We start from the raw sequence: 72089 nt of genomic DNA, 5'->3' as shown, positions 1-72089 counted from the left end.
GGGAAAGGCATTTGCATTTCGTCAAACGATTGAAGTATACCATTATTAGCCTTATAATAAAAAGAACAGGTATTTGTATTTCGTCTTCATCAAATCAACGGTAAATTTGAGGTACGAGTGTGTCAGGTAAGCCTCGGAGGCTGTTCCACATTTTGTTCGTTCCTTTGTCGCTGATAACTCTTTATTCTGATCAACGTAGCACCGAAGATTTTTTGTATTTATTTATTTTTGAGAGAGTAAACGCAGCCAAGTCTCTATTTCCTTGCCTAAGCCGAACTTTTATTGGGGACATATTTGGTTCCACGGTGGTGGTATTTTCACCACAAAGTTCCTGAATACGTTCTCCGATCGAGGCTAAAGCTTCACGCATCCATCTTACTTTTTGTTGGCTCTTTCCGCATAACCTCGCTCTTTTACTTAGTTGAGAAAAAGACCGCCATTTATCAACCAGAAATTGTTATGGCTGTAACTTCGGACCTGAACACTCCCTACACTGTGAGGTATACTTTCAACAGCGTGAGCATCTTATCTTACCTTTATTTCTTGATATCCATTATTTGCTGCTAGTTTTACAGCGTACCGTTTATTGAAAATGTCTTATTATAATAGCAAAATTATAATAGCAAAACAAAGTACAATGCATCATTTAATTATTTCAAAGACAAGCACAGCATATACTTAAGAAAGGTTTGATGGAAACGGCACCAACATCACCTGAGAACAGATTCCGCGTTAATGATTCCCATTCCCTCATCTTCAACAACCGCAAGCTTCTTAAAAGAAGTGATCAGGATAAAAGTCTGCACGAATAATAGAAAGAATGCATGTCAAAGAAAGACGCTTGTAGCACAGTGATCCAGGAGGTTAGCCGGAAGAGTAGATGTGTACATTGGTTTTATTTGAACTCGATATGCAATTTTTTACAGCTATTTGTCAATCTAAACGTTCTATCAAAGAAATGCATTAAAGCATCGCGTTCATGTTAACGGCACACGATACCTGCAATACACTGCAGATGGAAGAAGGCTTTCATATCAGTTCCAGACGTCTATCATGTAGATTTCTTCAGTCTATTTTTCTGCCTCAAATATATGTTGATTATAGACCTCCAACGCCACCCACTCAAAACATGCAGAGGGCTCATTCACTGTGCTTGCAAACTTTGGTCTCACACAGGCTCTAGGATGCAGAACACCGATATTACAACGACGAAGGGCTAACAAGCAACCACAAGGGTTTTGGAGGATCAGAAGCCCGCAGGCGCGCTGCAGCCAGCAAAAGGGCGTATATATATATATATATATATATATATATATATATATATATATATATATAATATATATATATATATTTTTTAATATATATATATATAATTAATCATATATAATTATACATACATACATATATTATATATATATATGTATATATGAATAACTTGATCACGAAGTATATAAAACGTGATGCTATGTATAAATAAAGATGATGCCACGGAGGAAAATGGAATGACGAGAAGGCCAAGATCGTTCGGTCTACACGACCCTTTACTTAAGGGTCGTGTAGACCGAAAGATCCTGGCATTCTCGTCTTTCCATTTTCCTCCGTGGCATCCCTTTATATATCTAATATATGTATGTATCTCTATTATAGTATTCTATTATATATATAATATATATATATATAAAGAGCGGGCGAGAGAGAGAGAAGGAGGAGAGAGAGAGAAAGAAGGAGAGAGAAATCATCTTACTAATACCATATCCATCAGTTCCAAAATAATACCTATTCATAATGTCTTCACTAGAAAACGCACGTGTCCATCCAATCGCTTTTAGACAACGTATTCTACTTAATGGAGACGTTGATGATAAAAACGTCGATGATAAAAGGATGGAACTGGATGGGGGGGCTATGGGGGGTCATGATGCTGAAGACGATATTCTATCAGAGCAAAGAAGCTATAATGACATTATCATCATCATCAGAAGATACTTTCATAATAATAATGAGAGGAGAGAGAGAGAGAGAGAGAGAGAGAGAGAGAGAGAGAGAGAGAGAGTACATCAGCATTATTTTTTAAAGAAAATAAAGGAAATAGATGGGTTATGCAGAGATCTTATCTACTTCATTGAGAGAGAGAGAGAGAGAGAGAGAGAGAGAGAGAGAGAGATGATAAAGTACATCTGGCATTACTTTATAAACCAAATAAAGGAAATAGATGGGATGTGCAAAGATCTTGCCTACTTCACTGAGAGAGAGAGAGAGAGAGAGAGAGAGAGAGAGAGAGAGTATTTGGCATTTCTTTACAAAGCAAAAAAAGGAAATACATGGGATGTGCAGACATCTTGGCCACTTCATCAGCTCTCCTTCAATCAAGAAATTGCTGAAATAATTATTACCTGTAAATGTTTCATACTGCACCTAATTACAAAGTATTCCAGCAAAGGTACTTACAAGTTCACTGCAAAATATAAAAATCCTAAGACACTTGAAATATCTTTTAAGTGAGATTTATAAGCTAACGAACTTACATTACCTTATTACTTGTTAAATAAATCACATAATACCACATAAACTATGATAAAACTCAATTTCCTATATTTTCTTGTTATACAAAGTTATGCGTTTGAAGGTTTACTATTTATATAAACATAAAAATAAAAATATAAGCATAAAAATGACCATAAAAATTATAAACAAAATTATACGAAGTTTTGATTACCTGATAGTCTATTTTGTAAAAGTTCTAAGCCTGCAACTGGTGGACCACGAACTATTTGTTGTTGTTGAAATAAAATAATTCTTTGAAAGGGCAAGAATAAAACTGGGTCTAACAACTGTTTGGTCTATCAACATCAGTGAGTTTTGTTTTCTTGATATGTATCAAATGATCAGCTTATGGAGATGAACCTTGGTGTAACTGAAATACTTTTATCAAGGATCGTAAGTCCTCAGCGGTACCAATCAGTGCCTCCGCAGAGTAGCCAGTTTCCAGGAAATGTTCAACAGCATGCTTGATTCATATTCTGGAAGCTGTATTTCGGTAAGCAGCACCACCACCAATATGCAGTAAATGTCCTTTAATCCTCACGCCACTGGACTTAGGAGCAGCCTCCCAAAGGATCTTACTTCTTCCTAGTGAATTCATATTCCTTAGAAGCTTGAATTTCAAGTCAATGGCCCCTGTGGGCTTATTCCATATGGATGGGTTTCATATACTGAATAATAATAATAATAATAATAATAATAATAATAATAATAATAATAATAATAATAATAATAATAATAATAATAATAATAATAATAATAATTAAATTTGAAATACATAAAATCACAGTATGCACGAGGTAGACCTAACGTTAGGTGCTGCGTTCTACCTGATCAGGGAATCGCTAATTTGCTTGGAAATCTGACCTAACTCTTTTGCGAGTTGCTTCAACATGCATGTTACAATCAATGATCAAAATCCTACGTGTAGCAGATTTTTAAGTGATCTCTATCCCGCCATTTCATAAAATATTATTGAATAACGTGAATGAAACTTCATTTGGGACGAGCCTCAAGGCCATAAATAAATAAAGGAAAATCACACACCTCATCAATTCTAAAGGAGACAAAATTTATGCAACAGTTCTGACCACTGTTTATGCGTGGCTCCCTGTCGTCAGCACTGATTATTTTCGATTTTAGCAAGCAATTAATAATTACAGTATGACAGGACTTAGTACTGTTCGTGCTTCTGTAGCAGGTACCTAAAGGCATGTGTCTGTATTTCGAGAAAGTAGCTCATCGGACAATCTTACGTCATTAATCTAGGACTGACATCTGTCGATCTTGCATTTCCTCCTGACCGGAAACTAAGAAGGTTTACACTTACCTTGAAATCTAATTCTCTCTCAATTATTTATCTGGTCAAATTTAACCTTATCAAGGTGTTTGTTGGTTGACGGATTGGTCCTTTATCAGTTCTTTTCTTTGCCGTATTTTCATTTTTCAAAATGTGCACTCTCATCTGTAGAGACTTACTTTGCAAGTTTTACTTCTCTTAAATTTACATCTTTGGAGTAAATAATGATAATATTTTTTTTCTTCCACAGTCTTCCTATTCGACTGGGTGGTTTTTATAGCGTGGTGTTCCGGGTTGCATCCTGCCTCCTTATAGGAGTCCATCACTTTTCTTACTATATCATGAGTCCTAGACCTACTTCAGCATCCACTTTTTCCAGGTTCCATTTCAGGGATCTTGGGATCGTGCCTATAGTATCCCTATGATTATGGGTACAATTTCCATTGGCATGTCCCATATCCTTCTTATTTCTATTTTCAGGTCTATCAGGATCTGAAAATAGAAATTTTTCTCTTTCTTTCTCATCTACTCTGGTGTCTCATGGTATTGCGACATGAATGATTGATACTTTCTACTTGATTTTGTCAATCAACGTCACGTCTGGTCTATTGTCACGTATCACCTTGTCTGTTGTGATCCCGTAGTCCCAGAGGATCTTTGCCTGATCGTTTTCTGTCACTCTCTCACGTTGGTGTTCGTACCACTTATTACTGCAAGCTAGCTCGTGTGTCTTCCACAGGCTTCCTGTGGAGAGCTTTTGCTACTGAATCATGCCTCTTTTTGTACTGGTTCTGTGCAAGTGCTGGACATTCGGTTGCTATATGGTTATGGTCTCATTTTTCATATTGCACTTCCTGCATACGGGTGAGATGTTATTTCCATCCATCGTTCTTTGAACATATCTGGTTCTTAGGGTTTGATCTTGTGCCGCTCTTAGCATTCCTTCTGTTTCCTTCTTGGGTTGTCCCCCCTATAGCCATTGCCGTGTTTTCATCGCTGGCCAGTTCTTTCGTCTGTCTCAGGTACTGTCAGATCATTGGTTTGTTATGCCATTTCTTTGTTCTGTTGTCATTCTCCTGGCTGTATATTTCTAGGTCTTGAGTTGAGTTGAATGCAGAATTTATGCCAAGGGCCAAGCACTGGGACCTGTGAGGTCATTCAATGTTGAAATGGAAATTGACAGTAAGAGGTTTGAAAGGAAAACCTCGCAGTTGCACTATGAATCAAGTGTTAGGAGAGGGTGGAAAGTAAGATAACGAAAGAGAATATGAAAGGAGATACGGTAAAAGGAACGAAAGTGTTTGCAATTAGGAGCCGAAGGCATGCTGCAAAGAACCTTAAGTAATGCCTACAGTGCACCGCATGAGGTCCACTGACGGCACTACCACCCTACGGGGTATCCTGGGTCTTCGTCTACTTTTATCAGTCCTTCTTCCCATGCAATCCTTAGCCACTAGTATTCAGATAATGCCCCAGTGCTTTGCTCTCGATGTTGACCCAGTTTTCTATGCTTAGTAGCCCTCTCCCTCCTTCCTTCCGTATTATATGTAGTCTGTATGTATTTGCTCCTAGGTGTAGTGCTTTGTATAGTGTCATGTGTTTCCTAGTTTTCTGGTCTACGCTGCGGAGTTCAGCTTTCGTCCACTCCACTACTGCGCTGTATCTGTGTTTATGTCTTTCATCATATTTCCGGCGTTGAGTTTTGACTTGGGTATCGCCTTGAGTCTCTGCATATAATCTTTCCTGATCGTGTCCATCTATTGGTGTTTTATATCCTCTCCTATTATTCACAGGTATTTGTATCCCGTCTCATTTATGTGTTTGATTATTATTATTATTATTATCATTATTATTTCGGTGAAAAGAATGGCAATCTGTGCGCTTGTTGAGTTTATATTTCGCCTTCTCAACCTGGCTATAAGTTTCTTCGTTTCAACAGGTAAATTATAAAACAGCTGTCTGAAGTTCATTTATCATTCCGAAGCTCCGGTGATCCTTTGCTACTATTGAGGAAGGTGACTGGCTCCACATGCAGGGAGTATTTATTATTTATTCCTGAAAACAGGTTTCGAGAGGCAGGTGGCGATTTTATCTATTATAAGGATCGGAGGACTTCCCAGTACCTCATGAAGAACAGACCTTCTGTCAGCAACGATCCCAAGGGGAGAGGAGTGGTCTGCCAAATATTGTGCACCGAGGATGGATGATACCATTCTTACTTTGGTAAGACAATGACTCGCCTTTTTGAGAGGATCGCCTTCCATCTGCATGAAGGGGCGGTGTTCCATCGCTGCATGAGGGAAGATGGCAACACCAGATCTTGAGGAATGCCACAATCATCACACTCCGACAGCGACATAGAAAACCTCCGCCTCCGCTGTAAGAAGGCCCTCGCCATTCTGCGGAGGATGCCATCACTAAATATCACTCGGGAAACTCTCCTCCTGCTGACTACCTTCAGGACAACGATACAGAGCAGAGTCCACCAATCAGAGCCCGCATCGGTCAGCCAGATTCGCAACCAATAGGAGAGCTCTCGAAGTACGACTGGCCAATCAAAAATCGCCTCCCCCCACCCCACCTCACCCCCGCCTTTCTTTTTAAAATCGGCTTTTGGTTTAAATATTTTGTACATGTACCTTTGGGGCCCATTCACCTCCTTATGGTAGCAAGGGACTACCGAAGACCCGGAATAATAAATGAACTTGGGACACCTACTCTACAATTTACCCAGAAACCAAGAAAGTTATACACCAAGGTGAGAAGGCGAAGAATAAGGTCAATGGCATACAATGGCAGTCTATTCAACGACGTTTGCCTCAAAGAGGGTTTTTAACGAAAATATTATGATTATCATTATTATTATGAGTTTAATGGTACGCACTATGCTGCACTAGAACCCAGCGCTGCCCGTCATGTCTCCCTTACCCTCCTAATACCCTACCTACCCGTCCCAGCCCCATGCGGACAAACGGGTTTGCAGAGGGAGGATGCATGTGTCATATCTCCCCTACCTTCCCATCCCCTACCTACTACGCCCCGCCCAGCACGGACAAACAGGTTTGCAGAATTAGGATGGATGTGTCATATCTCCCCTACCTTCCCATCCCATACTTACCCGGGCCGGACAAACAAGATCCACTCGGATTTTAGTATTATTACTATATTATTATCAGAATAAAATTTGGCCATCTGACAAACGAACGTTCTCATGCTTTTTCCAATCTCGTAATCATCTTTCACGTCCTTACAGGCTGAAATCTGTCCATCTCGCACCTCTTTCTGTCGAGAAATCAGGATTATAGATGTATATATTAGATATAATATATATTATATATATATATATATATATAGGATATATATATCTACATATATATATGATATAGGTATGATGTATATGGATATATATATATATATATATATATATATATATATATATATATATATATAATACTATTTCCAACCTTGAAACACAGCCACTTTTAAACCTCGAAATCTGGCCATGTCACATTCATTCATATTTCAAAACCTGCCAATGGCAGTAAACATCTGTCAACCACTAATAAAAAGGATGGATATAAAAACTGTTGCAAGGGATTATACTGAGGATATTCCTTCTTAATTTTTAAAGGCGCCACAAGTCTCATGACTTTTTCAAACAGTTGTTGAATATAAAAAACGAATAGTACGACTTTTCAAATAAAAATTCAAAATACTGATAATAATATTGAAGAAATCTGTGTCGTTTTGTTACGAGTTGCCTGACAGCAAGAGCCCGATCTGGCATAAGGCCACCTGAATCTAGAGTAACAACAACAACAGCAACAAATGTACACCGACTCCAAAGACCCGCCGAGGAAGATGATTTCTTCTGAGTCAAGCACAACGGGCTCCAAAAATGTCAAAACGAACGAGTGATTAGTATACGAATAAGGTGGTAGGAAAATGGGTGATACGTGATTCCTATCTCCATTCAGGTCATGATACGAAAATGTTATTTTTTGTTACTTTATAAAAAAAAAGTTTATGTTTAAAACGATAGCGTGATGCAAGCCTACATTTGCAACTGACACATCAAAATGAGGTGTTACGCAGGACTGATATTCAGCTTAAATCTGTATTCTGCAGAGATGAAATCCCAAGGCGCTCTAATAGCACACATGACATAACAACAAACTCTTCAGACAATGAATGTTTCTTATTCCCTGCCATATGCGTGGCTTCGAAAAAAAAACAGACAAAGAAAAAAAAAAAAAAAAAAAAAAAAAAAAGGCAGAATACATCCAAAAGAAGGCGTTGGTGGTTCTTAGAGCAGGGGGTTTCAACCATTCCCCCCCCCCCCCCACCACCTACCCTTTCGGGCATTTGTAATGTCAGTAATGTACCCCCTTCCCTATGTATAACGTGGAAAACAACACCAACTTAGAAAATCATTCCACTGTGTATATTTGCAAGTACTGTCCAGAGCGGAAGTAAGCACATAACTCTCCAGACATAACCAATAATATTGCAAACATAAAGAATTCCATAAAAAAATTAAGACAATTTTTTTTATTTACCTCTGGTTTTATTTATAATTATTTACCTCTGGCTATGCAGTAAATGTTCAAGGTTATGGTACTGAGCTGCAAAAACAAGATGCATTATTATTACATCAGCTGCAAAGGGAGTTAATGAAATGGCTGAAACTTATTTTCATTACCTATCCTAGTTTTTGCTAAAGCACATCGAAGGTCGGCATGTACATTCATTTGAGACCCACGGGGAGCGCGTACCCACTGACAGACCCTTGGCGTACCCCAGGTTGCAAAACCCTGTCTTAGAGCAAGCTCAAAATGCAGGCAAATAAAGGTCCTTGAACTTGCTTCGTCTAACGCTCAAGTTTGTTTGAGTTTGTTTGTTTGTTTGTATGGTGTTTTTACGTTGCACGGAACCAGTGGTTATTAAGCAACGGCACCAACGGCTTTACGTGACTTCCGAACCACGTCGAGAGTGAATTTCTGTCATCAGAAATACACATCTCTAACCCCTCAGTGGAATGACCGAGAATCGAACTCGCGGCCACCGAGGCGGCACGCCAACACCATAACGACCACGCCACTGAGGTGCTTAACGCTCCAGTTACCGTACATTTGAAAAAAAACCCAAAATCTACTCTTGTGGATCTTACGCCTGAAGAGATAGGGTCAGCTCCTGACAGACCGAACCGCAATATGTCCTGTTTACGAATATACCAATTCAATCTTTATTTGGATTAATAAATTTTTGTACCAGCAAAATCTCTCTCTCTCTCTCTCTCTCTCTCTCTCTCTCTCTCTCTCTCTTCTGTTTGCAACCCGAATAAAAATGAGTTTCTAATTCTAGACATGTGCCAACGAGTCCTCTTGTGCCCTGATTGTTATCTGGAATCTGAGTGGTTGCTCTTTGCATAACAGAAAAATGTCCCCTCACTGGGGATATTAACACCATATGTTCTCTCTTCGAGGCGATGTTTGCATAGATACAGAAGGAGTGCTGGATTCGAGACATGACATGAAAAATGCAATCAAAATTATGCTTAGTATACCATGACGTCCTAACAAAGACTATTATCTCAAAGCGGCTACATAATGACTACAGAACTCGTGTCTAGGCAGAAACGCGTGGGACGCAGCATTTCAAATTGGCTACACGCAAATCTGAGAGTACAAAACTTTCACCATGTATGTACTGCAAGAACCGACTTGCGATAACAATGCTCTGTGAAGCCCTGCGGTGCAGTCGATTAACTACCGATTGCATAATTCGCTAGCAGTAACAACAGAGAAACTGTGGATTTGTCAGGAAAGGGGTCCAAGTCGCTTTCCCCAGCTGAAAATCGTACGCTGAAATTTTTTGGAGAAGTGTGGCGAGTGAATGTGTACAAACAAATACATATGCAGACAACGTGACCTCGTCGTTTCCCACTGAAGGATATCAAAATTTCTTCGAATTTCTTGCACTTGGTTCTTAAGCCTTTGTAGTGACAAGAGTATCCAAATAAAGCGCGAAAATTCGAGAAGTTAAGAGGACATTTTGTCTATTTCAATTACTTATGTATCTGGTAAAACCTACCAGTATATTCGACATGTACGTATATACATATAGAGAGATATAGATATATATATAGATATATAGATATATATATATATATATATATATATATATATATATATATATATATATATATAAGCCATAAGCTTTTAATCACTGAAGACTGGATGAAAATGCGGAGTCTCATCCAAATGGGCATGGCGAGAGAAAGGAACTGTTTATCCAATCTGTGTGGTCATGCGATGCCACGTCATGCGACGAAAGGACAAATTACCTTGAAAATGAAACAGTCCAGTGTATCGGTCAGAGACCAATTCAAATCAAAATACACGTTCACGCTCAAATATTACGAGACAGTCGACCTAACAGACACAAGTCCAAATAATAATAATAATAATAATAATAATAATAATAATAATAATAATAATAATAATAATAATAATAATAATAATAATTTGGAATAGAAAAATGCGCCTTAGTCAACATACAAAAAGGCAAAGTAACGAGAACTGAAGGGATAAAGCTACCAGATGGGAGCAACATCAAACACATAGATGAGACAGGATACAAATACCTGGGAATAATGGAAGGAGGGGATATAAAACACCAAGAGATGAAGGACACGATCAGGAAAGAATATATGCAGAGACTCAAGGCGATACTCAAGTCAAAACTCAATGGAGGAAATATGATAAAAGCCATAAACACATGGGCAGTGCCAGTAATCAGATACAGCGCAGGAATAGTGGAATGGACGAAGGCAGAACTCCGCAGCATAGATCAGAAAACCAGGAAACATATGACAATACACAAAGCACTACACCCAAGAGCAAATACGGACAGACTATACCTAACACGAAAGGAAGGAGGGAGAGGACTACTAAGTATAGAGGACTGCGTCAACATTGAGAACAGAGCACTGGGGCAATATCTGAAAACCAGTGAAGACGAGTGGCTAAAGAGTGCATGGGAAGAAGGACTAATAAAAGTAGACGAAGACCCAGAAATATACAGAGACAGGACAATGACAGACAGAACAGAGGACTGGCACAACAAACCAATGCACGGACAATACATGAGACAGACTAAAGAACTAGCCAGCGATGACAATTGGCAATGGCTACAGAGGGGAGAGCTAAAGAAGGAAACTGAAGGAATGATAACACGGCACAAGATCAGGCCCTAAGAACCAGATATGTTCAAAGAACGATAGACGGAAATAACATCTCTCCCATATGTAGGAAGTGCAATACGAAAAATGAAACCATAAACCACATAGCAAGTGAATGCCCGGCACTTGCACAGAACCAGTACAAAAAGAGGCATGATTCAGTGGCAAAAGCCCTCCACTGGAGCCTGTGCAAGAAACATCAGCTACCTTGCAGTAATAAGTGGTACGAGCACCAACCTGAGGGAGTGATAGAAAACGATCACGCAAAGATCCTCTGGGACTATGGTATCAGGACGGATAGGGTGATACGTGCAAACAGACCAGACGTGACGTTGATTGACAAAGTCAAGAAGAAAGTATCACTCATTGATGTCGCAATACCATGGGACACCAGAGTTGAAGAGAAAGAGAGGGAAAAAAATGGATAAGTATCAAGATCTGAAAATAGAAATAAGAAGGATATGGGATATGCCAGTGGAAATCGTACCCATAATCATAGGAGCACTAGGCACGATCCCAAGATCCCTGAAAAGGAATCTAGAAAAACTAGAGGCTGAAGTAGCTCCAGGACTCATGCAGAAGAGTGTGATCCTAGAAACGGCACACATAGTAAGGAAAGTGATGGACTCCTAAGGAGGCAGGATGCAACCCGGAACCCCACACTATAAATACCACCCAGTCGAATTGGAGGACTGTGATAGAGTAAAAAAAAAAAAAAAAAAAAAAAAAATAATAATAATAATAATAATAATAATAATAATTAATAATAATAATAATAATAATAATAATAATAATAATAATAATAATAATAATAATGTTAAGAAATTCAGTTTCGTGAAAACAAATTGATAAAAAATATCCACAATTATATATTAAAAATATATTTCTATGTAAAAATATAAAACAAAGACTTTCGAACACCTGAACGGTGTTCCTCATCAGAGTAACGTTAAAATGTAATGAAGAGGATAGTTTCCTCCCGAAGAGCATCTAAAAAGGTGGCTGTTATTTTCTTTTTAGATGCTCTTCGGGAGGAAACTATCCTCTTCATTACATTTTAACGTTACACTGATGAGGAATACCGTTCAGGTGTTCGAAAGTCTTTGTTTTATATTTTTACATAGAAATATATTTTTTAATATATAATTGTGGATATTTTTTAATAATAATAATAATAATAATAATAATAATAATAATAATAATAATAATAATAATAATAATAATAATAATAATAATAATAATAATAATAATAATAATAATAATAATAATAATGAATTAAGGAACCCCAGTAACGAGGCTATAATATTGATAATTAAAAGCCACAGTAGTGTTAAAATATATTATTGTACAATGCTAAAAATGACTAGGAGAGACTTTCGGATACTGCTCCGTATCCCTCTTCAGTAGTATCCGAAATTCTCTCCTAGTAATTTTTAGCATAATATATTTTAACACTACTGTGGCTTTTAATTGTTAATAATAATAATAATAATAATAATAATAATAATAATAATAATAATAATAATAATAATAATAATAATAATAATAATAATAATAATAATAATAATAATAATAATAATAAAATAATAATAATAATAATAATAATAATAATATATTTTATCTCAAGGCCATATACATGGAATACACAAGGTACAGACAATAACGTTCACAATCCTAGATATATGTGATGACATAAAAAAAAGATAAATCGGCAATATCCACACAGTTGCTAAAGAAGTATGGAAAAATGTATGTTCTTAATAATGGTAATGACAGTAATAATATTGAGAATAATGGTAAAAAAAATTAAAATGATAATTAATAAACAAAACGTATTGCATACAAATAATTTCCAACTATGCACCTTAGGTGGTTACAGAAGTCGGGTCCAGAAGGCTAGATACGAAAATTGAAAATAACAAAACTCTAAAATCATATCAATCCCAATATTAAAAAGAAGAGAAGAAAATACCAATAATAACGATAATCGTAGAAGTATAATGTACCCGAGTAATGTAGATGACACCTAGTGGAAATAAATATTCTACTGATAAATTCTGATGATTCCTGAAAACGAATAACGTAAATTTCAGACGCAAATTTCAGCCTTTCTTTGTCCTCTTGAAACTAATTAAAGTAAGCGACTCATGACCCCAGAAACGTAATTGTGTCATTCGACCTGAAACAATCAGGTGTCTCTGTGAACAGGTTGGCAAGGTGACCTCGTCGTGATTATGGTATCGCGGGTTCGTTTCCCGCTCCCGGGCATCATGATTTCTTCATATTTCTTTGAAGTTGGACCTCAAGGCTTTGTAGTGACACTTACATAAGTTCGACCTGACAAGTTGAATTCAACAAACCTAAAGTAGGACAGTGACTGTTGTCCTCGGCGTCAATCTTTACACCATATTTTTTTTCATGATATTATTGCATATCATCTTATTCTTTTTTGTTTACCTTTTTTTTTATACAGTAGCCGGGCAGGCTTGACGAGCAACCGAACAGCCCGTTATCTAGGCCAGGCCCAAGGGGATAACGGAGTGTGTGGAATTCCGTAAATAACAAACTAAAATCAAATGCAGCTTTACCCTAAAAAACTTTGGAACACGTGACTGGTGGAAATATAACGTCATACGCGATCAGGTAACCGACGCAGGTGTTGAGATATGAACCGAAATTACAAGGTACTCGGTTCACAGTCTAATGGTGACAAGTGACCCTCACAGATGATACACTTCTAATGGCGGATACAACACGCATGATATTTTACGTGTATATAAATATGTATATTCAATGTATGCACACTTGAATACGCACACATATGTATATACAATATATATACATATATATAAACGCATTATTGTTACAAATGTCCTTTAATATCCAATTCGCTCTACCTCGGAATTAATATATTTTCATATATCCGAAGGGGAATTTTTTAGTTGATAATAAGTTCGTCCTCTCGTAGGTTCGAACCAGCGCCCAACGGACAAAAGAAAAATCAGGACTTCAGTGACCTTAAAGAACTTCGATATTGGAGGTCTTATTCCCATATCCTCCAACCTACTTGCAGCACACAACAGTCGGCTACCTACCAAGGGAGACACAAAGGACACCGCAGGAAACGGCCAAGAATTAAATTCCGTTACCTAAACTTACAAATTACTTGTTTCCGCATAAAAGAAAAGTGCAAACTCATATCAAAAATGGTTTTAGTTTTCCGTAAAAGAAAAGAGTTGAGATGACTATTTGTCGGTCATATCTTCAAAGCTACTGAAGCTGGAGGGCTGCAAATTTTTAAGTTGATCATCCGCCTTCTAGTCATCAAACATACTAAATTGCAGCCATCTAACCTCAGTAGTTTTTATCTTATTTAAGCTAGTCATAATTGTCCGTCTGGCACCGCCACAGATGCTAATAACACAGGTCACCAGCGGACCGTGGCTGAAGAGTTACATACAGCATAATACGCTGTACATAAATTTTTTTACTTGTTGTCTGACGCCTCTTGTGAGAAATAACCATTACCCTTTCCTGCGATGTCTCCCTATTTCTCCATTCGGCTACCGCCATACACACGCCTTATCAAGAGGGAGTGTTTTAATGCATAAACCAAAGCTGAAATCAAACCACAAATGGCCACCCATCTTATTCGCTGTCTTTCTTTAACGACTGCAAGCTGCAATAAAACCCACGAGATATGTTCGTTCATTCATATTCTTTTAGGTTACTTTTACCTGAACGTGTAAAAAAATCCTTCATAAGTTATTCCTACAAGAAGTGAGATACTTTGAAGTTTATTCCCTCATTTCCGTAAGGATTTGAATCGTTTTTGTGTTCAGTGCAAGCACAAATTACAACATAGCAGTTCAAATGAAAGTTTGTCTTGGATTAATATCTAAGATAACAAGAAGCTTGACAGTTATTCGCAGCTTCCTCCCAGAGACGATTAATTTTTCATATGGTGATAAGGTAACCGAAAGTTGTACCATTCTCCGATACAAAGTCAACAAACAATAATTGTCTACAACACCGAAATCTGATCTCCCATTCTACAGGTAATCACCATAAGCGCAATGGAGTATATACTTAACTAGACTTCAAGGACACTAAAAGCCATAAAACGTTGTAGATCTCGTCTCAACGATAGCGCAAAATTACGCCTCAAACATACAAAACTTTTCGTTTCTTATCCATTCCGAGGTAAATCTTACAAGATCACTGCGGTAAGTAACTGGGAGAATATACCAACTTGAATGAGTTCTGGAAGTACAGGGCCACTCGAAAATGTACGGATGATAATTGGGAAGACAGAAATAAATGTTATGGGCGACAAATTACAGTGTTCATACTACAACACAGCAACAGAGTAAAGAAGTCGCCGTCATGTGGTTGAGAGGTACAGTGCCAGTAACGAAATAGCCGGTGATTAGAGAGGGCTAATATCGACATTTATCTACCTGCGTGACAGTCTTCTGATGACTTCGCTTGATAATATCTACTCACAAGATAGCAGCTTAGGACTAAGACTAGACAGAAAGAGTACTGAATAATCACTACAACAATATATAGAACCATCTTCGTTTCAATAACTAGAAATATTCTAGATTGAAGTAAGTGAACGGATGCCGTTAAGAGAGAAATACCTATTAACTGCGCGATACTTTGTGGTACGGCTGCGCACTATACGAAGACCTGATTTAGACTATAGACAGAACACAACGGGTGGTCATTCACACATAATAGGCTTTTAAGTTAACGAGAGGTTCACGCTCATTTGTGAATATAAATATTCAGCCAAAATCACGAAGGAAAGAGACATGAAACAGTAATCTGTGCTTTACGATACATGAACGATTTTCCTAGTTTACAACCTAGTTTTTTTGGTGTCCCACTTTTTTTGTTTGTCTGGCGTTTTTACGTTGCATGGAACCAGTGGTTATTCAGCAAGGGACCAACGGTTTTACGTGACTTCCGAACCACGTCGAGAGTGAACTTCAATCACCAAAAATACACATCTCTAACACCTCAATGGAATGCCCGAGAACCAAACTCACGGCCACCGAGGTGGCAAGTCAATACCATATCGATCACGCCACTGAAGAGCAATAGGTACCCCACTCAGTCTCACAACAAAATACAATCTATTAACTATTGAAGATCAGAGTAACTGTAGCTGTACTTTGAAGATTCCATTTGAGATCTCAACTTAGGCTGACGTTCAAAGTACCTATAGTTATACTTTGAAGATTCTATTTTCAAAACTTCAACTTAGACTGAAGATCAAAGTAACTATAGATATACTATGAAGATTATATTTCAAAACCTATCAAAGTAACTATAGATATACTATGAAGATTCTTTTTCAAGATCTCAACTTCGACTGAAGATCAAAGTAACTATAGTTACACTTTGAAGACTGGATTTGAGACCTCAAACTTCAACATTTCATCACTACAAATGAAAGAAGAAGCCTGCTGTCTCATGTCTTCAGTTTTCGCAGAGATTATATTCAAAGCACTTTTACCAAATACCCGTAACGTTGTTCCGAAGATTCTTTTATTCGCATAAATGGGCGCTAGAATGGACATATGTAAATATATATGTTCAGCAACGTCGCGAATGTTTTTGTTGTTTGAATTAAAAATTTCACGAGACTCGTGGCATGCCGAAAATAAAGGCTAAGAATATATGTCAGGACACAAAATATAATAATAATAAAAACATCTGGTTGTCCCCGACCAGAAAAAAAAAAAAAGTTAAAAATCAACCGAAGTTTCTTCCGCGCAATCGAGTTTTCTGAACAACGTATAATGCTGCATACAACCATCAGCTATGACCGCCACCGGCGCACCGGTAGCATTCCAGTTGCTCACCAGATGCGGTAGAGTGAGGGTGCGTCCCATGCCTCCGGAAATTGCAGCCGGATGCACTATCCGTGGCTAACTTTAACCTTAAATAAAATAAAAGCTAATGAGGTTAGAAGGTTACAAATCGGTATGTTTGATGATGTGAGGGTGGATTATCAAAATACCAATTTGCAACCCTCTAGCTCAGTCGTTTTTTAGATTTCTAGGGCGGACAGAATAAAATGCAGCAGACGGACGGACAGACAAAGCCGGCACAATAGTTTTATTTTACAGAAAACTAAAAATGGATCAAATTTCCTGGAAAAGGAAGCTTCATGAATCGGTAAATAATACTCCTCTTTCCAGTTACAATAGAAATACACCAGCGAAGGAAATGAATGAATATATATACATGCCCGGAGAAAGTAAAGCTAATAAACTACGGTATTCGTGCTTGAATATTCATATGCGTGCAAGCATACAGATATTCGATTCCCAACCCACGCGATAGCAGTCTTATATTATATTTGCAATAATGTCGCTCGGGCTGCGGCTAATAATAATAATAATGAAATATGAAGAAAGAAAGTTAAATTATTATTATTATTATTATTATTATTATTATTATTATTATTATTATTATTATTATTATTATTATTATTATTATTATTATTATTATTATTATTATTATTATTATTATTATTATTATTATACGAATGTAATAAACAGAAGATGAAGGAGAGTGATATTATTATTATTATTATTATTATTATTATTATTATTGTACGCTGGAAACAGACCTTCTTTCAAACAAGTTTTATTAAAAATAATGGCAGAATTCACAGAATTGATTTTGTACAATATTCTTTCAATTCCACACCAACAGCCGTTTACGATTTACCATCGAATATAGCCGTGATGGCCGTCTTCCCTTCCTGGACGTCCTGGTTGAACAGAAGGAGGGTGCGTTCGCTACACGGGTTTACACGAAGCCCACGAACTTGGGAATGTGTCTGAACGGCGAGAGTGAATGCCCTGAACGCTATAAGGACACCACCATCAGCGCCTACATCAGGAGAGCTCTTTCCCATTGTTCAACATGGGCAGACACCCATAAGGAGATGGAACGTGCAGCCCAGGTCCTAGTAAACAACGGACACACCAACCGAAGCATCCAGAACGTCTTCAGGAAGAGCATGGAAGAATGGTACCTACAGGAACCCCGCCCAGACCCCCAGCAGAAAATTAATTTTTTCTACAAGGGCACCTTCCATCGGCGGTATAAAGAAGAGGAGCGAGCCCTACGGGAAATAATCAGGAATCACGTTTCTCCGACCGACAACAACAAGCAGATCAACTTGATCATATTTTATACAAGTAAAAAAACATGCAGTCTCATTATGAAAAATAACCCCGCACCGTTGCAGGATCCCTTGAAGAGGACGAACGTCATTTACAGATACACGTGCCCAATCCGAGGATGCCTCGGAACTTACATCGGGATGACGTCAATGCGCCTCTCCAAGAGGATCTCCTGTCACGCGCAGGAAGGAGCGGTATTTAATCATGCAAGGACTGCCCATAATAAAAGAATCCGACGCAGCGACATCGTCGGTAACTTCGAGGTTATCGACCAGGCACCCGATCTACGTCGTTTGCGAATCTTAGAAGCGCTGCACATCGGGAGGGAGAAGCCCAGTTTGAACATCACACAGGAGACCTTCCTCCTCCCCACCGCCGTCAGGAGAGCAGCAGACACCGCCCCACAACGACCATCGCACCAGAGGGATCCTGAGGATGATAGAAGCATTAGCTCTCATCCTGAGGACGTCCCTAGTAACCCTGAGGGTGATCGCAGCTCAAGCTCTCGCCCTGAGGACGACCTGGTAGCACGCCCTTCGAGGGGACCTCCACCATCACCAATAAGGATGAGGCTCCGCCCACGAAGAGGACAGCCAACCAGCAACGGGCCCCCTGATGACATCGCTCGTGACGTCACAGGTATTGCCCAATGAAAAGTGAGGTACCTGTTTCTTCAAGCCAACCGAATGCAATAAATAGCGTGAATACATCTGACACAGACCATTGCACTCAGCGATCCCGTCCCGAAGATGGCCAAACGAGGTGGCCGAAACATGTAGACGCCTTGAAAACCAGAAAAGAAGAAATAACGAGAAATACCGGATAGACCCCTGACGACTACGGCCTGTTCCCGACCTACGAAACCCACCTGTATACCTGTTGACGACCCCAGCCTGTCCCTGATAACCAGTTTTGCTTTTGATAACACCAGCCCGCCCGAAATTTCCGTTGACGACCTACAGCACGATGAACATTGGACAGCTGCTTTATAATACCAGCGTGCCAGAAAGGAAAATCATAAGGAGAATTGAAAGAATATTGTACAAAATCAATTCTGTGAATTCTGCCATTATTTTTAATATTATTATTATTATTATTATTATTATTATTATTATTATTATTATTATTATTATTATTATACGAGTGTAATAAACAGAAGATGAAGGAGAGTGATATTATTATTATTATTATTATTATTATTATTATTCGAGTGCAATAAACGGACAATGGAGAGTATTGTTTTTATTATACTATTGTTATTGTTATTACCAGAGCAATAACCAGAAGATGAAGGGGAGTGTTATTATTATTATTATGATTATTATTATTATTATTATTATTATTATTATTACGAATGCAATAAACAGACGATGGAGAGTATTTTTTTACTATACTTTTGTTATTGTTATTACCAGAGCAATGAACAGAAGATGAAGGGGATTATTATTATTATTATTATTATTATTATTACCAGCGATCTACGAAGGAGAGGGCGAAGAGCCAAGAACAAGGCTGGGCCTTCAACAGACCTGGTATTGCCTAGATTCAGGTTGTGCTTCGCCTGTAGCTGTGTCATTTATACAGCGGGTGTTTCACTTTGTTTTACAGCAGCTAGAATGACCACTTGCAAGTCTTTCGGCTAATTGCTACTCATTGGTAATTGTGTGGATTTTGCAGTCGACAGGTGTTTTAAATAAATCACCCATGGCCGTGTAAGATACTGAACGTTTAATACACACACACACACACATTTACAGTAATATATATATATATATATATATATATATATATATATATATATATATATATATATACATATATATGATATATATATATATATATATATATATATATATATATATATATATATATATATATATATATGTATATACATATATATAACATAAAATCCGCGTAAGAAGGCGAGTCCCGTTATTCATTCGCCTTCCATGTGGATTTTATGATACTGTCAAGCACTTGGACTATCGTGCTACATAGAATATTTTATATATATATATATATATATATATATATATATATATATATATATATATATATATAGTTACGCAAAGGTACAATCACATTATTTATTAATTTATTTTCGCTGTTGCAGGTAGCATCGCCGTGACATACGAGGCTTTTTTCTGCCCAATTCTAGCTTTATTGTATTGTGGACGTCAAAACACTGTACCCGAGAAGCCAGGAGGAGAACGATAAAACTGATATGACCTAAAACTGCTGTGGATTAATATTATAAATCTGTCTATATATTATACACATTACATACATTTATTATATATATATATATATATATATATATATATATATATATAAATAAATCTATATATAACTGGATCTTTCATAGATAGCATCTCCCTAGGGTTTTAAACCATTTACTAGTACAAGACCGTTGGGGATGACCATAAAAACATAAACAAAAGACTGTAAATCTAATAAACAAGATAATGACCTGAAGAGAACCCTTAGGGGTCACTATCTAGGAAAGAATCCATATATATATATATATATATATATATATATATATATATATATATATAAACGTTCTAAGGTATGGTGGTTACGAGTAACTCGAACAATAGAAAATAGTTGAAGGAAGAAGTGCATCCCAAGTGGTCCTTAAAATACATTTATTGTGACATTCCAAAACGAAAAGGTTTCATTTTCAAGAAATAAAGACAAAGGACAATAACATTAGCATTAAAAGTGCTAAAATACAAATACAAGACACGATACATTATAAATAACAAAATAAAAACTAGTAGCAGAACAAACCATCAAGAGAGAAAGGAAGGACGGAAGTCCGAAGAAATGAACCAGAAATGACAAAAGGCAACAGCTCACGTAAGGTAAAGAGTTGTCGAGGAAGACTGCGAAAGTGATACTAAACTACATTTCTTAGATGTTTTAGTCTTACGACAATATGGCCATTTTAACACTAAGTTTACAGGAAGAGAACTTTTACAGGACTAAGTTCAAATTTTTTAGTCACCGTTTTTATGGCTTTAAATTAAACTCTATCTACATTACTTCACCGCGCCTTCTCACTGACATCTAATTGGGAGTTTTTCCACGAAGAAATCCACTCTTTACATCAATATATTACAAGCAATTAAAAGTCTCCTTACCTACTGTGCCTATGTGCCATTTTATGCTAATGTACCTTTAATCCATGATAAAAATTTCCATGATGCACTAAGAAAACTCATATTTATTTATATACCATTATAAAGATTTAACATCATCCCAACAAATCCACTTAGTTTAGGTAGTTTATTTAATTTCAAAGATAAACTCGACCCTTTGATGACCTCATGTGTTGTATACAAGTTTAATTGCCCTAGATGTAATCTAGGGACCTACGCGGGATACACACACACAGATTACTAAGGGCCAGAATTGAGAGCCATAAGGGCGTTAGCTATCGAACTGGTGACAAACTTGCTAATTCTGAATTTTCCAACATCACACAACAGGCCAATAAATGCAAACATAATATGCAATACAAAGATTTTGAAATATCGGGACGGGCACCGAGTGGCAAACTATTGACAATCCTGAACTCCTTGTTTATTAAACAGCTTGTTCCTCAATTGAACACTTAGCAGTCCTCCTCGACAAATCTCCACCTTACGTAAGCTTTTGCCTTTTGTCATTTATGGTTGGTCTGTTCCTTCAGACTTCCGTCCTTCCTTTCTCTCTTGATGGTTGGTTCTGCTACAACTAGTTCTAATTTCGTTATCTATAATGCATGGTCTTGCATTTGTATTTTAGCGCTTTTAATGTTAATATTATTGTATTTTGTCTTTATGGCTTGAAAATTAAACATTTCCGTTTTGAAGCGCCGCAATAAATGTGTTTTGAGGACCACCTGAGATATACTCTTTACAGCACAGTTATATATATATATATATATATATATATATATATATATATCATATTATTATATATATATATAATAAATATGATATATATATAATAATATATATATATATATATATATATATAATATATATATATATATATATATACACGGCTATATAACGTGGCAGCTTACACAGACGCAAACTATTTTGACGTGGCACTGGTCTGGCCTGGTGTTGGATCTGCCACAGGCTGATCTCTTCAAGTAGAGAAATGTCTAGAAGGAAGTCATCTCTCCATAAAACCTTAAGTCCGAAAAAGATCTGAAATGTGTCGTGTTGTGGAGATCATTGTGGAGACCATATCAAGCAACATCACTTTGTTTCTCGAAAAATGAACGATGTATGTTGACATGGGAGTTTGGGAGAAGTGCATCCTTGCATACTTAGGGTAAGTTCAAACCCTAAGTATGCGAGGATGCACTTCTCCCTAACTCCCATGTCAACATACATCGTTCATTTTCCGAAAAACAAAGCGTTTTTGCCTGATATGGCCTCCACGATGGTTTCCATAACACAACACACCTGTTCTAAGGGGTCCACAATAATAAAATATGTTGCGAGTTCGTATATAATTCTAAAACTTTACAAAAAGCTTACGAACCCTTCCCTGGGTTCATCTTCAGGGAAGGGTTCGAAAGCTTTTTGTAAGGAGTTTTAAAATTATACAGATTTTGTACTGAAGATGAACCCACGGAAGGGTTCAAAAGCTTTTTGTAATGAGTTTTAAAACTATACATATATTTTTTTTTATTATTGTGGACCCCTTAGAACATTATATATACTCTCGCGATAAAGAGTTTTTCCCAACAACACACCTGTTTAATTCATTCTCTTTCTCTGCAACTTGAAGGTGCATTCTATGGACAGACAATCCTCAGAGATAGATTTTCAGATCATTTTGGACTCCATCAATTACCATTTCGCATCCTGAAGACAGGATAATTATCACGTTCACTATAATCAGTAATTATCTCATAAAGAACATAAAATTTTGGCCAAAATCCAACCGCTGGGACCTATGAAGTCATTCGGCATAAAATGGGAAATAGTGAGTAACGGGACGAGTCTCGCGAAATTCTTGCACTGACAAAATTAAACAATTGTCAGGGGATTTTGTTTGTTTGTATGGTGTTTTTATGTTGCATGGAACCAGTGGTTATTCAGCAACGGGACCAACGGCTTTACGTGACTTCCGAACCACGTCGAGAGTGAACTTCTATCACCAGAAAATTATACACACCTCTCACACCTCAATAGAATGCTCGAGAATCGAACTCGCAGCCAATGAGGTGGCACGCCAAGACCATACCGACCACGCTACAGGGGAGGTATTGCATTATCAGTGAGAACTTATTAATGTTTCCTAGCAATGATAGGTTGGGTTAGAGGTGATGAACACCAATGTCTTCACAATAAAAGAATTGCGGTTCTGCACTTTACTACTTATTCATAAAAGACACAAATATATGCAAAACAAAGGGATCAACAATACGAAGTGATAGCAGACTGGTACACAAATGAATAACAAATGAAAATAGACTTTTCAGAGAAATAAAATCTCGGTGCAAGTTTCTTTCCAATGACCGAATTTGGATAGGAATCTCCCTTTGGAATGAAAGTCCGTCCAAAATTATCTACAAACGAAAATGGGCCTAATTTACATCAGAAACAAAAGGAAATTCAAGTCAATACATTTACATATGATCACTGACATATAAGAGGACTTAAAAGTGCTTCATAGTTACATATGTATACCTCCCAATACGACTGAACAACAGCGTAGAGAAAAATCACAAAAATCTAAAGTACACTATATTTTTCCTAACTATACAAACCATCGGTACTTTACATTAAGAATTATTTCCTGCGAAGCACTGCAACACAAGACACTCTTTCTCGGGACTATTACTTCTGCCAAGAAAATACCTCGACCGTCCAGCATACCAAGGTTGGCCTAAGCACACATGCCACAATTTGAATAAGTGACACTTGACGAACAGTTAGGCTGTCTGTCTACCATGAAGCACTCTGTCTCAAATTAATATATCGTTGGGGGCCACTTTTCCCCTCTCATTACCTATTATCTCATTTTCCACCGTTTACCATTATACTAACAGTAACAGCAATTCAATGGGAGTTCACTTCTATCGCCGCATGTTAGACAATAAAAATGAGACATATGATTATTCGCATGATATCCATATAACTATCCTTTATTCTCACTGGATAGTGAACCTTGTGTCTGACTTATACAAAACTTTCGTAAATCACTGAAGATATAAATTGATCCCCTATAATGTTTCGGTGAAATCGAGTTTTCTGTACAGCGTATAATGCTGTATGAAACTCTCAGCCACGGCCCAGTGGAGGTCTGCGTTGTAGGCACCTGTAGCGTTGCCAGACGCACGATTATGGCTGACTTTGCCCTTAAATAAGATAAACACTAATGATGCTAGCGGGTTGCAATTTGGAAAGTTTGATGATTGGAAGGTGGATGGGCAAAATACCAATTTGCAGCCCTGTAGCTTCAGAAGTGTTTAAGATCTGAGGGAGGACGAACAGAAAAAAGCCCCCTCAGTAGTTTTCTTTTACAGAAAACTTAAGACGTTCAAGGAAGAAACTGTAAATCCATTCCACGCCGTGAGTTCTGTATGCATTCCTGCTAGGTGCCACAAAAAAACATTCGTCTGTCTAAATCTTATGGGTCCCCAAGGGTTATAACTCTCTAGGCTTATTATTTCCCCAGCACTCTTATTATAATTATTATTAGGAAATATAATGTATGAAGAGTACATCATTCACTAATGTCTAAGCAGAACTTTAAGAGGAGCCTACATGTTAAGTAGGCTTGTACGAATAATTTTGCCTTCTTCCTAAACATTTGTAGTAAATAATAGCCTAATAACTATACATTTCATTTTATGTCATGAAACAAAAACATATTGTACTTCTTTATGCTAGTTAATGTAGTGTTGCTTTCTCATGGATCATTGTTATGCGGTTGTACTATAGTAGATTTACATCACCGTAGCATTTGATGTCTAGGCCGGTCCCTTACGACGCTCCTGATTGGCTGTTGATAAGCCAATCACGGGGCTGGAAACTCTCAGTTTCTCTCAAGAGTTCACATAGGTAGGATGTATATTCCACCTCTCCTGAGGGATACGTCTCTCAAAAGCATCACTCAGGAGAGTTGGAACATACATCCTGCCTATATGAACTCCCGAGAGAGAGAGAGTTTCCATCCCTGTCATTGGCTTATAAAACAGCCAATCAGGAGCGTCGTAAGGGAGTGGCCTAGACATCAAATCCGCGGCTGATGTGAATCTACTATAGTTGCGTTAGTAAAAATCTCTGGACGTAACATTTTATTTCTGTAACACGTTTTTATAAGCATAATCATATACGAAAATGTTAATGAGGGGATGAGTAGCCATGGCTAATCTGGACAAGATTTTGGGTCACCGCCAAAAAAGGTTAAGAACCACTGTTATAGAGGCTTTCGACCTTCCTTGATGGCAAAAGCATCGTTGTATTATAAACCCCTTCCACTAACGGCACTCTAACAAAACTCATCGCTTGAGGGCAAATCTACCGATGCTACCATCCTGAATTTATTTCTGCTTCTAAGACTAGTATGCTTCTTTTTTTACCGTCCAAACTTTGGAGTAGGTACAGCGGCCAGTCAGCAATGAAGAACATGAGACCATATGTCGACTTCTGGACTAAGTACTGCCAACCATGGTGAACTCACTTTATTCAATATATCATATAGTCATGTCTTAATATACTCCCATCACATACATAAATCCATACATTACATACAGTGTATAAACGCGCTCGTTAACAAACAAAAGAGCATCTTCGTACATACACAAATGTGATGCATCATCTTAATCCCAATCTTCTATGACTGACATCTAGAACATATCTGAGGTTGGGCTGATTTAAAAATTGTCGTTACGTACATACCCCACATATAAAAAAAGCAGAGCAGAGATCACAATACCCTCGGTGGAGATTCTTAGATCATTCAATTTTCTCATAGACTAAAAGGGTCTGAACACGTATCTGATTAAACTCCAAGTCGTACCATAAAATACTTTATATATATATATATATATATATATATATATATACTATATATATATATATATATATATATATAATACACATATAATATATATGATTTATATGTAGCATATATATATATATACATTTATATAATATATAAAACATAATTATATATATGTGTGCACGTGTGGTCTTTTGATCAGTAGTGTAGAGCAACCCATAATTTACTAAGAAACCTTTCTTGTTGGTGAGGAAAAAATAACTCCAAAGGGCGTTAACCTTCTATTTTCGACAAGGTCTTTTGGAATGAGGGTGCAAGACCCACGCCCTTCGCCAGCCATTGCAGCGTAGTACCTACGTCGCAACTCAGGTCAACGGACTTGCATAAAGAGGCTGAAATTCGAAACCTGAACACATATGTGCGTGTTTGCGCGCGTTCGAGCACATATCGCGTATACATACAACCACATATGCCGCGTACCCCTCCCCTCCCCCAACACCGTAGCGTATTTTTTGTGGGGAGGGGGGAGGGGGGGAGGGGGTGGAGGACTGGAAGAAATCCTGAGAACTCCCTCCGTCAGAGACGTAATGATACAGAAAACGGAGCGAACGAAAATCATGATAATGGAGAATACTGCCTAACGACAAAGGCTACAATGATAATTATGGTGATTACGATGACGTAGCAAAACTGACGAAGGGCAGAGTTCTCGTGAACAACAACAAAAGCAGCAGCAGCAGCAACAACAACCTCGAAGACAGTTCGCAACAACTCCGCAATAATCACGTTAATAAATATAACAATAATAATATTGGTTCGCTGACCTCCTCACGTTTCATCATCATTATTTTCGTCCTCTCCGCCATTATCTTGATTATTACTTTTATTCATATTATTATGCTCATTATCTGCGTCGGAGTTCCACGAATAACTTGAACACTCCTCGCTGGTAATTTTCTGCCGCAGAACCGGTACTTGAAGGCGTTCATTATGTTATTATCATTATTACTATTATTATTATCAGACCTATCGAGGTTTTTGTCTTGTAATCAGTTTTATCATCATTATCTTGTCTCTTTTTATGCTTAGCCAGCAAGTTCAACAAACGGGCCGAGAATGGTAAATCCAAATTAAAATACAATAAAACGTCATCCTAACTTTTCCGAGATCACTCTCAAGGCGAACCCAAGTCCAAAAGAAGCCACAACGCAGACGATGAAAGCTCCCTCGAAGAAAATCCTGAATATTAAAGGAAAGAAATGACTAAATAAAAGCAAAATAGCGCCGCAGCACTATCGAAAGTTAAAATTCCTAGTTGGCATCTCGTGGCCTGGCTGCCTGGCCAATCATCTCTAATGATAATTACTTTAATGACAGATGATGATAATGATGATGGAATTATTTTGATGGAGACGGATGATGGCGAAGGTGGAGTTTTCTTTGTTGCAACATCGACGAATATAACCGAGGAACGATATAGAATAATGATTATGCATATAATGGTGGCGGGAGGGGCAATGACAGCGGAAATAGCACTCTCTCGCGAAAGCACAACAAACCACAGAAACCGTCGAGTTGGCGTCCCCGCATTCAGCGGAAACTCAAATGTTTTCCATGATCGCCAAATCCAGCGTAGCACCTCCGATTTACACGCACAACTATACACCTACACTCAGCTGGGCACAGCCATTTTTTAAAAAGATGGTTGCTGATATACATTATCGTAGAATTCCTGACTGTCACAACTGATGCAAGACACCAGCTAACGATCGCAAGCAAAGACAACATCACCATATAAGATCGTCATTGATATTTTCAACTTTCGAACATTTCCAGATAGGGTACCAGGTTAAAAGTTAAAAGATATATATATATATATATATATATATATATATATATATATATATATATATCTATATATATATATATATATATATAACTTTTAATCAGGTACCCTTTGTGGAAATGTTAGAAGTTGAAAATGTAATGATTGAGTCTTATGGTGGTGATGCCTATATTGTATAAGTGTGTGTGTGTATGGTATGCATATATATATATATATATATATATATATATATATATATATATACACACACATATATATATATATATATATATATATAATATATATGATGTATGTATATATATATAATATATAATATATTATATATATATATATATATATATATATGTATGTGTGCATGTATGTGTTTAGGGGCATACATAAATATGATAGGTTTAAATATGTGTGTGCATATCAACGAACATGGCTGCATTTATAGTCTATAAAAAGCTACACAACACAAAAAAAGCAGTGGGGGGTGATATTTACCTTGACGAAGGACCTCGGAGGCATATTCATCTGATAATGCATGGGGGCCGAGAGCCCCAGAGCGCCGAAGAGGCCCTGTGGGTGAGGATGGTGCTGAGGGTGTTGATGCTGCGGGTACTGGTGGTGGTGCCCGTACCCATGGAGGTGAGGAGGTGGGCGTGGCTGGGGATTGGCGCTGGTGATGGGGATGTAGGGTTGAGGGCGCCCTAGGAAGGCGTGCAAGGGCTCCCAGTATTCCCACTGGGGGGAAGCGATCTCTCCGGAGAGGAGCTGCCTTCGCGTGCGGTTGTAGAGCGCCTTCAGGTTGTTGAGGCGCTGACGGGCCTCGTCCCCCGACACGTCCTTCCTCCGGGTGAGGGCGGCTGCCAGGGCGACCCAGATGGCGCGGTGGTTCTTCTTCTCGTTGTTGAACTTGCCCTGCCATTCGTCGCTCGTGTACAGGCTGATCAGTTCGGAGGTCTCCTCGTAAGTCCAGTTGCGTGACCTGCCCCGCTCCATGGCCATGCTGTCCTGAAGGTCCGCCCACCCTCCCCAGGGCATCCCGGGGCTGTTGTCCAGGTTGAAAAAGGCAGGGGGCAAAGGAGGTCTGGCGACGGGAGTACCCATGCCGGGAATCATGCCACCCATACTTGGGCCCCCGCCCATGGCACCGCCGCCTCCTCCTCCTCCTCCTCCCCCTCCCCCTCCTCCACCTCCTCCTCCAATAGCGCCGCCCATTCCTCCTGAAGAAGTTGAGGGAATGTTACGCGACAGGTCAGAATTGGAAGGCGAGGCGCTGGTGGTCGGAGAGGGGACAGCGGCAGCAACAGCAGCAGCGGCAGCAGCTGTCATCGCGGTGCCCATGGGTATGTTGTTGACGTTGTTCGAAACGTTAGGCTGCATGCCCGCCCCTGCCACTAAGCCAGCGAGGCCTAACAGCTGATGATGAGTAGGCAGCTGGTGGGGACCGGGGGGGTGGGGGGGAGGCTCGTTCCCCACACTGGCTCGCTCGGCGTTCATCGCGGCGGCGCTGAGCACAAAGTTTAGCAAAAGTCTATTGACAAGAACACAAACAAACACGAGACACCACCGCCGCACGTCAGCCCTTGAGAGAGGGGAGAGAGAGAGAGAGAGAGAGCAGAACGAGGCCGGAGCTCACCCTCAGCCTTCTTCCTTTCCTATAACAACACACACTCAGTCACACACTCAGACTCAACGGCGGCTGCTATACACACTGCTGAGAACGCGGGCGCACCTTCAAAACATTTGCGTTAACTGCTGTGCGCATGCGTCCTTCCACTTTCATTCCGACACGAGGGTCGTATCCCGCAAGATACCAAACGCACACAATATCCACCCTTATGGAACCCATTATCATTTGATGATCGTCAAGTCAGCGAGACCCCGATATAAGACCCCCGCACCCCGCCATCAGACGCCTGATCATCATCATCACCATTATCATCATCATTACGCCAGCCGCGTCGGACCCAAACGACCTCCGGTAATGATGATGATCATCATTACGTTGATGACGCACCAGGAAACGACGATCGTAATGGCAGGGCTTAATGATAGTTTGCGCGGAGAGGCAATATTACAGAATATAAAATATAATAATCATGATAACAACTCCCACTGTTTCATCATATTCACAAACCTCGTTATAGAGCACATCCGACTCGAACATAATAGAACATATATATACAATGGCAACATTTGGAACGAATATAAGTAGAAAGATTTATTTTACGTTAAAGTATTGGGTACATTCTTCGCTCTCGTTCTTTCTCTTCTTTATTCTAAGTGTCTTATGCTTGTTGTGAGGAAGGCTCCTACAATTATTATTTTCTCTTGCTGTCAGCCACGTCGCATTCTAACGAAATTTCGTAATGGATTTTTTTTTTCTATCGTTCTCTCTCTCTCTCTCTCTTTCCGATAAGTTTCTTGACCTTCATTTCCAAATGACTTTCCACAGAAGAAACTTAACACAAGAAAAGCGAAATTCCTTACTGATGTAGACTACTCATTTTCTATTCTCTCTCTCTCTCTCTCTCTCTCCTTCTCTTACCCCTTCCCGACTCATATCTCTTTATTAATGGGTTCTCCCCCAACTGGTATAATTCGTCCCTTCTTTTCGGCGACCATTAACAGTTCTTGCCATTACACGAGACAAAAATAAGTATATTTATTCTCCGCCAATCTATTTCCATTGTGTGCGAGCGTTTCCTTTTGCCGCTCGTCTTTGATTGCTAATATATATATATATATATATATATATATATATATATATATATATATATATATATATATATATATATATATTATATATATCATATTATATATATATATATATATCTATATATATATATATATATATAGATATATATATATATATATATATATATATATATATATATATATATATATATATATATATATATATATGTGTGTGTGTGTGTGTGTGTGTGTATATATAGTATATATATAGAAAATAAATATAATTTAAATATTATATATTCACATTATTCTATATATATACACCATATATATAATATAAATATATATACTCTTTATTCTTTATATCTAATCACTATTGCGAAAGAAATATTTAAATTTATTTTTCATATTTGTGTACGTACACCCAAGCTGTCATTCTTGAACTATGAACGGAAGAATATGAATAAGGCTGAACATTAGGAAGCTAAGACGAGTTTTCTCTATGGCCATTAATTCTCGACGTAAAGTCATTGTATATGATGATTTATGTTGTTTTCTATGTGTTGCCTGTGTTCTATCCGTTCCTTTCTTACTCTCTTTTCCAGAGTTTTGATCTTCGTACGAGCGTCACCTGCACTTCATTTTTGCAGACTTAATGGAGACGTCGATGACACCAACAATATATCTTCATCCCAACCGGTTATTCTTGCATACTTCGCTTTGTGACTGTTCATTGATTTTCTGGGTCTTCCGAATGAGTTATTCATCCATCACTATTTTCCAAATGATTCATTTCTGATCCACCTGTATTTCACTGTCTACGTTAGTTCTCCTACGCCCATTTCTACGTTGGGATGTTTCGCCTTCATCTTCGGATTCTTATAGATTCAATTTCACTCATCGTTGCATAGAATCCAAACCTTTTATTCTACATCCTTAATTCATCTCTCTCTCTCTCTCGAAGAAGAAGAAGAAGAAGAAGAAGAAGAAGAAGAAGAAGAAGAATCCTTATAAGAAGTATGAAAGAGATTGAAGCAGAGAAACAAGGCATGATCCGACCTCCAGCTTCCTCGTTGCGCGTGCTAAAATAGAGCGTTGTTTCACTAACTAAAATAAAACTACATACGTTATATTTTATTATCGATAACTTTTCTGTACTGTTTAACATGAACATGATTCACTTTTTACATTTTCACTCTAATAAATAAATCATAAATATCCTACCCTAAAGTTCCCGTATCTTTAAATCAACGCGGAACACCTTTTTCAGACCTTTTTAGCACTTTCCCACCACCCCCCCTTCCCCACAACAACAACAATAATAACAACAAGAGAGTAGTAGGCTTACTCCCCGAGTAAGCGAAAAGTGAAAATGATAATAACAAAACCAGGCAAACACCAGCAACACTAACTGAGACGCTGCCTCCTCTCCCTCTCTCTCTCTCTCTCGGTCCCGTGTGATTTCTTGGCACAATGCTACAAAATAAAGCCGCCAGCTATATCTCATTTTCTTTTCCATCAGTTACGCAAAGTTCTTCAAGTCAATTAAAGTTCCAAATAGGTTTCCATCCAGTCCCTTTCGTCGCTGTCTGGTAGACTTTCGGTTTGTTATTCATCGGTTCTTTTCAGCCATTCATGTCCTTCTTCTTCCCCTATTTACCTGTTTGTCCGTCTATCTATCTATCTATCTATCTATCTATCTATATATATATATATATATATATATATATATATATATATATATATATATATATATAGATATATATATACACATATATATACATATATATGTGTGTGTGAATGCATACATATAAATACATATATGTGTTTGTGATTTCTTAGTGCTATCAATTTTTTAATCACTTCATGGCATCTTCTCTATATCTGTGTCATGGAAAACTACAGCTTTCAACACGACAATTTTTCCTTTTCATTAAGCAAACTACTTCGCTTGTCGAATGTTGTACGTTTTCCATGTTTTCCTCTGTTATTGAATTCTTTCTTGCACTCGACGTTGCGTCATCTATTAATTTATTGTTTGTTTGTGCCATGATTCATCTTTTTTTATACTTACTGCTTCTTCCTATCATTATCCGTCTCCCTTTAACGATGCATATTCCGGTTCTCTCTTTCGCTGACAGATTACTTCGATTTTTTTTTTGAGAAACAAATATTTTCGTTTTTTGTCATTCTTGAGAGAAATATTTTCGTTAATGCTGGCGTATTTGCTTTCCTTCACTCTCTCTTCTTTAAATATTTCTAAAATTTATCGAAATATAGATTTGAACATTTATGAATATAGAAATTAAACAAATTAATTAGGTGCAAATCGCAAACGCGCGCGCCTACGCACACTAAAACATACATATATGTTTTCATTATATATCTATATGCATTAGTTAGTCTATATATATAGATTATATTATTATATATATATATAGATATATATATATATTATTAATATACATATATATATAGACAATGCTATATATATATATATTATATTATATATATATATATACGATATTATATATGATATATATATATATATATATATATTATTATATTTATATATAATGTATATATATTTACATAATGTTTGTGAGTATTGTAATAACCACAATGCCCTCTTATCTGATTAAAAGAGACGAATGAAATTTTATCACATCACCGTGATTTTTTTATACATAAACATAAAGTTACAAAAGTTGCTTAATATCCAATTCGATCTACTTCGAAATAATATATATATATATATATATATATATATAAATATATATATATATATATATATATATATATATATATATATATATATATGATGTATGTATGTATATATATATAGAGAGATGTTTAATTTCCAAGTAGAGCGAATTCAATATCAAACGACATTTGTTGACTTAATGTTTATATATATATATATATATATATATATATATATATATATACATATATGATCTTTTATTTTTCTTGTTTTTACAAAAAAGTTATGAGAACTTTCATTTAATATTAAGCGTCGAGAGAGAGAGAGAGAGAGAGAGAGAGAGAGAGAGAGAGTTCGGAGCCAAATCCTTATGACAACAATATTACAACTTGACGAACGAAAACAAGAGTCAGTCTATATAACGGACAAGGTACAGTTCTGCAAAGGGTAAGAAAATGCCCACCTCAAGTACAAATTAAATGGAACTGCTTAAAGAGGAGAGAAACGGCAAGTACAGATGTTGCATAATAAGAAATTAACGGGAAAAGTAAAAGTAGAAGAAATAGTGACGAATAACGAGCAGAGGGCCTGATGGTTCCCCCATATTAGACAGGACTTCTCTCTCTCTCTCTCTCTCTCTCTCTCTCTCTCTCTCTCTCTCTCTCTCTATCGATAACGGTGTGTCACATTGGGTGGTATCGAGACAGCAAGCTTACGAGATTAATGGATAATGCCCATATCATAAAGGTTTATGGAAAGAGATAAACAAAAGCCTATTACCTGGCATCCTGGTACGTAGTTTGAATATAGAAATGAGGACAAATGCCAAGCACTGGGACCTATAAGGTTATTCAGCGATGAAACGGATATTGACATTCAAAGCTTTGAAATGTGTCACAGGATGAAAACCTCAAAGCAGTTACACTATGAATCAATTGTTAGGAGAGGGTGGAAAGTCAGATGGAAGAGTATATGAAAGGAGGTACGGTGCAAAGAACCTTTAAGTAATAACCTACAGTGTACCGCATGAGGTGCACTGACGTCACTAACCCCCCATGGGAGTCATAGTACATACAGAACAGCTGACTCAGAACACCGAGATTTATTTCACCGTCGTTCCAAAAAATCGCTGGACAGGTTTGTGCAGCGACTTCTCTCGGAGTCTGAACACACTCTTGCCTCCAAATGCTCCTCGGCCTGAGACTCGGAGCTTCGGCAGACATAACAATTATGACAACCCATACATCCAATTCGCCACTGAACGGCAGCAGCAGTTTTGAGATCGATGTAAATGGGATTAGGATGCGGCGCGTGCACCTGGGACTCGAAAAAAAGTATACGCCAAAAGCTCCTGCCGAAGATACGAGGGAGGAAAGACACGACGACGAGAAGATTCATTCTACTACGACGACGACGAGGTTTCTGCGTTCGTCGTTCATCGTGATCTTTCATTTTGATCAAGATGGCTTTCAAGCGATGGTGACATTTTGATATTCTTTCTCAGTGACGCCCAAGGAAAATGGAAGGAACTGGGGCGGAGTTTTTTGGACAGATTTCCGCGAAGGTCTTCGTATAATCAGAAACAAAACTGTCGATTCGTACCCACAAGGCAACACAACAGCAGCGGTCATAACTTGAAACTGCTATTTCGCTATTTCTGTTCATCAAAAACCACGTCGGAGGTCAATAACGAGAGAGAGAGAGAGAGAGAGAGAGAGAGAGAGAGAAAAGTAACTATTACTCCCATTGTAACATGGGAGGGAGGGAGAAGGAAGCCATTGGTTCTTGGGGTGAGGGGGTATGAGGCTTGGCAGGGAGGGGAGGGGAGGGAGAAAGAGAAGAGAGCGAGAGAGAGAGAGAGAGATGAGAGAGAGAAAAGTAACTATTACTCCGATTGTAACATGGGAGGGAGGGAGAAGGAAGCCATTGGTTCTTGGGGTGAGGGGGTATGAGGCTTGGCAGGGAGGGGAGGGGAGAAAAAAGAGAAGAAGGAAGGAGAAAGAGGAGAGGGGGACGTGGAAGGGAGAAGGGATTGGGGGGAGAGGGGGGCCAGAGGATGGAGAAGTAGGAAGGTTGTTAAAACGGGGTCGAGACAATAACTATGATCGTAACCATAACAATGATAATAACAATAATCGTTACAATGGGGTCCCGACGGCATCGAGGAAGTGAAATAAAAATAAAAAGAGAGAGAGAGAAAAAAAGAAAATGAGAACATGCGAGGATTAGTCATTCCCGAGCAACTTTATTATTATTATTATGATTATTATTATTATTATTATTATGATTGCGACTCGGCAGACGGCATTACACGTTATGAGACATAAGTTTCTTGATCAGCTGAATCGATGCTCATGCCGGGAGGAGGGCGACGCCAGCTTTCTTGTGCTCTCACGCATCGGGTCTGCAACGGAAAGAAAACTGTTTTGTGTCTGAAGAGAAAGAAAGTAAACTGTTGTGTCTGAAGGGAAACAAAATATATTTTATGTCTGAAGGGAAAGAAAGAAAACTTTTCAGTGTCTGAATGGAAAGAACACTATCTGGAGTCCAATGGGAAAACAAGAAAGATATTTTGTCTGAAGAGAAAGAAAGTAAACTGTTTCATGTCTCAATATGAAGAAAACTATTCTGTCTAAAGGGAAGGAAAACTATTTTATGTCTGAAGAGAAAGAAAGGACACTTTTATATCTGAATGGATAGTAAGAAAACTATTTGAAGACTAAAAGGGTAGAAAAGCATTTTGTCTGAAGGGGAACGAAAGCTATTTTATGTCCCAATTGGAAGAAAACTATTCTGTGACTGAAGAGAAAGAAAGCTACTTCATGTCTGAAGGTAAAGAAAACTATTCATGTCTGGAAACAAAGAAAACGCTTTTCAAGTCTGAAAAGAAAGAAAGACAAAACTATGTTATGTCTGAAAGGACAGAAAGCTACTTGGCGTCTTCCCGTGTTGACGAATAAAGTTGGATAAAAGAAAATATTTATATATAATATATATATATATATATATATATATATATATATATATATGTGTGTGTGTATATATACATGTGTGTGTGTGTGTGTGTTCGCAAAAGAGATAGGAAGAGAAGGAACATAATAACTTATTGTTTTGCCTCTCTGTTCTTTGCTGCGAGGCTTAATAAGCAATTTTCTCCTCTACCTAAACAATGTTATTCTCCCATCTGTACGGAGCAAACCGTTATCTATTTCCAGTAGCTACCATTACGAAACAAAATTTAAGATATTTACATTTCTTTCATGGTGTACACCACGTAATTTCATAATGTCGACAAAAACACTATGTATGAATATAATCCTAAAAATACTCGCAAATATTCGGTATATATATATAATATATATATATATATATATGTATATACATAGGTATAATATATATACATATAAATATCTCAAGTATAAAACGCCCATTAAAAACTCTGGTTTAAAAAAAATAAAACCTAAGACTATATGACGGTGGACTGACTCCCACCCTTTTATACTTGAGACGTATCCTGTTTTAATAGAAGTATTTATTTGCACATATATATATGTACACACACACACACACACACACACACACACACACACACACATATATATATATATATATATATATATATATATATATATTATAACACCAGGCTTAAATTTTCCATACAGTCTGTTTTTGCTGCAAACTTCAGGTTGTGTCCCTAGATTCATATCGGAGAAAACATGGACGAGTAAAAAAAGAGAAAAAATAACTTATTTGGTCCTGTGCCAGTCTCCAAATTAATAAGAAGGAGGAGAAGAAGAAAAAACCTGATTATGTCGAGCAACTATCTCCAAAACATCGATACAAAACAACATCATCACCAACAACAACATCAACAACAACAACAACAATAATAATAATAATAATAATAAAAGTTTATGGACGCAGCTGCAACGAGAATAACAATGGCTGTAATAATAAATGTCCCGGACAAAAAAGCTAATAACCATAAATAACGGCAATAATAGGAATAATAATAATAATAATCGTAAAGAATAATAGCGCCTTGTGGCAGTGGTTGCCAGAGGAGCGATAACACCGTTTCCGGGCATCGACAGAGACGGGGAAGGAGAGAGAGACAGAGAGAGAGAGAGAGAGAGAGAGAGAGAGAGAGAGAGTAGGGGAGGAGTGCTGTTCTTTTATTTGTTCCTCTTCTTCACCTGCTTTGTGTCTACTCGCCTCTGTGTTTGTTGGTTTTTTAAAAAGTCATTTTACACAATGCGCATGTATAGTTTTGCATGTGAACACGATCATACATAACAAACTTGTCTATGTATACCATGATAAAAATACAGCGTATATGCGTATACACATCCACCGAAGTGTAAAGTCAGGTATTATTTATGGAACATTAGTGATATCGGTGATACAATACAGTTTTCATATAGCCGTGCGCCAGCACGTGTACATGCACGACAATAGATATATCCATAATGTAGTACACACGATATAAATAAGCGTCCGTGCGCCCACACACACACGCATATATATATATATATATATATATATATATATATATAATATATATTATATATATATATATATATATATATATATATATATATATATATATATATATATATATATATATATATGTCTTACCTACATCCGGGTCGAACCCAGATCTTTCAATTGCTATTGCTATATATATATATATATATATATATATATATATATATATATATATATATATATATATATATATATATATATAATGACGCCTCTGTGCGTGGTGTCACCAAACGACCAAGGGCACGGGATTTACAACGAGTAACCTGTGCAGACATTTAAAAAAAAAAAAAAAGGGGCGAAGATTAACCAAGTATAGTAGTCTTGAATTCGTGTTATTGCCGCGCAGACAAGAAGACGAGTATGACAGTTGATTTGAAGAGAGAAAGCCGGGTGTGTTGGGAGGAGCAGAGAGGACAAAGAGTGAATGTGCCTGCGTTAGCTGGACGGCGTAGAGCTAGGCCAGGGGTAGTTTTTGCAGTCAAAAAGATTATAGGGGTGAGTGAGAAAGTTCATGGGTTGTAAAGTAACACTGAGTGTGGCAGAAGAAATATATATATAATAGTTAGTGTATACAGTCCAGGAATGGAGAAGAATGCGAGTGAGAGTAATGTTTTGGAGGGAGTTGGAATTAGCAACTTGTTACCATGAATACTCGTATGTGATGAGGCAGCTGTGCTGGATTTTATTGCCAATGTAATAAGTGACTTTATTGCAAAGGTGATAGGTCAATTTATTGCAAAGGTGAGAGAGAGAGAGAGAGAGAGAGAGTAGGCAACTTTTAGAGTTACATGAGTAAATACTTGTTACCAAATACCTTCATTCAATAGCATACTCAGTAAACAGAAGAAGCTGAGAAAAAGAATTTGCTAAAACATGTACTAATACAGCGTAGATGGCAGGGCAAGCTGCTGTATGCAATGGTCAGAAGAGGAGTGGCTGAAGGCACAGCTGAGCATTATTAGGTTAAAAGTGAGGTTAAGATAGATACAAGATAAAGCTGGAGAGGAAATGGTGAAAATGTGGCTGTAAGTGCGATTAAGACAAAGAGGAAGCATATAAAAGTAGATGGACAAATTATTGGTTAGGGTGAAAGACAGGAAGGTGATGGAAGTAAATGAGGAGTTTGTACAACACCATCAGGGACAGTGAGGAAGGGACGACGGAATGAAAGTTTTGGTGAAGACAAAAAAGTGAAAGATAACATCAAAATTTTGCAGGTGCGTAGGAGGATTAGGGAAATCATGAAGAAATGTGAGAAAAAGAAACTAGTAATCTGAACAAGAAGGATAAAAGAAGCATACTATTAAGGAAAAAATGCAGAGAGAAAGGTTAATTAACAAAGATCTCAAACTAAAAGGTGAAAATGAAGAGATGCTTTCTGAAGTGAACACACACAATCCTGAATCAATGGAATAAATATTTTGAAGACTTGATGAACATAGAAGATAAAGAAAAAATTGGATGATGTAAGTGTGGAAGAGGTGGGTGAAAGTTTTATAATGCTTGTGGAAGTGACTGCTGAAAACAAAGCGGCAATTAAGAGGTTAAAGAATGGAAAGACAGCCGGAGCTGAAGTGAAATGATGTGCAATGACGTTGATTATGCAACTGGCTGGCTGGGTGACAGAGAGGTTCCAAAGCAATTGGCATGAGAAATCATTGCTCAGTTGTTTACAGGTCCAGGTGACGCTGGAGACTAAGAATTACACAGGCATAACATTACTTAGTATACCTAGGAAGGTTGAAGGTAGGATTCTGACAAGGACTATAATGGGAAAGTGGTGTGTGTTGAGAAAAGGGAAAAGGTTTGTGAATTAATTGTTGTTATGGGTCAGCTAAGTGAGAAGCTTGAATAAAAATCAAAAGATACATGCAACATATATGGATCTTTAAAAAGCTTATAACAGAATAGATTGAGAGGTACTGTGGAGGCTGTTCAAGATCTGTAGTACTGAAGACACGTTGTTGATAGTAATTTCAAGTTTCTATGATAGAAGTGAAACTTGTGGTAAAATATGCAGACGTGAAAGGGACTGGTCTGATGTCAAAGTGGGTCGAAAACAGGTGTGTGTTGTGGCTCCATTTCTGGTCAATATAATTATGGGTGGGGTGATATGAGAAGATGGAGAAAGGACAGCAGCTGTAAGTGCAAAGTTGTGGGATAATTTAGTAAATGAGTTAGGAATGGAGTATGGCATGGCGATACAGCACTTATTTGGGAGAGTGAAGAGAAACTGCAGAAAATAGTACAAGAATTTGAAAGTCTATGCAAGTGAGGAGAGTTAAGCATAAATGAGGTTAAAAGAGTAAATGGAAGCCTGGAAGATAGAGCAATAAATTTATTTTTGGCAGTAAAGTTAAGGAATGGATGATGGTAAGACGTGTGAGGAGGTGTCATAAAATAAATGAATAAAAAAAGGTGGCAGGGTGTGAGCAAATGTCCTAGTTACCATTGTCTTGATTTTGTATGGGCCACCTCATGTCAGAGGGAAGGTTGAAAGCTGAGAAATATATATATTATATGTATATATATATATATATATTATGATATATATATATATATATATAAAATTTAAATAAAATTGCTTAAGAATGCAAGTGCATAGGCCAGAGAAATTAATGCACAACTGAGAATTTTAAGAGATTTAACGAAATAAAACAAAGGTATTGTTCAAAGTGCAGTTGGAGACCCCTAAAGAAGATTCTGTAGAGGCATACAAGGATCTGAATAAAGCAGGCAAGAAAAAACTGCGTAAAATAGTGGAAGATAATGAAGATATAGGGGTGAATTTGAGACTACTTTAGGATGAAAAAGAACTTGTGCTGAAGGGAAGAAAAAAGCAAAAAGACCAATGAGTGAGAAATATTTTTGGAAGAGAGCACAGTTGCCTGTCAGTGTTTTAAACATTTTGGAAAAGGTTGTTGGATTGGGAAGATAAAGGAGAGAGTGAGTATTCAAAGGGTTGAAGAATGGAAAAGTACCTACCAGTTTTTAACAATGTTACCAGGAAGATTCTGCGTGACGGTGGCAATGGTGTACTTGAGCGCTTAACTTGGGTTAGGGTGACTAAAGTAAGTCTAGAAATCTACTAAGAAATGGACGACAGAAATAACTGTTCCTTTGTGTGAAAAGATCAGGAAAGAGGCTGCAAGAATTATGGAGGCATAATATAATTTAGTAAGCCAGGGAAAGTAGATGGTAAGGTTTTAGTTAAAAAGTAAAAAAAGTGACTTACGGTGTAAGAACCAAGAGCACTTTAAAACAACAAAGTTTTCATGATGAAACAAAAGCTTGTGTTCGATTATACAGATATGAGACTAACTGGTAGGTCTCAGACAAGGATGTATTATGCTTCCATGGCTCCATTAGTTTTTTAAGACCTACTATTAGTTTAACAGACAGTGCAAGCACGTTTTTGGGCAATAAATCGGTAATGAACACTCGCATCAGTACGAGATTTTGCTATAGTGTATTACGCCCAGTGCTGTAATTTATAAGAGTATTATGAACCACTAATTGTAAAGAATAGTCACTTGTCCCTGTACCAAGAGGCAAAAACTCGATTAGCCTGAAATGGATACGAACACAACAGTATAAAAAAAGTTCCTCATACCCTCTCCCTCCACCTCCACCCCCTCCTCCTTCCTTCCCTCTCCTTTCTTCCCTCACCTGCCCTCCCCCACTCTTCTCTCTCTCTCTCAAAATTATTTAAGTTTAAACTTATTTTGAAATATTTTTTCTATCAATCTAATAGTTTACATTATCGTTTATATGTACTGATCCACTCGGTTGTTACCTGCCAGTTGACCGATTTATTTATGCATTGATCCACTCATCTCTCTCTCTCTCTCTCTGATAGTAGTACTGCAAATGTTTACTAGAGTGAGATATATCTGAATGTATGGTGTAGTAGAACGATACATATGATTGATGGTATAGCGACTGTTATACTTGTGTTTGGTTACCGTCTTCGCAATCCTCATTTGGACTCAGGACATCAGCCATATACTTGTATTACGAAGGTGGAGAAAAGATGGCCACCTCGGAACATATCTGCCGGCATGGTTGCAGAAATGCGTTTGTCACGCAACTTTTCAACTTTTTTAGCAAAGAGAAAGTCGCCAATTGCCTTCAGGTTGGTTTGAATAGGTAACTGGTTATAGTGACTCTATGTGTTACAAATAAAAGTTGAACCTTTCGACCGGACATTCGTTTAAGATAAAGCCTTGATTATACCGATGCACATATATTGAAGTTATGAATGTTTATTTTGTGTGTATATATACCACTACGAGAGAGAGAGAGAGAGAGAGAGAGAGAGAGAGAGAGAGAGAGAGAGATGAGCGGATTAATACATATATAAATCGGTCAATTGGCAGGTAACAACAGAGTCAATCATTAGATATATAAAACAATGTAAACTATAAGATAGTAGATAGATAGACAGATAGAAAAAATCATACAAAATAAGTTTAAACTGAAACAACTTTGAGAGAGAGAGAGAGAGAGAGAGAGAGAGAGAGAACGGAGGGGGAGGGCAGGTGAGGGAAGAAAGTAGAGGGTAGGCGTTACTTTTTTATACTGTTGTGTTCGTATCCATTTCTGCCTAATCGAGTTTTTGCCTCTTGGTACAGAAACAAGCGTCTTTATTCATTTGCAGTTAGTGATTCATGATACTTTTATAAATAACGGTACTGGGTGCAATACACTATAGCAAAATTTCGTACCGATACGAGTGTTCTTTACAGAGTTATTGTACAACAACGTGCTTGCACTGTCTGTGAAACCAATAGTAGTTACAAGGAGAAGAAAAGACACTGGATGTCAAGCAAAGTTGAGGGATATGGGAGGGGCTTGTGCATGGACTTCGCAGCGGATATCCACAGACCACAGTGTTCATAGGTGGTACAAGATAATAATAAAAAAAAGTAAAAAATGCGTCGAAGTTTTTTCGGCGCAATCAAGTTTTATGTACAAAGTATAATACTGTATCAAACCGTCAACTATGACCGGCAGTTCTCCAGTTGCTCAACAGATGCGGTTGAGTGAGGGTGCGTCCCATGGTTCCGGAAAGCACTGGTAGATGCACGATCATGGCTAGCTTTAACCTTAAATAAAAAAAATAAAAAAATAAACTACCTAGGCTAGAGGGCTGCAGTTTGGTGTGTTTGATGATCGGAAGGAGGATGATCAAAATACCAATTTGCAGCCCTCTAGCCTAGGTAGTTTTTAGGATCCGAGGGCGGACGAACGGACTGACAAATAAAGCCGGCACAATATTTTTCTTTTACAGAAAACTAAAAAGGCTGAAGAGCCCTGTGAATGGATGCTAGAGTATACAAGTGTAATATGCGCCGAAGTTTCTTCAGTGCCATCGAGTTTTTCGTATAATATATTATGCTGTATGAAACTCTCAGCCACGCCCCATGAAACTCAGCTGTAGCCAGGTGGTGGCTTGTGTTGTTGGCACCTACAGAGGTGCCTGACGCAAAATCATGGCTACCTTTAACCTTTAAAAGCAATAAAAACTACTGGGGCTAAAGGGCAACAATATGATATGTTTGATGATTAGAGGGTGGATGATGAAAATACCAATTTGCAGCCCTCTAGCCTCAGTAGTTTATAAGATATGAGAGTGGACAGAAAAAGTGCGGACGGACAGAGAAATAGCTATCTCAGTAGTTTTCTTTTACAGAAAACTAAAACCTCATGGATGGAGGATGGATATCAGTTCGGATATCGCAAATATGAAAGATGTGCTGACTGACGTAAGTGGGAGTATGTTAAAGGATAATGGTCACATGAGCAAAGAGGTGAATTACAGAATTTGAAGTATTGGTGAAACAGAATACAGGCAGGGTCTCTGCAGAGTGTTTGGAGAGAAGTCAAAGATGTGATGTATAAAAGGAAGGATAAATCAACTTTTATGCATATGCGTATATATATGTATGTGTGTACAAAAAAGTATGGAAGCATTTGTAAATAATTGCTTGCACATTATGCTAGGGGTAACAAAAACTGAATAATAGAAATGTCGAGATATGGTACAGCTGTGGCTACAAGTGTGAACATACAAAATGAGGTGAGTGGCATAGTGTGAGTATGGCATGGACAAATAAGTTTTAAGATATGCTCTAGTGCAGGCATATGAAGTAGCTGTAGGACTTTTCAGACTAGGAGGTTCCAGTTTAGCTTTCAACTTGGAATACAAAATTTAGGCCAAAGCCAAGCACTGGGATCAATGGCGTCATTCTCCGCTGAAAATAATGTTGAAACAATTGTCGGAAGGAGGTGGAAAGTAAGATGGAAGAAAGAGAATATAAACGGATGCATAGTAAAACGAATGAAAGGTTGAAGCTAAGAGCCAAAGGGACGCTGCCAAGAACGTTAAATAGTGCCAACAGCGTACCATGTGAAGTACACTGATGACACCACCTCTCTATAGGAAGCTTCTGAATTTACTGGATGAAAATGGGAGCATCTCTGTCTCTCTCACGGAATTAGAATATAAAGTTTAGGTCAAAGCCAGGCGCTGGAACCTATGAAGTCATTCACTGCTGAAAGGGAAAGAGTAAAAATGCTTTCAAGGTGTAACAAGAGGAAAACCCCGCTGTTGCACTATGAAACAATAATTAGAAGATAGAAAGTAAGATGAAGAACGAGAATATGAACAGAGATAAAGTAAAATGAATGAAAGGGTTTGCTGCTGGGGGTTGAAGGGACGCTGCAAAGAACCTTAAGTAATGCGTACTGTGAACTGTGTGACGCACACTGTATGGCAATAACCCATACGGGAGTTCTCTCTCTCTCTCTCTCTACACACACACACACACACACATATATACTAGATACATATAAGTCTATAAGTAATATCTATATATATATATATATATATATATATATATTAAATGAGTTGAAAGATAGCCTTGTGGTGGACGTGGCCTTTTGGCATTATAACTGTGTTATTAAATTTCTGATTAGATGAACTGTAACATATAACAAGCAGACTTTCCCAAATCCTTGTCCATTCAGGCAGTCTGGAATATCTTGTATGATTCTAGGTATGTTGATTCCCGGTTTTTTATTCCGGTTATTTGATTCCCGGTAAGTTGATTTCCAGTATTGTTGATTCCCGGTAGTTTGATTCCAACTTATTAACGAAGAAATAATGAGCTTCTGATAATTTTTTTTTCAGGACCTATCCCTTGTAAATTTGTTTTGTAAGTAAATTGCCTATTGGCTCATTTACCCAAATAGGAATTTATTCATTAACAATAATTTCAATAACACAATTAAAATAGAAAAAAGAAACATGTAAAGTCTTTGTACAGAAACAATATTTATTAAAAAATATTCAAAAAAATTTGGTGAACAAAAATACTTATAAAAGTGTATTAAAAATGGGGAAATGCTAGTTTTAATCATGTAAAATCCTTGCAATAGCTCTCAGGAAATCGGTTTCTGTGAATCATACCGAAAAATAATATTTTTTAGTCTCTCGTTCAAGTCCTTGTACTTTCGTTTCTCTGGAATACCGTGGCCACCGTCAAACTGAACTTTCTTCAAATGGGTAAGGCTTTTTTTTTTTAATAATGCTAAAATTAACTTCACATATTAGGATGAACACCTGAAACAACACTCTGTAGAGCACAGTGGTACCCTTCTAAATTGTTATTGGTGCGAGGTTGATCTTGCAAAGTTCTCTCACGTAAATTCCATATATGCATAGGAAAAGGGGGTGCTATTCGCCTTCGTCGATGACCTCTACCCCTCTCGCACTCAATATAACATGCCTCAGAATAGGAAACCAGTTCTTGAGGTATGTCCTCGTCGTCTGGAAGCTCGTCAAAACCATCTACCACATCATCCATAGGAAGTAGTGACGGGACAGAAAAACACCAAACTTTCACACTGAATTCAGCATCTCTGTGATATCTTTCTTTAAAACCCTAATAATAACCTTGCGATAAATGCTTTGCGATAAGTGGAAAACGCATGATGAAAAAGATACATTTGGGAAATAATTACGTGCACTGTTCACATACGCATTTTCAAAATCCACCATGTACACATGGGGATTTAAATTGAGGCATAATTCCAACATTTTCTTCTTTCTTGTCTGGGAGGAAGGCAAATAACCTTGGTACACTGAAGTTATGCATCTGAATATTTAAAGTAAAAAACTGGAAATATATTTTAGGCACACACTTAAACCTTCCATCCCCGGCTAAGTGTTTTGCAAGCAACAAATCATCAAGTCCCTGATTTGTTGCAAAAATGAGTAATCTACTTTCATCTGTTTCGCCGCTGTCAAATTGTAGGAAAACTTCACCACTGTCCAATATCCTAAACTCGTCTGGTAGTATAAATCCAGTCCTATCTGTGTACGGGAAGTATGGGAACTACTTCATTAATTTGACGCCGTTTCCGGGTGCTTAGACTCAAGCATGATGACGAGGGTCGTTGGGCTCTTGCATTTTCACTTAATGTTGCACTTGGCTTGAAAGTGATGCAGCCTCCAGACAAGTTAAGGCCTCACATATTTTTGGTTTTGTTTCACATGAACTGTGATGATGTTCACCAATAGGGTCCAGTACCTTGTAGTCCTTTTCTTCTGTTGAAGTATGCAGGTGTGCTTTGCAGCTCTTCACATCACACCTCCAATAAATTTTTGATCCATCAGCATTTGTTCTATGCTTTTCGTAAGTGTAATTTAAATCGTCAACGAATTTCTGTCCTCCACGGGTACTTAGAATGGTATGAGGCATAGTTAAAAACTGGTTTCCGAATACAGAAATGCCTTAGTAAATAAGACATTTCTTTATTTGGAAGTTTGTTTTTGTAAATAAATGGTCGATTTGTAAATAATTGGTCTGTTTGCTTATTTACTAGAATAGGTATGATCAGTCGGGAATCAAACTACCGGGAATCAACAATACTGGGAATCAACTTGCCGGAAATCAAATAACCGGAATAAAAAAAATGGAAATCAACATACCGGTCACCATCTTGTATATACAGTTTACGTAAAACCACTAAGAAAATAGTTTCTAACATGAATATAGGCGTAAATAAAAACAGTGACATTTCACATTAATATCTGTATAATTGATTATTTCTTTTAACTAAACTTATGCAAGGAACTAGTGCATCTCTGATAATGGATCAAAAACGTAAGAGAACATTGCTCTTCCTTTTTGACGCTGCAACAGAAAACGGTGCAAGTGGAAACTGTATACAAATAAAAATGATAATCTCAAAGGTTATTGCTTTGACAGCACACGCCTACGTTACTCATATCTTTTTTTTCCATTTATCCTTCTGAGTTAGTCTGCACCTATGTTGAACTTTCCTGGAATGCTCTCCACTCAAAAATTGTGGGTCTGGAGTGCCTGCAAGGCTGAAAGTCCAAGGATCACCCTTGATCCATGGACTTTCAGTAATTGCAATGTTGAAAGTATGCAAGTGGTTTGTGGACTATCTCATCACAAAATGTGGTCTCATACAAGTAAAGGTAGGTTTACACCTACGCAATTTTGTGTTCCGGGTTGTTACGGCGTGGCACGGACCTGTGCGGTGTGTTACGGGCATGTTACGACGGGTTGTTGCGGTGACGTTGCGGTGTCTAGAGGAGTGTTACGATGTTGGTGTGGTTTTATGGTGGTTGTTGCTATGCCAGGGCACGCGCTCTTGCAGCTTTGTTACTCTGTGTAACAGTGTGTTGCGGGTGGCTTGTGGTGTTGCTGTGGAGTGCACGCACATCTGCACGAGACACGACGTGGAACGGTGTATGATTGTTGCACATGCACCGTGCCACACCGTGCCAGATATGAACCTTGGGTATATATAGAGGCCTGCCAATCACATCCTTCATTCCACGCCCACCCAGCATGCAATATGGACCTCAACAGCCTCTCACCCCAGGAGACCCAGAGATTTTTGGTAGCTGTCCTGTGTCTCTGTGCAGTCCAGGTCATTGGCAGGTTGAGAAGACGTACTACAGTGCCACAGCCACCTGCACCATTACGCAGAGAGGACGGCAGGGCAGGGCGGATTTGGGCTTGGAAGTGACTAACACGGCGACAACTACATGGAGACTATGACCAGCTACTACAAGAACTGAACAAGGAGGACCGCAAAGGACACAAGAACTTTCTACACATCTACCCTGAATTGTTCGAGGAGATGGTCGAAAGGCTGACACCTATTTTCAAGAAGGACACGAAAATGCGGCTTGCACAAGAGGTGGGACTCAAGTTGGTGGTCACTTTCCGCCACCTGGCAAGTGGGAACTACTATACAAGCCTCCAATACAGCTTCAGAGTCTCCAAGAGTTCCATATGCCCAATTGTCCCATTAGTCTGCCAAGCCATTATCGACACATACAAACGAGAAGTGATGAAGTGCCCCAAGACACCAGAAGAATGGAATGATGTAGCAAAACGATTCGCCTCTAAGTGGAACTACTTCAATTGTGTGGGAGCCCTGGATGGGAAGCACGTCGCAATCAAGAAACCCAAAGGTGGAGGATCACTATATTTCAATTACAAAAAGTTCCACAGCATCGTCCTCATGGCCCTCTCCGATGCAAAGTACAGGTTCCTGTTCGCCGACGTCAGTGCAGAAGGAGGTGCTGGGGATGGAGGAACCTGGCAGAAGTGCAACCTGGCCAGGGCTATCACAAACAACCGAGCAGGACTCCCACAGGACAGAAATCTGCCTAACGACGATGAACCCATCCCCTTCCACATAGTCGCCGACGATGCCTTTGCTCTCAATCCGTGGTTGATGAAGGACTACTCCCACCAATCACAAGATCCCACCGAACGACTATACAGCTACAGATTATCTCGGCTCGTCGTGTGGTGGACAACGCATTCGGCCTGCTGCAGATGAGATGGCGAGTCTTCGGGACGACGATGCAACAGGATGTACAGGTGTGCAAGAAGATAACTTTCTGTGCATGTGACATGCACAACCTGGCACTGCAACGCTACCCATGTGCTGGTACCGACGTCGACCATGAGGACCAACACCATAACATCGTACCAGGTACTTGGAGGCAGGAGTCGCTGAACCTCATGGAACGACTCATGGCAAGAAGGGGACCAAACTACACACGTCGAGCAAATGCTGTCAGAGATTACCTGGCCCAGTACTACTCATTGGAGGCAGGTGCAGTGGAATGGCAAGAGCGAAATAAAGATCATGATGCATTTCTCATTGTTTTATACTCATATACTTTTGTATTGTCCTAATAACAATATTATTATAATAAAGAATATTGGAATGATGATTGGTACATATAAAAAATGATGTTGGAAAATAATTAACTGAAAGTAATAATAACATAATCCATAATAATGAGACATATGAGAAGCAAATGATGGACATAACAAAAATACTTATACTAAACAAACATGTAAAGCATAGAAAGTAAGAAAATGAACATGAAAAGCATAGAAAGTAAGAAAATGAACATGAAAAGCATAGAATGTAAGAAAATGAACATGAAAAGCCTAGAAAGTAAGAAAATGAACATGAAAAGCATAGAATGTAAGAAAATGAACATGAAAAACATAGAAAGCAAGAAAATGAACATGCAAAGCATAGAATGTAAGAAAATTAACATGAAAAGCATAGAAAGTAAGAAAATGAACATGAAAAGCATAGAATGTAAGAAAATAAACATGAAAAGCATAGAATGTAAGAAAATAAACATGAAAAGCATAGAATGCAAGAAAATGAAATTGGGACTTGGTTTATACCTTAACATTTTCAACTGCAAATATCACATATTATCAACTGAGGTCAATATATCATTGGTCTGTTACTGATTTTTCATTGTTCCCCTGTTAATAACTATGTCCAGTCAATGTTAATTATTGTTTCATTATCATATTTGTATGTGTTCATGTTCATTTCATCATGTTCTCAATATTATATTATTGTTCTTTACCTTGTATGTTATTATATCATTTGATGCCATATTTATTTCATGTTACATTTCATTTTATAGTTCAAGTTATTTTCCGAATTCTATTTATTTCATATTTCATATATCATATTTCATGTTAGATTCCTGCCATATTTATTTCATGTTACATTTCATTTTATAGTTCAAGTTATTTTCCGAATTCTATTTATTTCATATTTCATATATCATATTTCATGTTAGATTTCCTGTTATATTTCTTCTTGTTATTATTCTTTATGGACATGCTCTTTCATTATTCGATTACATTTCATAGTTCAAGTTATTTTCCGAGTTCTATTCATTTCATATTTAATATTTCACATATATTTCATTTTATATTTCCTGTTATACTTCATGTTATTATTCTTTATGGCCATGCTTTTTCATTATCAATTTCATTTCACCCAATCATATCATCATATATATTGTCATGACATATAAATTATGCATCAATTAGGGAAATGTAAATGCAAGTCAGTATTTCAATATATTTATTACAAAAAGAAACATTATGAATGTTATAGAATTTACAAAATCATTTACTATTACAAAAAAAACAAAAAATTAAATTATTATTTAAAAAATAACATTATATTTATTTGCATTGCTTACAATATCACTCCATTGATTCAGGGTCAATGTCCTCCTTTTCACCTGGGAAGATGGTCAAGTCGTAGGTGGGGGGATCCTCTGCGGCAGTAGGTTTCGGTGTCGAAATGCTGGCACCAGGGGTAGGGGGCCGCAAGTCTGCCAAGAGACTGTTGACCAACGGCTACAGCACAGCTAAGAAGTGGAAGGTCGAGGAGAGAAGTTCAGTGGTGTCGACCCTCCACTGGGGAAGAATGATGGTGTCGCTACCCATGTCGCCTGTGTCGAGTACACCTGCTGCTGCTGAGGCTGCTGTTGAGGAATGGGATCACAGAAGAACACAGGTTGGGGTTGAGACGCAAACCACTGGTGTGATGCTCCCTGAATCGGTAGCAGTGCAGAAGCTGTCGAAGTTCCTGGTTTAGTCTGCGTTTCTTTATCAATTTGTGGGGGCGTCCCATGGGAACAACCCCCACGAGCCTCTTTCGTCGTGGCATACTCTTCCTCGGGTCCCTCCAAACTGTGACAAAGCCTGATGACTTGCTCAAAAAAACGGCTTCTGGTATCGTCGAGGCACTTACTCCAAGAGTTGAGTCAAGTACTGGACAAATATGGTGATGTCATGATGCGTATTGTCCTGTGCTTGTGGCATCAGTGTGTTGATGCTTGTCATAATCTGGGTCAGCTGAGTCTGCAGTCCTTCTGTAGAATCAACTGTGTCAGCGGATAGCCGTCGGTCCTCTGGCAAGTTGGTTGTTCTCTTCTGCTTCAGCCGCCTCCTCCACTGGATCGAAGCTGATGATAGACCCGACATGTCAGTAGAGGAATCGTCATCGTCAGTTCTCTACAACAATACAGGTGAGAACCAATCGCTTGTTACTCTGTGGGTTCGTGGGTGATGTGACCTCCCAGGAATGCCCACGTAGTCATCACCTCCTCCTCCCGTGGTGTCCTGTTGTGTGCAGGCGACCCAATCTTGTACTCCCTCTTCTCTATCTTCCCAAAGTCGGTATGGAGAGCCTCGAAGTACTTCCAAACTTGCTGGAAGGTGCAATTCGTGAAGTTTGCTGCCAGTTCACGCGAGAGTTCCTCCTTCCTCCTCGGATTTGACCATTGCCTGTCCCGCTTGTCGTACAAGGTAGGGTGAACCTTGATGAATTCGACGATGATACCTTTGTCCTCTGGCGTGAATGGGTAGTCTTGTATGTCTTTCTTGCTGGGGATGTATCGTTTCTTCGGCTGCACTACGATACCACTCAGGCCTGCAATGTCCTGGGTTTCCACAAGCAATAGGGTCGGCTCAACAGGCAGCTCTTCGTCGTGGTCAGGGTCCAACGTCTCCGACCGTTGTGAAGGTTGGATGTCCTGGGTGTCCTGGGTGTCCTGGGACTGCTGGGTAGGCCTGGGGGTGGTCTTCCAAAGAGGCATCGTGACACGTTGCTGGGTGAGCGTGGCTGGGTGAGCATCGCTGGGTGAGAGTGGCTGGGTTAGCGTCGCTGGGTGAGAGTGGCTGGGTATCCGTGTCGATAGGCTGTCAAGAGCGCGAATGATGCCCCCATGGTCAGTCAGGTCCCTTTTATCCTCCCCAGAATGCGTGGCAATCTTCCATCCAATCTACCTAGGGAGACGCCGTAACACACCACACGCATGCCGCATGCCCCGCAACATGTGCGCGCCATGTATTAATAGTGTATGATGGCGCCGTAATGGCACCGCACGGGCACCACACAGCGCCGTAACATCACGCCATAACACTCCCTCGCGGGTGGTACGAAGTCGCACCACATCGCACCACGTGCTGTGTGGTGCGGTGTAGCACGGCACCCACTTACGGCTTCATGCGACTTCATCACGCAACCAGACACTGCACAGAAATTTGAAATTATTTAAAATCCGGGCGGCGTCATGCAGTTTTAACGGTCCACACCAGCCACCGCCAGCGAGGTGGCGCGCTTTTGGTGCGCTTTTGGTGCGGTTTCTTGCAGTCCCATGCTGTAACAGCCCGCACCACAAAAGTGCGTAGGTGTAAACCTACCTTAAGGGTGAAATCTCTTTACTACAAATATTATCACCAGACACTTTCTTTTGCCCGAGAATCGATCTCGCGGCCACCGAGGTGGCAGGCCAAGGCCATACCGATCACGCCATTGAGGCACTCTTGCTAGTTTTATACTCGATGCTTCCACCCTCAAAAATAAAGTCTTAATGAAGTCTGGTACTCATGGCATCAGTGGCTTTCCTAATGCCTGCTTCAGTCCAACAAATCCCTGTAGTTGAGGTTCTTTCCACTCCACTTTATTCTGTTGTCCCTTCTTCACTAGATCGGTCAAAGGTGCTGCTAGACTTGTGTAGTTTTTCACAAACTTGCTTTAGTAGCTAGTCAAACCTGTGAAAGACCTCACTTGCAGAGTCTTGGTCTTTGGTGGTGCTGCATCCTGGACCTTCATCAGCTTTGCCTCACTTGCAGAGAAAAACAATTGGAAAGCCAGAGTACCAGTCTGCTTCCTCATTCTCTAGAATGTCTTTGAACCCCCTGATGTGTTTTTCCCATTATGCTATACAAGTGAAACACGTCCACAAAATGTTCAGTGTCCTTGGTTCCTGTTAGCATCTTCCTCATCACACCTTTGAATATTAATGTCTAGTTCATGACACCCAACTTGTGTTACTTCCACAGGAATCTACCAATATCCTTAACTCAAGTCCACCTTGATGAAAAATCTATCGTTGCCTAATTTTACCATCATAGCCTCAAGATTTCCCATGTACTTACTTTCAAATTTGGTTATGGTTTTCAACCAATGATAATACATGCAGAGGTTATTTGATCCATCCTTTCCCCCACCATCACTACACAAGCAGTATGCAGAAGTTAACCTCTAGATGATTCCCATCTTGAGGATCCCCAGGACGTCTCCCTGGATCAGTTTCCTGATAGCAGAGCCTATATATATATGAGCCCCATCACTTCCAGGCTTTCCACTGAACTACAACAGGACGCCAGGTTTGTTTACATTTCGGGCAAGATGCATAGTGCTACAAACAGCACTGGGGCATAACTATGAGCTTATAGAGCACTGTAGACAGCAGATTTAAGTTGATATACATACTTTCACTGTTATGATGGGTTGAAAGGACAGACATACATTACTTTAATGTACTTTTGTGTGGAAGATGAAGTATTTGAATGCATAAAAGGGCCAGTTTGACAGCCTCACCATCACTCATACTGCATTTTCCTGGCCTAAAGAGCATTCACTACCAAAATAATGTTGCTCTTTCAATACACAACTGCAATATTAATGAAAAAATATTACAGCTACATAGGCAGTTCATATAACATCATTTATGGCAGTCAACCTCCTCAGCTGACAGTTTACACTTGTCAAAGTTATGGCCGCAGAAATGGGTTAACTTTCAACCCTTACTTACATGGAAATAATTCTATGCCCTTACTTTCTGATATAAATGCAGCATTCTTGGCTGTTTTTAACAATTATTAAAAGACTGCAGTATTTCATTAAAATCATTTATTATATATGAACAACAATAATGTAGAACATCGTATAGTTTATTCTTTTGCCTTTTTTTAACAATCAATCATTTACAATTATATAGAAAATTATACAAATTCAACAATGAAGCTCTACTGTGAATCATATTAGTTAGGACTGTTAAAATATACACCTGAAGGCGATGTGGAAATTGTGAAATAGAACGGACAGGCCACAATCTGTAGAGTATTGACTGGACCAGTAAATCTATTATTTATGTCGACATCCAGTGTTGATCAAAATTATGGTCTTGCATAGATAAACCCATGTAACAGTGGTAATTGAAAAATAATACATTATGTACAATATAAACAATCACAAGAACATGGCCACTATAAATGCTGAAGTATCTTTGCTTTTCTGTCATTTGTGTTGCTTTGAGTAAGCATTTTTCTGGTCTCGAAGTTGAAATAGCAGTAGAGCCTGTAGCGAAGGTGGAGCAGGATGATGAAATTCAGGAGACTTCCATCTGGAAGGTACCTGATTCTCAACTTTGCCCAGCAGTTGAAACAGGATGTTGCTGCTGACAAGCAGACTGCGGACCTGCTTTTCAAACTCCTTGTAAGTGTTACCAGAGGCCATTTGGAACACTGTGCACCTTTCCCTAAATGTAAACAAACATGGTGTCCTAGAAGTGATGCGGCTTGTATATACTGGCATTGCTAATATTATACATCTTTGTTCTAACTGACTGCTCTATCATCACTTTGATGCAATCTCCTCCTAACAATGTCCTTCCTCGATTGCTGGTTAAGATGTCTTGGTATTCCTCCAGTAACTGGAACACCTCCTTCTGGTTGACATCTCAGCGTCTTCTCTCCCTTCAACCAGTCATCATCTGGGATTACTTGGTCCTAGTCACCTTTTTCCTCAATGACAGTTGCAATCAGGCATCTCTCTTTTTCAACGACTGCTGCTGCTTCATTCTATAGTCCATGGAATTAACTATCTCCCTGACTCTATAAGACCCTCTCTACTGCAACATCAGTATGTTTGCCCCCATTGGTAGCAATGTTGATACCTTCTGTCTCAACTTGAAACAATGTTCTCTGGACCTCTTGTTAGAGTGATGTTTCTGGTGTCCCTGTGATGCATATAAATTCCCCCTGGCTAGATGACAGAGTTCTTCCAGGTGATTCCTCGGCTCTAACACATACTGGGAGGTGCTGCACATTTCATCTTCACAGTCCATAATTCCTTGAGAATCTGAACTGGTCCTCTCATGGTCCTTCCATGCAAAACCTTAAACGGTGAAAATCCTGTAGATAAACCTTCAGTCACTCCTGGCACATCTTCAACATAGAGTTCTGCACATCAGTAATCCTTTTGCATATTCTGTTGCATTATACAGTCGTAGATAGTTGCTTGATACTTGCAAGATGGCTCATCTCCCTCATCATCTTAGAAGTAAACTTGGTACCTCAGTCACTGAGCATTTCCTTGGTTAATCCTACCCAGCTGAAAATTTCAAGTAGTTCCTCTGCCACCTGCTCGCTTTGCAAGGAGTGCAGCCTCTGGATAACTTGTAGCAAAATCTAGTGCCGAAAAGATGTAAGTGAAGCATCTTCCCTAGCTGCATCTTGCTAGTGTAGCCCCTTGGTGGAGTCTTCTGGCAAATTAGCAAGGCCTCCAAAATGTGGTAATGTCCACAGTCACTTTTGGCCTATTAAAACTACTGGTTATAGAGTTAACGGTCTTCTTAGCTCCAAAATTACCACTCACAGCAGACTGATAAGTCCCACTTCCACTTAGGCCAGATAAATCTGTGGTACAAGGTTATGCTGCACTTCTTCAGCAACCTTGCCCAAGAAAAAACAGTATGACATTATTAATAACCTTGAGCTTAAAAGTTCCTTCACCCTTTGTCCTGTATTCTGCCTTAGTTTTGATTGTCACCCTTGACCAACTAGGCTACGATCCTTCCACTGGGCTTCATTTAGCTGCTCTCCTCCTACATCTATGATGCTAGAAGTTAGTGCCAGTAATTTTATACTGTATTCCTCTTGTTAGACTTGGTCTCTGGTCACAACCCCTGTTGTCTCAGTACTAACCTCTTCCATATCAATTCATGCATTGCTTTCCTCTGGCCTGTTCCTTTTGTTTTCTATTTGTCCATTCATACAGCTTTCTCATCCATCTCAGTCTCAGCTTTGATCATTCTTTTTTTTAGGTTCTTAATGCCTAAAACGTTTCCAAGAATAAGGTTATAAATAGCATGCTACTCTCCTTCATAATAGAGTATTTACATAAATCTATGCAACTGTATACCTATGGATACTTCTATCAACAAGTGCATGAACCCATTTCCTAACAGACATTTGGTCTTCAGTTACCAAAGCTTAAAGTACATTTGTTCTTGTCCAACCTCTATCTCAAAGCACCTTCTCCACGCCTGCATATCAATAAATTATGGTGCCTCTTCTTCTGTTCCACATAAGTATCAGTATGCTCCTTACACTACTGGCGATTCAGTTCCATCTACAAGCTTCAGCCTACCATCTTCAACGCAGTCTTCCTAAAAAATTACAATGGTGGTCACTTCACCTCGGGCCGTCCCCTACCATAGCACTGGCTGCCTTCACAGGAACTTCTGCGTCCTTACCTTTTACAAGTAGAGCCATGCTCATAGGTGACGCAACACGATTCTTTTTGTATTATCCAAACACGCAGACTCAACGTAGCAGTTGCCAAGTAATGTTAAACTATTTTATTTCCAATGTCATAAATGTTGATACTTTGTGAATTTACAGCTAAAATTATTTTTCCTATGGGTATACATATGATCTCTTATACATTGGTATAACTTATGATCTACGTGAAATAATTTATTTTCTATGCTGTTCCCCTCAAAGCATAGAGTGATAAGGTTGGAAGTGCAGTCAATGCCAGTGCGTTTAACTTGCTACTCATCGTAATTACCTCTACAACAAATAACAGTAGACCTAATAAGCTCAACAATCTTACAAAATTTTTCAAAATTAGAACATGAATTACAAAAAGTTTACTTTGAATTTTGAAGTTTTAGGTATACTCATTAAGTCTGTACGTTGCAAAATGATTTATAGGACTATTGAAAATAATCTAAGGCTTCTGAGATACATTCGCATTTACTAAAGGATTTATTTTTAAAGATTACTTGTTCTTTGAAGAATAAAAGATGGTGTTGATTTCAATTATATCGAGAAGACAACCATTACTCTAAATAATTTAGTAATAATGCCACGGGCCATGCAAAACTCTGTTCTAACAAAATTTTACTTTCTTAAAGTCCCTTTTGCTCTCTTTCGGTGTACAGTTATGATCTTAAGTGAAACGACATAATTGCATATGATTTCGTTCAAAATTCACGAAATGGCAACCTAACATGCTACATGTTTATCTAATATTTCAATGCAAAATCACGATTATTTCATACAATAAGGCCAAAATATGTTTCATAAGAGTCAAATCAGTCATATAAGAAAAAAAACTGTCAGAAAATATCAAGTGTAGCCAGATTTCAGAAAAACTGTTATGAAACATTTTCAAAACACATTCATTCATCGCCGATGCCTCTGACAAAATAAAAGTCATCATCAAACCTAAGTTCAACTGTTAAATAAAAAAACGGAAAAAATTGTCACAACACTAATATCACTTCCAATGTAACCATAAAATTTGAAATAGTCTTATTGGATTTTTTTTATGCCTCAACGCTGGAAAAAATGTAAATAAGTAAATACAAAAGTAGAATGCATCCATTGACATCAACTGGTGAGGTGAGCGTGTGACGCAAACATTAGAGTGGCGGAGCAATATTGACCCACCTGGTGTAACATAAGTTACAATGAGTAGCAACAATGAAATTATCTTGAAACCATTTATTATACATTTGTTAGAGTAATATTTGGATTTACATAAAATAAAATTATTTAAGTTACGTATATTTCTTAACCCTTCAAAAATTTATGGCTTACAAGCAAATATTCGCCTAAGCTATTATTCTTTTGCTATAGCCAAGATTTTGTTCTTAGGGCTAGGTGTGTTGGGTATCTTTACTTACTATAAATGAATTACACTTCGCATTCACATCTTTATATTAACAATTTCTGGCCAGAAAGCATATGCAGTTGTCTACACATTCTTGCACTTCAAGCACTTTATGAATGAATAAATTATACAGCAAAAGAGAGCAGAAAGACTTTTCAGAAAATATTTTAAGCCAGTTACAAAACGAGTGTTCCGTAGACCTTGACATTAACACTAATAGATATTTCGAGTAATAGCCATCTTCTCCATAGAATTAAAATCAACATCATCTTTCATTCCTCAAAGAACAAGTAATCTCCACAAATAAATTCTTTAGTAACAGGGATTACATCTCAGAAGGCTTAGATTATCTTTTTAAGAATATAAATCATTTTGCAACATACAGGCAGCTTCAACATAGCCTAGAATTTCAACATTCAAAAAAAAAATTTTGCAATTCATATTCTATTTTGAAAAAGTTATTATGACTTTTGAGCTTAATAGGTCTACTGTTATAATGCTGCAGAAGTAGTTACGTTGACCAGCCAGAGGAGCATGTTAAGAGTAATGACAGGCACCACTAACCTTATCATACCGTGCTTTGAGATAAGCAATAAAAAAAGAAAAATCAGTTCAAGTCACACCAGTTAAGAATTATACCAATGCATAAAAAGGATCATATTTATATAACCATAGGGAAAATAGAGCTAGTTGTGAAATCGCAAACTTGCCAACATGTATGACATTGGAAATGAAATATAAAAATTTAATACTATATTTAATTCACAGCACCTGTGCATCTGGTGTCCAGCCCTGTCCCTTACGATGCTCCTGACTGGCTGTTGATCATCTAGTAACAGGGCTGGGAACTGGTCAGTGTCTCTCAAAACGTCACATAGTGAGCATCTCTGCTCCGACCTCTCATGACAGACATGTCTTTCAAAATTTATAACTCTCATTACACTTCAGTTTTACCAGAAGAAAAGCAGTGTCTCCCAATTTCATCACTAAACATCGTCAAGCAAATGATTTAAATATTATAATGATATATGAATGATGTACTTCAGTAAACTTAACGCTAAAATGTGTATAGTGGAATAAACTGAAATTCTTATGATTAAATATATTCTTTCATTCCTTACATGACATCGCAGTACATTCATCATTTATCGTCTTATGTTTCATACAGTATCGTAGCTTAAATGTCATGGAAGACTATGCTACCAAAGAATTATAGGTAGGGCTACCAATATGAAAATAGCAAGCAAAAGATTAAGAATATTAATCTCTCTCTCTCTCTCTCTCTCTCTCTCTCTCTCTCTCTCTCTCTCTCTCTCTCTCTCTCTCTCTCTCTCTCTCTCTCTCTCTCTTTCTCCCTTTCTCTCTCTCTCATCTTCGTGTAGGCACATCCTGGTCACGTGATCAGTCGATGACGTTATCATCGTGATAATGATCCCTCGATAAAAGAAGACTTATGGGGGAAAAGAATAAGACGTCATTATCGTCACTATCTTTATCACTATCACCCTCTCTCATATCCTATAGTGGAAATCTCTATATGAAAAAAATCTTAATGTATAATAAAAAGGAATATTGAGAGGGAAAATGGAAAAAAGATTGTAGTGAAAGACAAACCAACGGGATGAAAGAATTTTCTCCATAAAGTATCAATATCTTTCTAAATAATGATTTTTTTCATATAGAGATTTCCACTACAGGAAAAAAAAACTGCATAATAATGGGAGATTTCAATGCAGCAGTACACTGGGACACTATGACCTCCACATCAAACTTATAAGGAAAGAGACTTCTCGAATGTAAAAAAAAAAAAAAAAAAAATTTAATTCCTCCACCAATGGGTCGACAAACCTACTAGACGAAACAACATTCTAGACATCGTCCTATCAACAGAAAATAACCTGCTATGAGATTCAGGGCCTCTGTAACACGGTTTTTTCGCAATAACTTTTTATCTATGCATTTCATAAATATAACGCTTATTCAGAATACATATTATATCTACACATAAATTTTGAGTGTATTCTGCATTACATAGGTTGAATAAATTTGGTACTTATAATGTAAAAGTGACTTTTTTTGAAGACGGGCCAACTTACTCAGAGAAAAGGTTTCGAACGCACTCGTTACGTAACTTATGACAGCATTTCTTCCCTCTTTCTCGATGGATGATTGGCTATACATAACGAAGGCTAAACCTCTGGCAACAATGACATACAAATTTAAATACAAGCAAAGCAGTACACCTTTATGAACTCTGGAACCTCTCCACTGATAATTGTCATAATGAACAAACCAACAAAATATGTTAATAAATACAAAAACACTTCGATTATTAGTCTAACTCCCAAAATAGGTTTCCTAAGAAATTACAGTCTACTTTATAGGTCACAATCAGATTGACAAGATGTAGGGAATAGTTGGTAATTTTCAAAAACATAGTAGACAAGCTTGATTTGATAACTGCTATATCCAGTGTCAAGCAATTTTTATTTAGTGGCTATCTACCTATTTACTGAAAAAATAGCCAGTACCTATATTGGCTTTAAACCTTCACCAATAATTATCGTCAGAATGATGACTTCATGAGGCTCCACCCACTTTCGCCTCGTTATTATTCAGGATAACACTGAAGGCTACCATGGGCATTGTTGGATTAGAAAATTTAACTTCTGGCTATAAAAACTAATTTCTCGAGTAGTTGTAAGAAGTGCTAAATGATCCTCAAGGATCCTAGCAGTTGGCCTAAACGTTTAATTCATGTATATTACTGCTATACTGTTGCGGCACTACTGCTACAGTAGTATTACTACGCTAGCACTGATACCCCACCCACATCTATGTATCGTTCCGCCATTCATAAGTCTTTGGGTTTCAGAGCCGATGGAGTTTCTGTCTGGTGGATGGGCGGGGCAACATTTCGTCAAAAGGTGTTTACGCAATGAATGTTTTTCGACTCTTGGCTCGTAATCATTGGCCATGGCGTCGGCTAGATCATTTTTACTCTATAAAAATTAAAACTATCGGGTTTAGGTTATTGATAATGCTGACAAAATTTGTGTGGTTGCAAAATATACATATGTCAACTTTCAGCTACATCCGATGTTTTAACAAGGAGCAAAGTCCAAAAAACCGTGTTACAGAGACCCTGAATCTCATAGTAGATGTATACCACCAAAGCAAAGCAAATACTTACAAACGGCAACCGTCAGCCTACGTGGTTCAACAGGAAAATTAAAAATAAAATAGGAGAAAGAGACAGATCGCACAAATCAGTGAACCCACACCCAACACCGTAAAAGCAAGCAGGCATAAAGAACTCTGTAGAATGGTGGACAATTACTAAGAAACGCAAAGATAAATGAGGATAAGAGAACTGCATCAGTTTGTAAGGAAAACCCAAAAGAATTCTTTGTGCATGTTAACAGTAGGAAACCAATAAAAAAAATAGTCCATCACTCTCTGAACGAATCAAATTCTCGATCGCTCACCCCGCTATTACCTCAGCTAAACCAATAAACAATCTAGGAGACTATATAAATCAATATCTATTAACTAAAAAGACATAAGTGACATGGCAAGTAAATTAAATTTGAATACTTAATATTCTTGAACAAAATGAAAGACAGTTTTAACCAAGCTAAGACTACTATTACAATTGTTCAGTCATTGGCTTCAAGTATTGAAATAAAATACTGCTCAAAAGGACGGGGTTGACCACTCAACGGCAGCTCGAGAAATTCCAAGTATCTTGATGTTAAGATTATTTTAATAATTTGAGAAGATTTTATCATAATTTTCAGATATCACGTATACGGTTTTCATGATTTTACAATTCCTTTAAATGTGTATATTACTGATGACTCCAGACCCCCAATGAATTGCCCAACATGGTTGTACCCCCTTTGGTTAAGTCCTATTTGTTGACAATATAACTTAATATACTTCATATACATCATATACATCATTTATCAAGTTTAATGATTAAACTTGATAAATGATGAAAGTATCCTGCCTAAGAAAGAACATTAATTAATTTTACTTATTGCATTCATGGAAGTTTAAAATGATACCTAAGTAGCTTTAAAATATGGAATGACAGTTCTAATTCATAATTTATCATAGTACCCTTGTAGAAATTGACACATTAAAATCAAATATATACAAATATCCAGAGATCGAGTCCCATACTCACAGCATGTGGTTCTCATACCCCCAAGGGGTATATGGATACCTCATTAAGAACCCCTGGTGTAAATGATCTACCCGAAAATGTTAACAACTGCACATGGAACAATACACAGATGAGACTCTAATAGTTCTTAAAGGAGAGATCGGTGGAATTGAGGACTTCATCAACAGAGCCGAAGATAAACTTGGTGATGCAAAAGTTTGTTTTCAGGTATAAAGGCTACTGATGAATGACAATGAGATTCAGGATACAGACAATATATATAGCCCGTGTTCTTTTTGACGTCACATTAAAAGTCAGTGATATAACTCCAAATATGTGTAAAGAACTTGGGGATTATATATATATATATATATATATATATATCATATATATATATATATATATATATATATATATATAGTGTGTATGTGTGTGTATTAGATATTTATTTGTCAGTTGATAAACATAGGGACGAGATAGTTAAAAAGGTTACTGGAACTTTATATTACACTATTCTCATTAAACACTGCGCTGAGTCTAAATCACGGTTAATAGTAGTCAGTCTCTGGTTCTATGCATTATTAATGATTGCTCTGCCATATAGGGCATTTCGGAGCAAGAATAGCAATAGGCGACGAACGAGAATACGATCATATTTCTCCTTTCCTTTAAAAAAAAATCTGTAATGGTTGAGAATAGACAAAAAGGTAGCTTGTATATATACATCTATTTACAATTTCTTTAAGTTATTAAAAACGCCTGGATGGTTATTGCAATTCCCACGAGTATGTGAAATTCAGTAACGCCAGACTGACTATAGACAAAGTGACGACCTACACATTCCTCGTGTAAATACAAACATTGGCAGTAACACTCGGAGGACTGTAGGGCTATCAGACTGGAATCGGGTACCCAGTGATTTAAGGGAAACAGACAGACTGCCACTTTTCGAGAATAACCTAAAAAGTGCCTTATACAGTAAAGCTTAGGCAACTGGACAACTTATTACTGCTAGGTGTGGATCGACAGATTGTACGGTACCAATAAAATATACAGTTTATGTTTATATTGGTATACACAATTGCTACTCTGATGTAAAAATTTCAACTGTTTTCTTTAGACTTTTAAAGGCTGTTAGATGACATATGATGCTTTGTATCTTGTGTTTTTATGCGTGATAAACGTTGCAAAATGGAAATAAAGTTTTGTTTGTTTTGTCTTTTTCTGGTCCCTCCCCTCCATTATAGAATATCTAAAGTTGAAGACTCTTCGCTCTTTTCTCTCGGCAAGCTAAACTGTCAGGAAAACAAAGAATAATCTCTCTCTCTCTCTCTCTCTCTCTCTCTCTCTCTTGGACTATCAAACATTTGTTATTTCTTTCACTCACATTCTTTCCTTAACAGCAAACTGTCGAATGCTTTTCCCCTCTTTACAGCAAACCTCTCTCTCTCTCTCTCTCTCTCTCTCTCTCTCTCTCTCTCTCTATAGCAAACCTCTCTCTCTCTCTCTCTCTCTCTCTCTCTCTCTCTCTCTCTTTATAGCAAACCTCTCTCTCTCTATCTCAATCAATCAAACATTTGTTATTTCTCTCTCAAACAGTCGGTTGCTCTTTCTCTCTCTCTCTATAAAAGAATCACTCAGGTTCTCTCTTTCTCTCTCTCTCTCTCTCGTAGTAGCCATCTTGCTTGGTGAGACATTCCCGCGCGAAGTCAGATTAATCAACAGATATCACAAGTTTAACATACGTCTAGAATTTGAGAAATATCTAGAAGTGTTCGTGAACTGTCGGTGATAAGATTAGTGTGAAAATAGTAGGATAAAGCGTCTTCTAAGTTAGTTTATTAAGTGAAATACTGTAAATCAGAACAAGATGGCAGTAAGTTCCAACTGCGGGAAGAAATGGCGAATTTTAGCTTGCTTGGCAGATTTGCAATACGATGAGGTAGCAGGAAGGTAACTGGCATTTCTCATCTATGAGATCAGCAACAGTCCTAACCAAAAAGATACAAAAGCATTCATAGATATATTAGAAGGATATAATCCTTCAAACTCGAACAAATCAACTGAAAACATCTTGAAAATAATTGAAGAAGTTCCAAATAAAATCCAAGTGGTCAAGAGACTCATAAAGAAAATATATATAAACCAACATATTCCGACAAAGAAAATGAATAAGGTGAACATTGTGAATATCCTAATTGATGCATTAGGAAAAAGAATGCCAAAAGCATGCAAACTGTGTAAGGTGTGGTATAGCATAGTTAATCCACAAAACCTAATCAGAAAATGTGCTGCATGCAACATTCCGACCCATCCACAATGTGCTGAGGTAATGCAAGATATGAGAAAAGATACTAGAATATTTTGCTCAACATGTCTATCATGGATAGACAATGTTATTAAATCAAGATTGAATGTACAAATAGTTGAGGATGAAGAAGAAGAGGAAGAGGAAGAAGGAGAAGAGGAAAATGGAAGAGAAGTAAACAAAACTGAAATGACAGAAAAAAATATGGAAAACAATGAACAAGATAAAAGTATGGATGCAGAGATACTCATTGATACTACATATGAGGCAATAAAGGAGCATACTTACAAAGAAATAAATTACGATATGATAACACAAAAGAAAATCCCGAAGAGGCTCTACCCAGATCTACACAATGACGGTAAAGAGGAAAAAATAGACAAAAAAGACAAAGTCTGCAACCTTTTGAAAAGAGGGAATTGCAGATTTGGAGAAAGATGTTACTACAAACATCCTAAGCTATGTCACAACTATGAAATATATGGTAAATGTGCATACCTAGATGGCTATGAGGATGATTGCAGAGATCTGCATCCAAAAATATGCAAAAACCTAAAAGAAGGAAAAGGATGTAAGTTCGACAAAAAATGTAAATATATGCACCCTGTAGCCATGAATCATAATCAAATAAATAATCAATCAAGTAATAAAATCCAAAATAAGAAAGAAACAAATAAAGAGAGGAATAAAGAATATCAGGTAAAAGAAAAAAGCAAGCCATCAACGAGATATGCAGAGATGTCAGCAAAAAATATCAAAGCTTCAGCTCCAAGATTCTACTCAAGAGATAATAACTGTATTTATTATGCAAGAGGATATTGCAGATACGGAGAAAATTGCAGATTCAGACACAAAATGAATAATTATGATGAAGGAAGATCAAATATTATGGAAAAGTTGGATTTTTTAATGTCAGAATTTCTGGAAAGGAAAAAAAGAACAACATACCAGAACAGGAAGGAGACATGGGAAAATCCTTATTATTACCAATATTAAATGAAGGAGAAAACACGCAAACCATCATAGTGATGAATGCGCAGGGTTTAGTTACGAGTAACTCAAAAAGAAAAATAGAGTACTTAGAAGAACTAACCCAAATTGAAAAGAAAATAGATATAATGAATATAAGTGAAACCTGGTATTCCCAAGAGACTGGGAATAATGATCAAATAAAAGTGTTCCAAACTTATAGATCAGATAGAAAAAATAGGAATCAAGGGGGAACCGCAATATATGGGAAAGACAAAAAACAAGGAAAAATATATGAGAAATATAGTAACTCAGAATGGTGAATAATAGCGGTAGAATTTGAATCTGAAAAATTAATGAACATAGTAATATATAGACCTCCTAATACTAAAGAGTTTGACTTAATAATAGAAAAATTGGATGATATATGTAGAAATCACAAGGACTGGACTATTCTCCTATCTGGAGACTTCAACTTTCCTTTCGTAGACTGGAAAGAACGAATAGGAGATTGTGGTTGTACTTATACATATAAAAAAGAGAGTAATAGTAGTGCAGAAGATAAGAGGCAATTCGAAAAGCTATTAGATATGCTACTAGAATACAACATTCACCAAATAAATCACCTGCCAACAAGAAAGGAAAATACTCTAGACCTAGTATTTGTGAACGAGATGAATTATGTTAAAGAAATAATAGTTTATAATGCGAGTATTTCAGACCATAATGTCATAGAATTAACAGTCCATTCCAAAGCAAGGGAAAACAGAGATAAGCAAGAAATGAAAAAGTGGGAAGGATATGGAAAATACAACTTCTACAGTAAAAATATAAAATGGTCAGAAATACATGAAGAATTAAACAAAGATTGGGATAATATTTTCGTAAGTGATGACATAAGGGTAAATACGGAGATATTATATAAAATATTAGAGAAAATAGTGGATAAATATATACCGAAGAAGAAAAGTAATCATCAGTCATGCATAACAAGAGACAGAAGGATCTTGTTCCAGAAAATCAGAAAGTGGAAAAAAGGTCTTGCAAAAGAAAAAAATGCATGGAAAGTTATAGAACTAAAAAGTAAGATAGAAAATGCAAAACAAAAGATTATACAATCAAAAGAAAATGAAAAACAGGACTTGGAAGAAAAACCCCTAATAAATATCAAGCAAAACCCCAAACTATTATACTCATACGCGAAAAAGATGAATAAAAGAAGAATAGAAATAGGCCCTCTAAGAATTGAAGGGAGATTAATGTGAAAAAAAGGAAATTTGCAACATATTGGCAGAACGATATAAGAGAGAATTCGCCCCTAGAATAGATAATGAAGATTATGATATAGAAGTAAGGGACAAAAATAGTGAATATTTAGCTGACATAGATATTAATGAAGCTGATATTGTGCAGGCTATTAATGAAATTAAAAATGGAGCTGCAGCAGGGCCTGATGGAGTTCCTGCTATTTTGTTAAAAAAAGTAGTTCATTCTATCGCAAAGCCACTTGCAATATTATTAAGACAAAGTGTAGATACAGGCAAGATTTATGATGAGCACAAATTAGCATATATTACCCCTACTTTCAAAAGTGGATCAAGACTAGAGGCAAGTAATTATAGGCCTGTGAGTCTAACATCACATATTATGAAAGTGTATGAAAGGGTAATGAAGAAAAATATTATGAAACTTAAATAAAAAATCATTTGTTTAATATAGGACAACATGGTTTCGTACCCGGAAAAAGTACACAAACCCAACTGTTAGTCCACCGTGAGAACATATTCAAAAATATGAAAAGCGGAAATGAAACAGATGTGGTTTATCTAGACTTTGCAAAAGCTTTTGACAAGGTAGACCATAATATATTAGCGAAGAAAATTAGAAAACACAATATCGTGGATAAAGTAGGAAGATGGTTAAAACAATTTTTACACAACAGAAAACAGATAGTTATTGCAAACGATGAGAAATCGGATGAAGCCAAGGTAATATCCGGTGTGCCACAAGGTACGGTGTTAGCTGCAATACTGTTTGTTATTATGATTGAAGACATAGACAGTAATGTCAAGGATTCGGTAGTGAGTAGTTTCGCCGATGACACAAGAATAAGTAGAGAAATTACTTATGATGAAGATAGGAACGCTCTACAAAGAGACCTTAACAAAGTATATGATTGGGCAGAGGTAAATAGGATGGTATTTAACTCTGATAAATTTGAATCAATAAATTATGGAGACAGAGAAGGAAAGCTATATGCATATAGGGAACCTAATAATGAGACAATCACAAATAAGGAAGCAGTTAAAGACCTTGGTGTGATGATGAATAGGAACATGTTATGCAATGATCAAATAGCAATTCTATTGGCAAAATGTAAAGCAAAAATGGGAATGTTGTTACGGCACTTCAAAACAAGAAAAGCTGAACACATGATTATGCTTTATAAAACAAATGTTCGTAGTCCACTTGAATATTGCAATATGATATGGTACCCACACTATCAAAAGGATATTGCACAAATAGAGAGAGTACAAAGGCTCTTTACAGCTAGAATAGAAGAAGTTAAGGACCTTGACTACTGGGAAAGACTGCAATCCTTAAAATTATATAGTCTAGAAAGGAGAAGAGAACGCTACATGATAATTCAGGCATGGAAACAGATAGAAGGAATAGCAGAAAACATCATGGAACTAAAAATATCAGAAAGAGCAAGCAGAGGTAGATTAATAGTGCCCAAAACTATACCAGAAAAATAAGGAAAGCACACAGGACATTAATCCACTACGCACCAGGATCGATAATGCAGCGTCTATTCAGTGCGTTGCCAGCTCATCTGAGGAATATATCAGGAGTGAGCGTAGATGTGTTTAAGAATAAGCTCGACAAATATCTAAACTGCATCCCAGACCATCCAAGATTGGAAGATGCAAAATATAGCGGAAGATGTACTAGCAACTCTCTGGTAGACATTAGAGGTGCCTCACACTGAGGGACCTGGGGCAACCCGAACAAAATGTAAGGTCTGTAAGGTCTGTAAGGTCTCTCTCTCTCTCTCTCTCTCTCTCTCTCTCTCTCTCAATCAATCAAACATTTGTTATTTCTCTCTCACTTTTTTCTCTTAACACCAAACAGTCGGTTGCTCTTCCTCTCTCTCTATAAAAGAATCACTCAGGTTCTCTCTCTCTCTCTCTCCCTCTCTTTCTCAATAATGACGTCAATGTCTCACCCAATCTACATTGCTCTACCTCACATTAGCTCCCTAATTAAATCTAACCTTCAAAACCTCTTTCTCTTCCCCTCTCTTTCATAAAATCCGAGTCTCTCTCTCTCTCTCTCTCTCTCAGCGAACCATGCAGCCATCCTTTCTCTCCCTCCCTCATTCATGTAGTCAATCCATGTCTTTTATCCAGTCATACAGTTGATCTCTCTCTCTCTCTCTCTCTCTCTCTCTCTCTCTCTCTCTCTCTCTCTCTCTCTCTGTCTTGCCAAATCATAAGTCGACCTCATTCTTTTCTTTCAATTCTCAAATCTTCAGTTGAAAACAATTATGAACAGAGTTCACAGACTATAAACCCGTAACGGTCCCAATGGAAAACCAGCCAGCAGCGAGAGAGAGAGAGAGAGAGAGAGAGAGAGAGAGATAAGACATAGGAAAAGGAAAAGGTGATAAACAAATGAATAAGATGGAACAGAAAATCAGACCCATACGCCTGAATTCAGGAAGCGTCAGCAGAACGTAGAAATGAATTTACTCTCTCACTCAATATTTGGAAGCCGGAAGATTCAGCAACTGAACTGGGCAAACTATTCCACATTATAGTTGTAACCAAAATAAAGCTTTGCAAACCGAGCAGTATTAACCCCGATTCTAGAAAATGACAGTTTGAGCAGCAGCCTGAGCTCAATCAGATCATACCAAGCATTTCAAGTATACCTATCTTGAACAGCCAACATCAGGAACGAAATGTGCCATCTCCACGTTAATCTTAATAAAACTATGATCAGATAAGCCCACCCAGCCGATCTTCTCCAAAAGACACATTCCCTGTAACATCCGTGAATACAAGGTCAAGACAGTTGTCAGATTGATGTATGGGTTCATTTATTAACTGCTCACAACCAGAAAGTGGAAAAATCTAAAGCAACAACACCATGATTATTTGTGGCAGTAACTGAACTCAGCCATGTAGTGTGATGAGCAATGTATCACCAATGAAAAGGAAACAAGCCTTGGAGTCAGCTTCCTGAACTGCTGACATTTCAGTGAGCAACAGCCATACATAGAGTCATCTCAAGCTTGGTTCCTATAGCTAGCAAATATATTGAGTTATCAGTCTTCCAAAGACTTCAACCACTCGTGTTTCATGACATCCTCACTCATACTGTGGCCTATGAGATGCGGGGAAACCTCTAATGTACACCCCCCCCCCCCCCCCCCCCGCCCCACACGCCCTTGGAATGGCGTTACACTTGAGTAAAACGGGCTTCTTAAACCCTGGAATCAGCAGTTCTGAAATATGTCACAAAACAGACGCAAGGCTTTCAGAACAAAAGAGGATATCAGGATTGACAGCAGGAATATCCAAGTCCTTTCTATTCATACAGAAACCATGCAAAATGAAATATAAACTAAGGCATTTTGGTGATCATTTTTATGGACCAAGATTAAGTTCAGTATTCCCAAAAAAGAAGCAATAACGTGTAAAATAACATGTAAAACCAGAAATATTAGCAAACTACAGAAACAGTAAGAGGAATAATATATACATGTAAAGTCAATAGTGAAATGCGTATGTCCCTAAAAAAGACAAACTTATCACTGGAACTAAACAGTCAATTGGAAGGAGCAGACTCACCCAGCAAGGACAAATACCACCTCCAGATTTGCCATACACTAGAGGAATGACAGAAGTGATCATTTTGAAAAAGTCAAGGGGGAAGACAAAGAAAAAGAATAGGACAAGGATAAGGCAACCCCTTGGTAAACCACCAGGCATTCTCGGCCATTCTACTAAGCCCGCTCTACACAGTTTGGAAAATAAGAGGAAGAGGGAACTAACAGAAAAGTGAGGTTGACATTACCCCAAGCAAGAGAACTCCAGTTCAAGGCAGTGGAAAAGGCTATGTCAATGTCCAAGAATGAAGGACAGTGGGTTATTTTGCCTACCAGGTTAATGAGTCACTTCTACGCAACGAGAAAGTACAGATCAAAAAGGGTAAGAGGTGTAGGGTGTTCAATGTTGCCCAGTGAGTGCGTTAACAATAAAAAGATATGTAATGAATATGCCAGACTATTCTGAGGTAATGTAGCCACTGAGAAAGTACTTGACCAGAAAGAGACCCAACAAAAGACTGTGCTGGCCAGCCTTAGAAGGGACCTTAATCTCTCTGGTGGTAGTCTCTCAACGGCCGGCTGGTGCCCTTTCCAACTTATTACCTTTCTCACCCAAGCATAGCCTCTCTCTCTCTCTCTCAACCAACTATACAGTCAACTCTCTCTCTCTCTCTCTCTCCATACTAACGGGCAATCTTTCTAATCAGACAAACAGACAATCTCCACCCATCCCTCAAGAAATCAGAAGACGAATTCTCTCTCTTTCTCTCGCAAAATTGGTGGATTCTTTTAGTAAGTCATTTAGATGCTCTCTCCTTCTCTTTCTCTCATCAAATCATACAGTCAATGTATTCTCTCACTTTAAATGAAGCAGTTGATCATTTTCTTCCTCTTTCTCACTAGTTACCCAAACACTCGATCACTTTCTCGCTTTTCAACAACAAATTAAACACTCGATCTCCTTCCTACCTGGCCAAGCAAACATTCTCTCTCTCTCTCTCTCTCTCTCTCTCTCTCGACCAGAAACTCATCGACTGGGATACGGCCCCATCCCCCAGAGGGATGGTACCTACCAAAGAAGACTGACACAAAGCAACATGTAAATCACGGCCTCACTACACATGCTTCGACTCATCAACTTCTCCCAGTCCCTGACAGACAAACGCTGTTTCCTCCAGATTTCTTTATCTTTCGCCTGATAAGTCGGGTACCTTTAAGGCCTAGGCATATGTCCTTGAATTCTCTTGCGAATTCTGTATCATGTTCTGCGTAATATAAATAAAACGAACAATTTTTCGTAAAATGCAAAGGGACATTTCCTAAGTATTGGGAAAATTGTCGAGGCTTTCCTTTCGAAAGATTTTATTCTATGGAAGCAAAATCCATCGATGAAGTATATCTTAGTTTTACCAGACCACTGAGCTGATAAACAGCTCTCCTAGGGCTGGCCCGAAGGATTAGATATTTTTACGTTGCTAGGAACCAATTGGTCACCTGGCAACGGGACCTACAGGTTATTGTGGGATCCGAACCACATTATATCGAGAAATGAATTTCTA

At 37.9% G+C, this 72089-nt stretch overlaps 2 protein-coding genes across 2 annotated transcripts in view; one reads left to right on the top strand and one right to left on the bottom strand.

The window, feature by feature from the left end:
- Window positions 1-29737, bottom strand: part of LOC135221916 (protein bric-a-brac 1-like) — a 149375-nt gene extending 119638 nt beyond the window's left edge. The window contains exon 1 of the mRNA XM_064259936.1: window positions 28647-29737. Within this exon, the coding sequence (XP_064116006.1) occupies window positions 28647-29645 (999 nt within the window). The 5' untranslated portion in view covers window positions 29646-29737. The remainder of the gene's footprint in view (window positions 1-28646) is intronic.
- An 18545-nt stretch (window positions 29738-48282) lies between these two features.
- LOC135222464 (putative nuclease HARBI1) lies at window positions 48283-48993 on the top strand. Its single transcript, XM_064260550.1, has one exon. The coding sequence runs from the start codon at window positions 48283-48285 to the stop codon at window positions 48991-48993; it is 711 nt and encodes a 236-aa protein (XP_064116620.1).
- The last annotated feature ends 23096 nt before the right edge of the window (window positions 48994-72089 follow it).

This window comes from Macrobrachium nipponense, chromosome 3 (genome assembly GCF_015104395.2).
Source record: "Macrobrachium nipponense isolate FS-2020 chromosome 3, ASM1510439v2, whole genome shotgun sequence".
NCBI lineage: Eukaryota > Metazoa > Arthropoda > Malacostraca > Decapoda > Palaemonidae > Macrobrachium > Macrobrachium nipponense.
Note: the sequence above shows the minus strand (reverse complement) of the source record. Positions and strands in the feature narration are given on the sequence as shown.

Coding starts and splice junctions, on each gene's coding strand:
- LOC135222464 (XM_064260550.1), top strand. CDS start 48,283: ATGGTCGAAAGGCTGACACCTATTTTCAAGAAGGACACGAAAATGCGG.